Below are 72,089 nucleotides of genomic sequence, written 5' to 3'. Positions count from 1 at the left end.
TTTAATTTAGCATGCCGCTTACCTGCAGATCCCTCTTTTTTAAATTATTGTTTACAAATTTTTCTTCCTTTCAAATAGAGTCAATCTGTTTTTCTGCTGGTCAATAAGAATATATCAGCAAATGATGAGGTTGAAATACAACTTTTTGTATATATTTTACAATTTGAATAATCTCAGAAGAGTAAGGTTTTGTTGTTGTTGTTGTTTCGTTGTATTTTTGCCATTTAATTTGTTGAAATAAGTGTGAAGTATTTATCAATTAAAAATATAATGATAAGAGAATACCAATACATAATGTAATTAAAATCCTTTTTTTCCTTTGCAAATATATCGCTTCATAATTATTTGTGTCAATTGTTTCTACTCCATCCTCTTGTCTTTGACACAATGGAAGTTATCCAGCTGGCTGACGGAACCGCGATGATTCTACTCGGGTGTCTGTTCGTGCCTTGTAACACCGCACTTTGGGGTCAAACGCACTTTGGGGTCCGACCCCAAAGTGCGTAAAACTTCGCACCGCACTTTGGGGTCAAACGCACTTTGGGGTCAAAATCGAGAAATTGACCCCAAAGTGCGTTAATATGCTACATATCAACGCACTTTGGGTTCCAGAGATCTAAAGGTGTCATCTGAGTTCTGCTTAAATACTGATTATGACTTATTTTCGATCTGCGACATTGAAATATCTAAAAATTGTGTTCATATAACAAAATTACGGTGGCATAAAAGTGACATTTGCATTTTGTTTTAGTTTTGCATGCATATTTTGTTTTAGTTTTGCATTCATATTTCATTTTGGTTTTTCGTACATATTTTATTTTTGTTTTTACATATTTAAGCCAATCAAAACAGCCTTCACATCTCATAACATCCCATAGTTGAGTATAAAACTAGCACAGTGGTTTGGTCACATTTCGGCCCATTTTTGGAATCGGACCAGTCGTTTTCGGCCGGGGAAGTCTGGTTTCGGCCGACCCTTTTCGGCCCATTTTTTAAATTATATTTATTTCATATAATTATTGTTTTTTTATTATTATATACTATTATATTAGTGTCTATTTGGAAAGGGCTGAAGATTGGTGATCAGTTATTATTATGAATATGCACCACTCAACCCCACCCCCTGAGAATAGCGGGGGTCGGGGGCATTGACTTTAAACCAAGCCGACCACTGGTAAAATCTTCGCCCTGCGGGGGATACTCAGATAACAACATCCCTGCCTTATGCCCCGGAACAGCGCAAACATCAAAACACGATTCTTTTTTTTAACCCGCACTCCCCCGGGGGCAAGAGAGGTGGTTACAAATGACTGGTTTATTACAATAATGCACAGCAAAAGATCTAAAAAGGTTCCTTATATTCCACTGATTTAGAAAAAAATGCTTAAAGCTAAGCTTTGAAGGATTTTTATGAAAAGTGGGTCAATTCTTTAGCACATCCAGATAATGTGCAGAACTTATATGCCAGGTGTGCCGGCTCAAGGTCGGGGGACACATCTACAGGTCAAAGGATTAAGACTTGGGTTTCAGGTCCGCTCCTTATCTTCAAAACCCCATAAAGGATTTTCAGGCACTTTGTGTAAAATGTTAACCACATCGAGACCATATGCAGAACCTTTCTTTGGGTTACCGCGGACTATATATATACTAAAAGTGTTGTTATTTTTTGATACCTCCAAAATGAAAATGTTGGTATTTGCAAATGGCATTTGCAAATGGGGTACTGTAATTTACAGATGGCGAAGTGTTTGAAAATGGTGTTTTACAAATAGCGTAATTATCCAAACCTCTACTTTGCAAATTGCATCAGGTAAAATTATGTACGAAAAAAAAATATGTACAAAAAACTAAAATAAAATATATATGCAAAATTAAAAACGAATATGTATGCAAAACTAAAAAAAAAGTATGTATTCAAAACTTTAAAAAAATATGTACGACAAACAAAAAAATATGTACGAAAAACAAAAAAAAAGTGTAAAAAAATGCAAATGTCACTTTTATGCCACTGTTCAAAATACTTTAGTACAGAAATTGTGTTTTCCTAAAATTAAAAGATTCTGCGAAAAATGTCCCGTTTTTGTCAGTCATTTACTTGATAACTTTTGGTACCATAGTGAGCCCCATTTTAAATATGTTGGGAATGAAATAAAATGCAGTTAATATTTTTTTCCAAAGAACTATAAATTCTCTATTAATACTCTATTGCAATGTTCTGGTGAAACATCAAGTTTTTCGATCGGACTATAAATAGTGATTTTTACAAATACATTATTAAGCTTATCAACAAACTTAAGGGTTTTTGTAAGCTCCGTAACAACAGTTCGCCAGAGGAAATCTTACACACTTCTTTAGAAAGAGCAAACTTGAATTTTATAATGTTAAAATAATGGTATCAGAGAAATGTAAGATGCTTGTTACCTGAATAAAGTAGCGATAAATGTGAGATTATTTGTCATAAAAGTAGTCAATACAATGTAGTATTAGACTTCCATATAAAATACTAATTCACTATAACTGTACTCATCATTGCCAAAAAGCAACAGATGAAAAAGATGGTTCAGGTAATTGGCCAATGTGTATTTTTTGGATAATATAGAAGAACATGAAAATAAAGAAGTTTTTAAGAAAAACAAATAAAAGCATAATGGGCCTTTAAAACGTTATTTTTAACCCTCGGGGGGATCGATACCCCACAATCCCCAGTGAGAATTTTACATTATTCTGAAGCTCCGCTCTTAATGTGCGACTACTTAAATAGTTGATATTTTTAGGACTACTGCATAAAGCCGCATCTACACCTAGTCAAGTTTCTTATATGTCACATTTAGCTAAATAAATGGCTCTTTCAACATATTATCAGACACATTTTTTTTACTGAAATGTCTTACTAAAATTCCTTTGTCTATGCTAAGACTATCATATTTCTATAAAATGTGCAAATAAAAAACGGGAAAATAACCCATTTAGCTAAAAACAATGGAGTTAATGAAAGGTGTACATTCTTTTAAAATAAAATTGGAGAAAAAAATATTTTAAGCTTAATTATTGATACAAATTCTTTATTAGGTGATTTATTTGGTGAAAGTTTTTCACTTACTAATCAAGAACATTTAAATCCCTATTGATTCTACTATAATCCAGGGCACACGTTTTGCGTCTTTTTAATACCATGATTTTTGTTTACCATTCGCTTTGACTACAATATATTATTTAAAACGTTATGAACATTAATTTTCTATGACCCCAAAGTGCGGTCGTTTGCCTGATGTTAAAAAATACATATGTACCTGTTAAACGCACTTTGGGGTCGAAATTGGACCCCAAAGTGCGTAACGCACTCTGGGGTCGGACCCCAAAGTACGTAACGCACTTTGGGGTTGGACCCCAAAGTGCGTTTGACCCCAAAGTGCGGTGTTACAGTGCCTGAAATAATACCCGGAAAGGCACCTGAGGTCTTACTCCACAAGTAAAGCTGGAATGTCGCCATAAGACCTATACCGTGATGGTGCGATCTAAAACACAACAAAGAAGCCAATGTCTCTGGTTTCTCCATCCTTAATGTTGCAGAGTTACGATTCGTATTTAGCATCTCTCTTCTCTAGTATGACAGTGATGCACGTAGATGTTTTGATAAAAATGACAATTCTCTGATTCAAATAAAGATAGACTGTACAGACAAATAGATCTACCAGTGTTTAAATCACAAGAATGGAAATTATATATTATACTGAACAAAAGTTGCAACTAGACCCCTTAGTTTTTGTGGTATAACCAGAGTATCGTTTGTGGTATAAGCATAAAAGGGAAAATTTTCACACATCAAATTGAGTAAAAATTAATTTTGTGATGTTAGTTTCATAATTTATCATTTCAGGATCTGTATTACAATATTCTACAGATACCCCCCATTTCCCCATCTTTCCCCCGCCCCCACCCCTCCCCCCAAAAAATAACATTCTAATGTCTCATGTGACTTTTCAATTTTGATTATTAACTCTTGTCAAATTTGATTTGAAGTAACCGAGAAGTAAAGTCTGATACGTTGCTGGCTGTCCTGTCATGTAGTTAATGTTTACAAGAAGTTTATTCCGACAATACATTCTACCGATTTTGTCCTCATGTTCTGACGGTCAATCGGCACACACTCAAAAATGAATTTGTAACGTTTAATTCATAAGGTAGTGTTACCTTGGATACACAACGTCATAAACTATTTAATGCGTTATTGAGATATCATTTTTGTCCATACTTAATGTAACTACCAGTATTCTGATAATTTTACACAACTTAAAGGTCTAGTTGAATATATTATTCCGTGTAATGTTGTTAACATCTACAGCTTTATAATCCTTGAAGGAAAAGTTATGAAAAATTTGATTGATTCAGACCCGTTCATTATGTTTTTTGCAATTATTTCTTTCATGTTAAATTTTCATTTTCATTAATTCCTTGGTGAGATGTCATCACGATATTCCGATTGTGATGCAAAGAATGCACGCTGCAAGCTAAGTTTCTTTTTTCACCCGTCCGGAACGCAGTCGTTTACGTAGATGACTCACATTGCAAATAACCGTATCAGACCTTCTGCATGATGAAAACATAACTGCCAAGTGACATCGCAATAGCACATGGAAAGCATCACACACTTAATGGTTTCTAAATGCGAAATACAGATAGCGAAACGTGGAATTACCGAATTACCGATTTATAAGTATATTTTTTTCAAAAATAGCGCTAATGCACCTTTTTTTCGTGCAGAAACAACACCTGCAGCAGCCCTCGTAATTATTAAAGCACGAGTCCCAATAAATGCGTCCTCGTGCTTCTGCAGAGCTTAATGCACTATAAAAAGGTGCAAATGCACTCTATTCCCGCATAAAAACTGCGCTCGCTGGTAAACATTAATGGATAAAAAAACATACTTTTGCGGACAGATTCTCGTGACCACGGACCGTTCTTTTTTCTGAATATATGTTGCCAACTCATATTTTGAAAATAATACATTCCATTTGGTTAATATGGACCGCAAAACTAGGATCATAATAATTATGTAATAAGGTTACTAGTTTGCCGACACGGAGTAATAAATCTGTATAATAAATTTCATTGTAAAATAAAAGTGACATTATGCCCATTCAAGTGGAAATGGTAAATGAGATAGCTTAGTCCTGGCCACAAGATAGCTAAGTCGTGGCCACGAGATACTATGTAGTGGCCACGAGTTACTAAGTCGACATAGTATCTGTTGGCCACGACTTAGCTATCTCGTGGCCACGACTTAGTAACTCGTGGCCACGACATAGTATCTCGTGGCGACGAGATAAATAAAAATACACACATGTCACCTTTGTGCCACCGTAATAAATCCACATTACGAATGGGAATTTCTATAAATATCGTTCAATCAGTATCAGAGTGGGGCAGTCTTTATGTATTAAGGTAGTTTTGGCATTTTGTCTTAAACATTCCTCAATATCAATTATTGGTCAATCACTAGTATAATGAACAATCTTTTGAAATATAATACAATTCAGCTCAACTTAATGCAAAAGAATGAGCATAATGTAATTTTAAATTACCCGGTGAATCAAAAGTCAAAGCAAAACTAAACGATAATACGGCAATGGTGTAGCGTCTTTAACGACGGGGACGCGTATGATCCTAATAAATAACGGAAAGTTTACAGCATTCGTCAGTTGTGTGCACATATTCAGTTTAAGAGTGTTAGTATAATGATTAACTGGAATAAAAACACATCAATAATCATTTCTTTATGGTGGTGATGGCCGTTGAAGTTCATAACACATGACATAACTCATAATTACGGTTTTGTTATATTAATTGTAATTATAATACAGACCGTTCCTTGGTCCATGAGATAAAACAGAGTTCAAAGAAAGTATCCCTTTAATACTTTAAGCTAAAAAGCAAAAATGTTCCATCAAGAACAAACATAGATAGCTGAATAATTAATTCATTTGACGTTTTAGCCACAAGTAGCAAAAGTCAAGCAAAAATAAGACATTTGACCTTCGAAGTTAAGGTCATTTATCAATGATGGTCTAGTTTAATTTGATTTACATGAAGGTCTTGAAGTGTTGTTGTTGCCAAGTATGAATACAATACACCAAGAACCTAAAGAGTTATGATCAAGGTTTTTGCCATGACTTTAACAGTACCTCTATGTTATTTTTCTTCGAGAAATAGTCGAGCCAAAAATGCGTAAAAACGTTCATTACGTTCTAAACATGACACAATAGCATAAACACATCATAATGGTGTTTAGTACTTTAAAAGGTGAAAGAATAGAGAGAGAGAGAGCAATTTATTTTAATCTAATTTTTCAAAGACTTGTTATATTTTGTATGTCTTTTGAACAAATAATTGGATTTGTTTTAAACATAAAACTGTACATGTATGTCCTATTGATCAAAATAAATACCTGATTTATTCATTTAAAAAATACATGATCATATTTCAGAAACCAGGAACAAGAAATCTGCTCTACAAGCTTTATAAAACGTTAACAGCTGGGACGTACTTGCAATACAATAAAGACAATCTAAAGATTCGTTTTCTACATGTTTGTCAGTAATAACTATTTTTAACATTTTGTCATCTTATTATACATATAATGTATTTTTATTTTCAGTGTTGTATAACGACATTGCATTCAATGATGATTTGTATCAGATTTGTTTTTGAACTGTTTATATAAAAACTATGACTTTATTCTATTTTACAACAAGCTACACACTAATACATTATTTAAAAACAACATCTATGTTTTTATAAGAAAGTAAAACGTAGCAACCAAAATCATTTAAAAATATGGATTAAATAAAATCGTGTACTTAAAATAAACAAATCGTTGTCAATTTAATCATAACAAGCAATTATCATAGTATTGCAAGCAATCCATAAGTCCCCTACCGGTTAGAACCCCAGCAGCATTCTGATGGGCCATTGGCCATTCAATTTTACCAGTGGATGAATGACATGAATGAACTTAAATCTTTTGAGGTCTAAGTTTGTTTATATCACAGTAATGTGTTAAGTTTCCCTGCCTAGTAAGGAAATTCTGTTTATACAACCTTGTCATATTATTATGATGTGGGATTTTAATAAAAAGTAAATCCTATAAGGAATGAAGAAGTTGGAGTGAAAAATACCAATTTCTCGAAAAAAATCTAAGTTCAAGGGGGAGATAATACTGGAAATAGTCTTGCTAGAGTATTTAACCCTCTCAAAAATGTTGAGTGATAATAAGAAACATATATATGAAGTTTGAAGTAGATACATTAGGAAATAAAGAAGTTATTTAAAAAAGACAACTTTTTTTTTTCATAAAAATTCTAAGTTCAAGGGAGGTAATACTGATAATTTTTGTGCTAGAGTTGTAAACCTTGTCACATATGATGTGGTTGATGGCCAGAAACTTATATTTAAAGTTTGAAGTAAACACCTTAAGAAATAAAGAACTTATAGTGAAAAAGCTGAAAAATTTAAATCAGAAATCTTGAAATTCAGGCTATTTGTTGCCATAGCAACCAGAATTTTCAACATAGGAAGAAAAGAAAAAGATGTGCATAATCTCCAGACTGCCATCTACCCATATATCAAGTTTCATAAAAATATTTTCAGTACTTTTTGAGTTATCACTGGATCCAGTTTATGTGTTAAATTTGCCATATTTTCAGACTATTTGTTGCCATAGCAACCAGAATTTTCAACATAGGAAGAAAAAAGAAGACGTGCATAATGTCCATACTGCCATCTATCCATATATAAAGTTTCATGAAAATATTTTCAGTACTTTTTGCGTTATCGCGGGATTCAGTTTTGTGGACTGACGGACTGATAGACAGACGGACAGACAGACGGACAGACGGACGGAGGGTAAACCTAAAGTCCCCTCCGGTTAAACCGGTAGGGGACTAAAAACTACAAGGATACAAAATAACTTACAAATGAAAGCTAAATGATAATGGCTATAATTTATAAAGAGAACAATCGGTCAATGTTTTCTTTGTTTTGTTTGGTTAATGGAACACCAACACAACTTAGGTGATACGGCGCCGAACCAGGAAAGATGATTATGGCTAAATATGGTAGATATAACTGTTCCAGAAATGTAGTATCACTGCCAAACTTGATGTAACCGCCAGTTATAAGGATTTTACATCGGTCAATAGAAATGTGTTATTGTTCAAACTGAAAGACAAAGTATTTATAAAAGTTACATGTTTGGTTAAACAGAACTTTTGTTTGTTTGATTTGTACATAGTGCATCGTCTTATACAGAATAATTGTTGAGTAACAGGTACATATCAGGGCAATCAACCAATATAACAGTTAAATAATAATGCAGGCTACTTACTTCGTACTTCACTTCAGTGTTGTTATATTTTTCTGGTCCTTCGGGATCATTGATACCAGCACTATTAAGTGTTGAGAATTGAGTACCACTCAAGCCGGTGCTAGGAGGCGTGAGGGATGTTGCACTTATTCAGTATCCTTCATGTACAGACTCAATCAAACCGAGTCTGCAATTCTTATGTAATTTTGTTGTGATTAATGCTTCCGAGGGATCACTTTGTTTCCAGATTATTAAACATCATTTGGTAGTTTAAGCTTAAGTTAAATGAGGATAAACAAATTTAAAAAATAAGATAAATTCAATATGTTGTTTTATCTTTAAAAATTATTTAATATTGAAGTTCTAATTCTTATAGTTTTTTTTATAATAAACAGCTAATTTACATAACTTATTTCTATAATTATATTTCTGTAAATGTATACATATTTTGGTTTACAATTAAATAAAAACGATACGAAACCTTTAACGATGGGCATATAAGAATAAAATAATTTCATCTTCCAAGTCACTTACAGTAAACATGGACAGTAGCATTCATTTCTTTACATTCTATTAGTAGCATATCTTCAAGTTTGTATTCTTAGGCTATGTGCAGATGCCCATTGAGGCGTCTCAAATGTGCAGGCAACATATAAAAATAATCTTCGTAATAAAAATTTAGCTGACACATATTCTATAATTCTAGCACAGAACTTGTTCCTTTAGATATATTCCATCCTTTGAAACAGTCGATAATTCGTGGTCTAAATATCAGGATAAAATTTTTAAAATCACTATTGTTCAAAACATGTGAAAAGCAAAGCCACGTAGAAGCTTTTAGACATATGCTACCTAGTTACATACCGGTAATCCTTCATTACAATCATCTAATGTTAGCCTAACACAATGAGAGTAAAAAATATTGTCTGTTACTAATGCTTACAACGCGTATAAAACGGGATAAACATATTTGAAGTGAATCTGCTAATAACGAATAATCTTTTTAATACATAGCGCCTTTTTAATATATTTGATAAAGTTGTTGCCCGCATACAATAATATTGACAATTATGAAAGTACTTCATTAATAGACGAACTAATTTGAATACCAGCCTTCTGGTTGATCATTGTTTTCATATTTTAGCTTTCGTAAAAAACGCTTTTCACAATATACCTATAAAATTATACATTACATGGCTTTAGCTTCACATGTGGCATCTAGTTGATATGCATGTCGATAACATTTGAATATAAGAAGCTTATAATTTACGTTTATTGGTAGATTATGATTTTAAAACAAAATTGAATAGATATAGTTTACCTGTCAAACCATCTATATAACTACCGTGTGGGATACAAAAAATAGTAGATAAGAACAGAGATCAACAAGGCAAAGGCAACGTTCAGCGAACAACACTCATAAATGAATGATGATAGCGGGAATGAATTTTTTCTCAGCTGGTATGTAGAAATGTACGGAGTTCCGTTTGAACAATCGTGATTTTTTATTTAGTCTGTACCCGCGATGCATGATGGTGAAAACGCAATGGCACAAGGGTACGACATCGCCTTTACACCATCGTACCATCGCGACATCGCCATCGTAACATCGCATTTTCACCATCGTACCATCGCGCTATCGTGTTTTCATCATCGTACCATCGCGTTTTCACCATCGTGTCATCGCGCTATCACCATCGTACATTCGCGTTTTCACCATCGCCCATCGCGCTTTCACCGTCGTATTTTCGCATTTCATTATCGTACCATCGCGTTTTCACCATCGTGCCATGGCGTTTTCACCATCGTGTCATCGCGTTTTCACCATCGTACCATTGCGTTTTCATCATGGTACCTTCGCGTTTTCACATCGTACCATCGCGTTTTCACCATCGTGCCATCGCGTTTTCACCATCGTGTCATCGCGTTTTCATCATCCCTACCATCGCGTTTTCATCATCGTACCTTCGCGTTTTCACATCGTACCATCGTGTTTTCATCATCGTACCATCGTGTTTTCACCAACGTACCATCGCGTTTTCACCATCGTGCCATCGCTTTTTCACCATCGTGTCATCGCATTTCACCATCGTACCATCGCGTTTTCACCATCGTGCCATCGCGTTTTCACCATCGTGTCATCGCGTTTTCACCATCGTGCCATCACGCTATCACCATCGTACAATCGTGTTTTCACCAACGCCCATCGCGCTTTAACCATCGTACCATCGCGTTTTCACCATCGGACCATCGCGTTTTCACCATCGTGCCATCGCGTTTTCACCATCGTGTCATCGCGCTTTAACCATCGTACCATCGCGTTTTCACCATCGTACCATCGCGTTTTCACCATCGTGCCATCGCGTTTTCACCATCGTACCATCGTGTTTTCATCATCGTACCATCGCGTTTTCACCATCGTGCCATCGCGTTTTCATCATCGTACGTTTACACACACAAAAAACTAAATTCTCTGAACATACAGTCTAACCATTATTCTTATTAGAGGAAAACTTGGCTCACGTAATTTACTGACCTTTACCATTTTCGTGTTAAATGTTGAATTCTGCTTAAGCAGTTGCTAGGGGGCGTAACTTGCACTTTCCAGTACCGTCCATGAACAGGCTCAATCAAACCGAGCCTGCAACATTTTCAATAATGCCGTGTTGGGCTTTCTTAAGGGATTCTGTTTTACTATATCCTGAGTCTTTTATTTTTATGGGCCTTTTTTGTTCTTATATGTGGATCTATAAGACGTGGTCAGAAACTATTGGCTTATGTATTGTATACCCTTTTTTGAAAATGACAAGTGCTTCTTTTTACTGTGATCATTTGCTTTATTTTGATATTAAAACCCAATCATAAAATAAATCTACACATCGATCTGACCAAATAACATCTACTATTTGACTTTTTGTAATAAATGCTTATTTATGCGAAGTCGTCTGTAAAGTGGAGGAATTGTTTAATTACGGCCTGATAGAGTTATAATTGCGCATGTGCAGCAATAGCACTTGAAATCCCAATGTGAAAAATGAAAACATACCTGCTTGAAAAATCTAATGATCTAATGATTGAATTATAAAAAAAAACATAACTTCCATTTTGAAGTGTTGCAGTTAACAAAGTAATCGTATAATGGGATGCCACTAGCCGACGGATACTGCTCTCATACCAATAAATTTAATACAAAACAAGAGTTATCAGTAAAATACATGTGTCGCCTGATGATAGCAAATTCAGCAGTTACTTTGAGGGCTGCGTCCTGTGAGCGTTGTCTTTGCCTTGTTGATCTTAATGCTCGTTTTTTACCAAAAAATCATTAAAAGGCAAAAACGTATCTTTAGTCAAAGGCCACAACTCAAAAATCATTCACGTAAATAAAACAACTTGAAAATGCGCAAGTACTAGGTTCAAATAAATATGGTTAAAATGAAAAAAACATTAAAGAGTCATAACTCTGACAAAAATCATACTAGAAACTGGAAAATAACTCTGATAGGCAAACGAGACTCAGCAAGTGTCAATTGCATTGTGTCAGCTGTAAAAAATATGATAAACAAGATCAACAAGGAAAGGCGGCGTTCAATGAACGCAACGTAAACGTTGCCCCGTATACAATTCAGTGCTGCTTTATTTGCTGGTCTATTCAGACACTTTTATGTCTCAAACCGGTGCTAGGGAGGATTGTGGAGGTGTCACTTTTTCATTATCCCTCATGTACAGACAAAATAAAATCGTGTCTGCATTTATCATTTAATTTTGTTGTGATTAATGCTTCCGAATGGGTCACACTTTTTCAAGATTTTTACACTTCACAACAGCAGGTGTCAAGTGCTGTATTGCAGCTTTAAAAGTTTCCCTGTACTTCAGTGATGTTATACATTTTTTGATATCGGGATCATTGATTCCAACACTTTAATGTGTTGAAAATTGAGGAAAAAATGTTGCACTTTTTTCATTTTCCCTCATATACAGACAGACTCAATCAAAATTCTGGAAACAAAGTGATCCCTCGGAAGCATTAATCACAACAAAATAACATAAGAATTGCAGACTCGGTTTGATTTAGTCTGTACATGAGGGATAATGAAAAAGTGCAACATCCCTCACGCCCCCTAGCACCGGCTTGAGTGGTACTCAATTCTCAACACTTTATAGTGTTGGCATCAATGATCCCGAAGGACCAGAAAATATAACAACACTGAAGTGAAGTACGGGGCAACATGTTCATGTTATTTTGTTGAAAATAATGCTTCCAAGGGTTTGCACTTTTTCCAGATTTTTAGTTCTGTTCATTCCTGTAAAGTGTGGATAAGTAGTCCGTATATTTTGTCGCAGACGTGACATTTAAGTAAATGAATTTTGATTTGCTCCAATTCCAAGGTGGCCAAACCATGTGATTTTTTTAAAATCTTAGTCACATACATCATAGGGATTTCATTAAAAACTTTGTACTTCAAGCTTTGTCATTTTTAAATGTTTTTTGTTGACTTTTCCTGAAAATAAAACTTTGTTTTGGAAATGTCAGATTTTTTTTTATATAACATTAGATCATAAAATCAATTATTATCTTTTTAAATCGTCATTCCCTGTTGGCTCAGGTAACTTCTTTTATTAAAGAAATATGATAAACAAGATCAGCAAGGAACGGCGGCATTCATTGAACGCAGCCCCCACCCGACCCAGTAACAAGGAGCCCAGGAGGACCCCAAACAAAAACTGATAAGTTTTTTCTTTAAAGCTTTTTCAAAAAATTTTTATAAAAACATTTTAAAAAAGTGAAAAAACACAAATTTGACTTGCGTATTTTTTGGTTAACTATTTTATACTTTTTGCATTACTTTTATTTGATCATTTCAATCCCGTGAAAAAGGGGTGGGTTTGTTTTTCACTTGTTATTTTTGCACAGGTCGTCTGAAAAATTTGGGCATTTTTTAACCTGATATATACATTTTTTCTGATATGAGCCATGAAATGCAAAAGAAAAAAAAAGCATGCATTTTGAAATATTTTTAAATAAGTGCAAATTAAAAACTCCGCCAAAAAAAATTCTAAAATTGATAAAAATAAAAAATTTTGAAAGTATCCATATTTTTATAACTTTTTTTAAATTTTTTTAAGGTTTTTTTTAATTTTTTTTTTTACTATTTGGCTAAAATAAATGAAACACTGCTTTAAGTTGTCATTCTTGATTCTGTAAAAAGTGGAATGGTATATAGGCATGCGTTTATAATAAATATTTTACAGTTTCTAGCAAAGACTTATAGACGAAAAGCCGATTGGTGTAAATTCCAATAAAAGTTTAAAACATTTCTCCACGCAATAAACTTTTGAACTTGTTTTTATTTTATATGCATAAATAAGAAAAGAAACAGTATAATGTTTTTGACCTTACAGTTTAGGAGACATAATTGGTTACGTCACTTTATTACTATGGACGATTCATAACTATAGGTGCTTTATATCTGTTTTGTGCATCAATCACGTGATACACATTATCAAGTGGTAGGACAAGAGATGCAACCGATACTATATTTTGATCTTACAAATATTGCTGCTCATTCTCTTACTAAATTTAAAATATGTCAACAAAGTTAGTAAGCCATGGAAGCAGGGTTCTTGGCCAACATCCGCGAGTAATTTGTGGTATCATAGTCATGGCAAGGGTTTTTACCACATTCAAGTAAGTTTTCCATCAAACGTTTTGTTTCTTGTTGTGTTTTTTTTTTTTTTTTTTTTGTTTTTTTTTTTTTTTTGTTTTTTTTTTCATTTTTTTTTTTTTTTTCATTTTATATTCTGAAATTGTCACGCCAATCGCATCTTTTTCGCCGTTTCCGTTAATCTTCGTTAATACTTATGATACTTCATATAGTAACAAAATCTAGGGTATTGCAAGGCAATTATAACAAGATCTATGTGATTATGCAATTTTATCCGCCTTGCTACTCGGCATTATTTCTACATAATGGGCGAGTGAATGTGCGCGCGTGCTAAATGACGTATTCAACTCTTAGTGACTTTCAAGATGGCTGCTGACGTTAAATAAACTGTAGTCGCTTTCACACAAAATCTTTAGTTTAAAAGTGACATAATAAATCCCAGTCAACACCGCTTTACACTGAATATTTATAAACACAAGAAAATTAAAGAATACAATGACTCTATCTAAGAGAAAACATGACCCTCTGAAATTCAAAATATGATTTCAGATTGACGGTATAAAAAAAAGATCGGATCGGTGGTATGCTGAGCTAGACATCAGAATAAAAAACTGGCACTAAATGTTATTCGCACAAAACACAAAGTGTATTTATCGATATAAACAACAATAAAACAACATTTTCACATATATATTTTGTGTTATTATGTTTTCTAAGTTAATCGGAGGATTAAACTGAATGACAGATATTTGTTTACATTGGCAACATTGTCCGTTTTTTAGAAAGGGCGACAATTAAGATAAGCGGTGATGTCTATACGCCGTATTCCGGACATAGGAAAGACGTTGATACTTGGTTGCTGCCCGCCATTATGTGATAATGGTCCTCAAGTTTATAATAGCCTTAGGTCATGCGGCCCTCATGCCATGATGCACATCTTCGGGCCATTGTCCCTTATTGGCGAGCAGCAACCAAGTATTCACCTCTAAATAATGATCTCGATCACAATAATATGAGTACAAGGAACGGGTATGTTATTTTGATCTAATGACCTTTTGGGAATATTGGATATCTTATTGAAAGTTATATCTGAAAATATAACTTGGAAATGGTCCAACAAGCTGCCTGCTCACAGTCAAGACAGAAATTATAGAAGGTATGATTGTTTGATGATTTGAAAAGGAAATAGACCTATCGGTAAATTATCATTGCAAAATAAAGTGCATTACATCTGCTAAATTGTTTTTGATGTTCCAAAATATATTTTTTGGTACAAAAGCAAAAAAAAACGCTGGAAAATTAAGCGATTCTAAAATGATTTTTAAGACGTCTCACAGCACTTACCTAGAAACAAAGTGATTCTTTATCTTTATATCGAAAACCATCCAGGAGTTATAAAACATGCTAATTTCATTTTGAAAAGGTGGTATTTTAGGTACATAATTTAACAAATAAACAGTTCTTGGAGGTAATACTATTCATTCAAGGAACGTCTATCGTGAAACATGTCGCTCTCTAAAATAGTGTTTCTTCTTTTTCTGTTAACAAATGGTAGGAATTGTGAAGAACCTCGCTGTTCTAAATATGATTTTGAGGAAAAGATGCTGGAAAAAATGGTACGCATAGAGTTTCAAATGGAGAGACTGAAACTTGAGGTAGAGCAATGTGTTAAAAGTGTTGAAACATATCAAGACGGAAGTTAGCGATCAAATGAAAGCAAATCAACAAGAACTTGCAAATGGTTTTAAGATCAGTATGGTAGAAGTCAGTAATGTCACATCGGCAGTTAAGGCAAAGCTTATTGAACTTCAAGGTAAAATAACGTCACATTTACTTATTTTTTAGATACATTGAAGATAATTTCTTTAGTTGTTTTTAATTTTCGTTGAATTATTGAGGATGTGTTGTAAGATATGATGATTCAAGGTAGAATTAATTTAAAAGTAGTATAAAAAGACAATCAAATCTGGAGTAAAGTGTTTTAATTTATCAATATTATCTAACACTGATGTCCACATAGCATTGCAGAACCGATCGGTTAGGGGGTATTCTATGGTCGAGTGGTTAAGTTTTCTGAATTTAAACTACCTGCCCACACCGGTTTGCGTTCGAATCTAGAGCAAACTAGCTTACGAAATATAGGTTGTTCTATTTTTAAGCCGTTCGTGTCAGAAATAAAATAAGAGGGGTACGTAAGTTCTTCCTTCCCACGTAAGGTGAAAGATCACTATATGTCCTCTTAGGTATGAGGCAACATAAAATCCAACAAAAAAATGCTGAGGTATGTTTAAGGTCTGGATTTGACTTGGGAGTACTAAAATGCTATGAGGTCCGAGGCATTGCGACTTTTTATTATTTACCACGCTAATGATCATACGGGAATATATTTGTATTGTGTAATAGTTACTTTATAACAAACTTAAAAATACCTTGTTTTAAAGTTCTTGTTATCAGAACCAGTACTTGCCCGTTTGTATGTCTCCAGTTATAATAAAAAAACTAAATAATAGTCGTCATTTATCCCCGGATACATTTTAATGACACCATTAACGAGTATTTTAATGACGATGTATCCAAGCGACGCATTTCAGCACACTTAAATGCAAGACCTGTTTAAATTCTTATGCTTGTATACGAATATTCTTTTGCCAGAATAGAATGTCTCATTCAAGATCTTTCAAATATAAAAGACCCTGAAGTAATGCGTAAATGCAGAAATGTTCAAGTGTTATGGTTAATTATGTAGATTATATCAAATAATTAATGAAGTTGTTGATAACTATCAAATCTTTTCTTTCGCCATACACGGAATACGCATGCTCGAAATTCTACATCAGTTTCTATGAAAATATCGTAGTATAAAAAGGTCTATAGTGTTTGAAATATGAACGTTTTATCAAGTATATCAGAATCTTTTGTTTTATTCAGGGTAAATCTTGATCATCACTCATACAATATTGAAAATAACAGTTGTACATATAACAAAATAATGTATAAAATATATATCAGTATCATGTCAACAAGAAATAATGTTCTTGGCGTAAATGACAATAAGTGAATTTTTAACATTTAACAATAATTTCAATAAATTATCTTTAAAGCACAATCAAGGAAACAAGCTGAGTCAGTCAATATTATTTCAATAGTGGTTGGAAGCAGCTCAGAAAGTTTAAACATAGAAATATTTATCAATGTAGTGTGCACACAAATATCATATGGAATTCATCCTAAATGTCTCTAGATTTACATTTATTGCATGTTCTTTCACCTCTTTCAATTCTATTTTGAACATTTCGGCCACGCGATTTGCAGATGTCCTCAATTTGGTATAGTCTGATTTTATTGACCTGCCAATTATGAATACATTATAACACTACTTTAAATATCCTATCCATTTTCGGTTTTGTCCGTATAGATTACGAAAATTAAATTGGAGTATATAACTAATGTTTTGAAAGTCGCACAAGCTTAGTGTAAAGGTCATCGTCTCATCTGCAAAAACATAGTCGGTTAAACAATTGCCTTATATGTGGGAGGTCTGGGGTTCGATCCCTACTGTTGCCATTGTTTTAGCCATACACTTTTATTTTTGCAGAATATTTAAATGGAAATTACCGGGTGCTTGCATAATTGTCAACAAGGATATGAAGTAACTTAGATCTCAATTGTTTTGTGTTTTTGGCATTGAAATGACATCTATTTATTTTAATCAGAATGAATTTTAATTCTTCAACAATATTATTTAACAGGTACATAGACTGCAAAACATATTAAAACAAATCAAACAATATAAAAAACAATCATAACTTCAATAATGTTGAAAATATAATTAAGAAAATAAAATCATGACCAACGCGGTCTCGAGGGCACTTAGAAATCATAAACTCGTAGTTAATTACTTAACAGATACATCACTTCTCACGGAACTGACTGAAAATTTATGGAAGATTGATATGCATGTATGTATACATTGACCGTATAATTCATATACAATTGACAGGTAAATAAAGTCAAACAATAATGACAGATCTATACGTTTTTCTACATGAAAAACTTTATTATACCGCATATTCAAATTGGTGATATAAATACTCTAAATCTCAACTCCAATTCTGTGTGATTGTATCAATCAGTCTTTATCAGAACAGAATTATAAAGTGGGTCATAATTACTGTTAACGTGGTTCAAATACGCATCCAAACAATGTTCATACAATAACTGCTTTGCCTTTGAAATATAGGGATGTGTATTTTCTAAATGAATGTGTGAAGAGGAAAAAAGGCTGTCTTCAATAATGTTAGTTAATATTTACATGTTTGTGGTATTTGTATAAGTTGGCGAGAACTGGTACTGGTTCTGATACTTCATATGTTGGCCATTACTGGTACTGGTACTGCATAAGTTCGCGAGTTCTTGTTCTGAAATTGCAAAAGTTGGCGAGTACTGGTTCTGATACTGCATACGTTGGCAAGTACTTGTTCTGATTATGCATAAGTTGGCAAGTACTGGTTCTGATACTGCACAAGTTGGCGAGTACTGGTTCTGATACTGCATAAGTTGGCGAGTACTGGTACTGGTTCTGATACTGCATAAGTTGGCGAGTACTGGTACTTGTACTGCATAAGTTGGCGAGTACTTATTCTGGAACTGCAAAAGTTGGCGTGTACTGCATAAGTTGGCGAGTACTGGTACTGCTTTTGATACTGCATCAGTTGGCAAGTACTAGTTCTGATAGTGCATAAGTTGGCGAATACTGGTTCTTGTATTGCATATGTTGGCACGTACTGGTTCTGATACTGCGTAAGTTGGCAAATACTGGTTCTGGTATTGCATATGTTGGCAAGTACTGGTACTGGACTGCATGAGTTGGCGGTTACTTGTACTTGCTCTGCATAAGTTGGTGAGAACTGGTTCTGGTACTTAAGGACTACATTGTATATCCCTTGTTGTGGTGCAGCTCTGATCAATATCCATTATTTCTCGAACAGTATCTTATAATTTTTAAATTGTCCATAAATATTTGATTTACACACATTTTTTGCAGTGTTTTCAGTGAAAGATTCATAAAGAAACTGTGTTAAAAACACATCACTTTCACAACATAAAGTTGCTTAATAAACATTAGCTAAGTAGAATATTGTCAAAACCCCCTTTCTTTACATAAATAGCCACAACCATCAATACAACGTTTCAATTTTCTTTAGGGTTTCATTTTTTGACAATTTTAGCGGTTAAGGTACATGCGTCTTTCTTAAAATGGCCAAGGTCATGATCCTTAAATTTCATATCAGTTTTTAACGGACGCAAAAGCTATAAATATAAACCTACTTCGTTAAATTACATTTGACACAAATATTTGATCTTACATTTAAATATATTGTTAATTAACATTATGTGTCGTAACAAAAGATATTAAGATTTCAATGAAAAATATAATCACCTGTTTGTTTATTCATTATGTTTTTCTTTTCTAGATACTGTAACACCAACTGTTGCATTTAAGGCAAGATTGAATTCGAGTACTGCAGGGGTGATAGGTCAGGCAATAGTGTTTCCAGTATTAATCTTCAAAGAAGGAGATGCGTATAACCCAAATACCGGACAATTTACAGCACCCATCAGTGGGGTGTACATGTTCAGTTTAGCTTTCTGTGTTTATCCAGAGAAGAACTTAATTATAAGTATAATGGTTGAAAGAACAAGATATTCAACGTCATTGTTCAGAGGTGATGCTGGCTATGGATGTTCATCTGCTGATACAGTTGCGATAGTGACGGCCGGACAGAAGGTATGGGTTGAGGTTGTTGGCGGTCATACTGGCACTAATATATATCACGGTGATTCATACCGGTGGAATACATTCTCTGGGGCATTGATAAATAGGAAGATTTAATTCTGGCAATTGTATACCAATAGTGAGTAGATGAAAGTCAAAGCGTACATGAAATGTTATTTTGTAAGATCTACATGTAATCCAAAACCAAAATTATTAGCGCTAAAATTATGCAGAATTTATTGTTATTGTTGCAATAGGTCGTAACACTGATTAATTAGACTTAGCGATGTAAATTTTTAACTTTACAAGGTACATTTCACCTTTTTGTTGCTATTTAATTACTTTCTTTTGGTATAAAATATATTCAAATTATTGTTAAATACAAATCGCTGTTATAGTGATAATTTGAAGTCAGATGTTTCGTTATTTGTATTTGCATGTAATATATCTTATACAAATAAAACATAACAGTAGCTTTTGTCTCGAGAAATGCTTGATCTTTTCTTTGTTTTGATAAGGATTGAATTCAAAACGACGCTTTGGATAAGCCAAGATATTGGAGATTTTAATATGTTTATATTTTCTTTTAAACAACGTATTGCTGACTGTTTGTAACAAAATTGGTCTGACGACATCCATTCCTCTACTAGATGTGATACATATACTCATTTAAATCTTTATTGAATGTTGAACAATATTTAACTGTGGAACTGCCATTTCTTTTTAGGAAATCTCTTGCGCGTTTCACATGTTCAAATCATAGGTTAAACATAGAAATTGGGCGCCATTATGGTATTGAGAGATCAGATAGAATATGTCCATACTGTTTTATTAATAGTAACCGTTTAGTTATTGAAAATGAATATCGTGCCTTTTTTATTTGCCCCAAGTTTGATAGTATAAGACAACAAAATCTGTTTAAATTGTATAAGGGAAGACTAGAACCAGTTAATTTCTCATACTTAATGAAAACCGAACATCATCCTACATTAAAAAGTTTAGCATTGTATGTAACCAAACTTATGACTAATATTGATAAGAATTGATTGGTTTCAAATCTTTTTTTCTAGACAATTACATGAATGTCTATTTTATAGTGTTTCATAACAAAAGTCTGATTTTCTTTTTTTTCATGCATTAATAGGACTAGATTTTGTATATTTTTTTTTTTTCATTTTCGGAACTTGATACTACGTGTTTTACATTAAGGGTTGTGGTAATATGTATATTCTCTACCTTGTTGTATAATGTTAAAAATTATGGAATATGCTACTATTTTGTATTTCATAACTTGTGACACAATCAGATGTATATGTATCTTTCTGTTATTATAATTATTGTGTATTTATTTGAGCCAATGGCCTAGCATTACATTACAATAAACTGGAAACTTGAAAACTTTAATGTTCATATGTGGACTTTCTTTTTAGTCATCATGTACCCCTCCATGAATTATTTCGGACACAAGAGGCCACCAACGACAATACAAAAACTTGCTAGATAACTTTATCACGTCAAATTATTAAGAGCCCCGCACGGGATTCAAACACACATAAAAAAGTTCTATTCCTATTAACTAGAGTCACTGAAACGTTATTAATAAGCACATCATTAATGCTTTTACTTTTGCTTTATGTTGCAGAGTTACGATTATACGCAGAGTATTGTTGGTGTAATAATATAATAATCGTGTAAACATGAAAGGGAAATTTATCACGCAATTAACAGTGTAAATGTCAAATTTCAGTATCTGAAAGTGTCATTTCAGTATTCAATTGATCTACAGTTAACCCCGAAACCAAAAGTTGCAATTTTTATACCTTATGTGACTTCTTAATTTGAATACTAAACTTATGAAATACAATTTGACGTTTACGTAAATTTGTTGGTTGTTCAGACACTTGGGGTATGGAGCGCAAAACGCATTTAAATTCCAAATAAAATGTATATTTGTCAATCCCAGTACATGTAACTATCATATTATGTGTAAACGTAATATAAGCCGTTGTAAAAGATAAATATTTTAACGTCTATAATAATACACAAGATAAAAATGTTCGCCGGAAAAAAATCCGAGCACCTACCGTCAAAATCACCATGTATTTAACTTCTAAAACTTAGTAATTAAAGTTATTGCCTCTTAAGCTAAGGTCATGGTCATGGTTCCTGTTGATTGAGTCAAGACAAAATGTGTCTTAATAGTTCTCTTCTCAATACATGGGCCACAATATAAGGACAATATGTAACAACTTTACTACTTTGCCGACTCAAAATTGTAAATTTGAACCAGTATCCTTATTTTCATTCTTACATTAAAATGATATAATACCAATTCAAGGGTAAATGGTGAGTGCTTAGGTAAAAGTAAAAAAATACATTTGGGCAAAATTGTGTTCTATTTTATTTTTACTATGCAAAATTTCATATAAATCCACACTGCGAATGGAAATTTCTATAAATATCGTTCAATATGTATCAGTTATGTTCAACCTTTAAAGAGTTAGACAGTCTTTTTATAATAAAGGTAGTTTTTTACATTTTATCCTTAACACTCTTCAATATCAATTATCAGTCAATTACTATTACAATTAACTGTCTTTTGAAATGTATTACTAAAGCAGCTCAACTTGACGGGAAGAAAAAGAGCAAAATGATACTTAAAAATAATCCGGTGAATGTATTTTAATCTATCATTTTCTAAAAATGACTGTAACAGCAACAGTAACATTTTAAGCAAAAACTAAACGATATATGACAGTGGTGTAGCCTCTTCAACAAAGGAGGCACATATAATCTTAATTAATACCGAAAAGTTTACAACTTCGTCAGTGGGGCACATATATTCAGTTTAAGATTGTAAGTAGAATGATCGACGGAAATAAATACCACTATTGTAGCCTATTTTTATGAGGGATGATCTTTTTAACTGTTTACTCACAATCCCATGTGTTAGGTATTTTATCACCCCGAACATTACTGTAATCATTTCAACTAAATATATATGTATCCAAATTGAACTAAAAGTAACAATTACCACGTAACTATCTTTACATTTTCAAGCACGTTGTAAGTGTACTTAAGAAGTTAATTTTCTTTTATTCTGAAAGCAAATGATGATAACTTCCAGTCATAAACATACAATAAGCTGTATTTCATAATTTCATTTAGAATCAAAACACAAACCCATTTATACAGCTATGATCTGTGAAATCTGATCCTATCAAGAATATTCATTTCATGGTTTTTGACCATAACCATTTACGATGATATCCTACATCTGTCTATCACATATTTTATGTTTCGCGGATTAAATTCAATAGATCATCCTTCTTGGCATGCTTTTATCGTCCCTTTAATAATTTAAGCTTAAAAGCAATAAAACTACATTAAGAACAAACAGAGATAAGAAGAGATAAGAACAGAGAATAATTCATTCATTTGACGACACTGTATGATCAACCTTAGCTTAAACCAGTAAAGACAAAATCAAAAACTGGCACCTTTAGCTCCGACAGCAGCCTTCTTTAATGAGAGCTAGTTTGTATATGACATGTCAGCAAATAAATCTCGAGATAGAGACGTGCTGGGTATAGTTTAGCAAAAGTAACCATTTTCATCAGTTGAAAATTTTTGCAAATTGTATAATGAATCAATCGTAGATTCCCCAATTACACACAATCCATTTTAACTGTATATTGTATCATAGTTTGGGGACCTTTCTGTTGAAGATGTGTCAGAGTTAAATCATGTTTATATACATGCACAGTGCGTTAACCTGAGTGCAGGTATTAGTCATCCGCACTCCAGAGCATGCCCATTGATTGGCTCATTTTTGCTGGGGTTTACTTATTGTGACAGAAGAGAAAGGGAAAGCGACAGAAATATCATATTCAGAAGCTCGTTCACTGGTTACTTTTTTCCCGGGGTTTCATATTGTGACAACAGGGAACGTGTTTTTATCTTTGACTTTGATACAAAAGAACACCAAAACACTCGGCAATCCGATTTATACTCGGGGGCTACGCCCCCTCGTACAAATCAGATAGCATCGTATTTCGGTGCTCTTTCTGTTACTAAATATACGTGTAGATAAATTAACCACACGAATCGAATGATTACAAGTGACATCTATAAGACATTTGGATTTTTTATTCAAAATATATTTGTCCCTTTTACAGACTTCTTATTTAATAACTCCTTACAATTTTGATCCGGTAACAATAGACTGTAATTGGTCTCTTTATTAGATAACAAACAACATTGCATTAGCTTCTTAATTTAACAAGAGCTAGTGCCGCCAGGTAGAGGCAACGCTCTAATTGTTTTTATTTTTTCTTTAAGCAAACAAATCTTTAAAAAGAAAAATAAAAGAAAAAATCTTGAGGAATCATATTATATGAAAATTGTAACTCGGCGTCATCGTCAACATTAGACCCTTGAGGAAGAGACGTTAATCCTGGCTGTTTACGTTATTAAATGACTGTTAAGCAATTCATATCAATAGAGTTTAAAATATACAAATGTAGAATGTTGCTGTTCATCAAATCATTAAGCACTCTAACTAACTGGTATTTTATCTTCTAAAAATCAAAAAAACAAATAAATAACATAAAAGAATTAAAGCGTGCTTAAAAAGATTATTTGCGGTGAAATTAATGCACTCGAAACTATTTGCTTTGCATAAACCAGTACTGATATACAGTTTAAGAGGGTAATATAAATAGACAGCCAACTTTTTGTTGCAGCCCCATGTTCAGACCACTATCAAACTAAATTGTGAGTGTGTACGCTGACATTTTCTTGACTTTACGTGTACGTTGACATTTCTGTAAGTTGGACCATTTTAAATAAACACGAAAATAAGACAGCAGGAAACCCGTCCTTTTTTCATTGAATATTCTCTTATTCATTTCAAAACGCATAATTTTACTTAGCGCTGACATGCATATCGTTTATAAGGTTAGTATCAACAAATTTTGATACAATTGTCCGTTGAACGTTGTCATCAACAAATTTGTAAATATTGTTTGAATGTTCTCAGAAAGCGTTAGACGACACCAAATGCATATTTAGGTAGCATCGGAAATGCCGCGATAGGCTTTGAAGCTTTGATAATTTATATCGGTTCGATAATCACAAAATGATACAGACCTCGAGCTATGTTGGCCGTGTACGTTGACTTCTCCATGGTGAATTTCTGTGTTAGACGTGACATTGAAATAAATAAATTTGACTTGTCTCTAATTCTTAAGAAATTGAACATGAAAGTTTATCAGAATATGCCTTATTCTTACAATGATATATAACGATTGTCTCTTTTATCGCGCGTATTTAAGGGGCTGCGTTCAATGAACTTTGCTCAACCTTGTTTATCTTTCCTTATATTTTTACAGCAGGGCGTCCTTGGCTATGTGGTTAAGGTCGTTGACTTCAAACCACTAGTCCCTCATCGCTGCGTTTTCGAATCCCGACAAGAACTTTGTATTTTTTCATCATCTAGTTAACAGAACGTCGGTGGTTTTACTCAGGTGCCCGTTCGCCCTTAAAAAATGCACGGGGTGGCAAATGAGGTCTTCGTCCACCAGTAAAGCTGGAAGGTAATCTATAATATGATTCAACACTTATTTTTTGATAAACATAGATTTCTTAATAGTGATTAAACATAGATTATAGGGCAATCTTACATATTATAAATTATATAAATATGAGCTTTTAGAAATATAAACCGGAAACTATAGGAATAAAAGTCAGCAAAGCTGAGAACGTTCACGGAATGTATTCTCCACAATAACCTAGACAAACGGGACCCATAGTGGTACCCAAAGGACATTGGCATACTATCTGGGCGAAGGAGGATGCCAATTTATAACCAAATGAAACCTTTATTATGTTTATAAGTGTCGATATATTTATAATACATTTGTATAACTAAAGGTAGATATAAAACTATATTTTTAAATGATGAATATATATTGGAGAGTAACATAAATTTTAAGTCTGGCCTAATTACATTTGATAAAAAACTTTACATTTACAGATATTAAAAAAGCCAAAGAGTATATGAAAGCTGCACGCCTCCAGATGATCCAAACCATTTCAGGAAAATCAATTGAGAAAAATGTACTAAAATTTTGAGAATTTCAAGGAAAATAATGCAATATCCAAGTTTCATTTTACATGTTATGTGCGGTTTACGACTGATTTTGCAGTATTTCATCACCATATTGCTAGTAAGAGCTATTTTTGCATATGTTGACCACGTTTTGGTAATTTTCTTGGATTGCAAGTGCCGATTGCAATATGTAAATTACTTTATTTGTTCATCCCGCGATATTAACCTTTAAATTAATTTGCAAAATTTTCAAGATGTGTGAAGTTGGCGACCCAGCGGCCTGGCGGCGTGAAGTTGGCGCCCCAGCGGCCTGGCGGCGTGAAGTTGGCGGCCCAGCGGCCTGGCGGCCAAAAATTTTAATGTTGTAGAAATGTTATTTTAACACTAAAACGGCATTTAATGAAGTTTTAAAGATAATTATTGTTATGTAAAGGATATATATATAAAAAGAAAAAATCACTTTCAGAGAACTTTTTTATTTTCTCATTTTTGTGAAGTTGGCGGCCTGGCAGCCCAGCGGCCTGACGGCCCAAAATTTTAATGTTGTAGAAATGTTATTTAAACAATAAAACGGCATTTAATGAAGTTTAAAAGATAATTATTGTTATTTAAAGGATATATAAAAAGAAAAAATCACTTTTCAGAGAATTTTTTTATTTTCCTAATTTTTGTGAAGTTGGCAGCCCAGCGGCCTGACGGCCCAAAAAATTTTTAATGTTTGTAGAAATGTTATTTAAACAATAAAACGGCATTAAAATGAAGTTTTTAAAGATAATTATTGTTATTTAAAGGATATATAAAAAGAAAAAATCACTTTCAGAGAACTTTTTTATTTTTGTCATTTTTGTGAAGTTTGGCGGCCCAGCGGCCTGGCGGCCAAAAATTTTAATATTGTAGAAATGTTATTTTAACAATAAAACGGGCATTTAATGAAGTTTTAAAGATAATTATTGTTATTTAAAGAATATTATAAAAAGAAAAAAATCACTTTCAGGGAAACTTTTTTATTTTCTCATTTTTTGTGAAGTTGGCGGCCTGGCAGCCCAGCGACCTGGCGGCCCAAAAATTTTTAATGTTTGTAGAAAATTTTATTTTAAACACTTAAAACGGCATTTAATGAAGTTTTAAAAGAATAATTATTGTTTATTTAAAGGATATATCAAAAAGAAAAAATCACTTTCAGAGAACTTTTTTATTTTTGTCATTTTTGTGAAGTTGGCGGCCCAGCGGCCTGGCGGCCAAAATTTTTTTTAATGTTGTAAAAATGTTATTTTAAACAATAAAAGGCATTTAATGAAGTTTTAAAGATAATTATTAATTATTTAAAGGATATATTAAAAGAAAAATCACTTTCAGAGAACTTTTTTATTTTTCTCATTTTTGTGAAGATGGCGGCCTGGCAGCCCAGCAGCCTGACGGCCAAAAATTTTTTTTAAATAATTGTTTTTTTTTTAAATAATTGTAAGGGAAAAAATGTTTATTTTAACAATAAAACGGCATTTTTAATGAAATTTTAAAGAACAATTCCTGTTATTTAAAAAGGATAAATAAAAATAAAAAATTCACTTTTTGAGATCACTTTTTTTTCTTTATTTTATAAATTTTTTTCTGAAGTTGGTCACCTTTTTAAAATTTTACAGTTATTGAAAATGATATAAAAAAATGTTATTGAATTAAGTTTTTGTTATTTTTAAAAGATATATAAGCAAAGGATCACTTTTTGAGAGATCTTTTATCATTTTTTGTGATGGTAGCGGGCGTAAAAACTTGTTTTATGTATCGTACGCCTGGGATTCAGGCGTTTGATATTTTTTGCTTATTCATTACCATATATACGCGTTATTTTCATATTGTTTTCGTGTTTTTTGATAATATCGATCAGCCGACAGAAAGCACATAAGAATGACAGACTGGAACGCAGGTAATTTGGTGTACCAATTTCTGTAAACAATATGAATGGTTCCTTTTTATGAAGTTTTTAAAAACATTTTTTTCTGGTCCCATCCAATTTAATTCTCCCCATCCCAACCAATGAGTATAAGTCAGGTAATCATCCTTAACTGACTTTACAAAATAACTTTTGCTTTTACACATTTTATTAAACAATAACTTTATGATTTTAGCATGGGGTTATGGTCATACCCTAAATTGATTTCCTCCTTGTTATTTGATGAAACTGAAAGGTTGAAATTTGGTCCGGGATTCCGATTGCTAGCTGGGAAGTGTTAATTAGTCGTTATTCGGGTGAAAATGTTATTGAATGTTTCCATGTCGTCATTTTAACGCTATTATTTGTTAAAAGTTCAATATGTGAACTTGTAATTTTTTAAACATTGATTTGTTTTTTAACATTTGTATATGTTGTATGTTGCTTGTTAAATGTATGTAATTGTTTAAATTATTATCATGCATCACATGTTTATCAATATATCGTTCTTGCTATTGCTGTACTTCAACACTTCATTCTCATGGTGTTTGTATAATACAGATATTCCCAGAATAAATGTACAGTACCTTTGCTTTCTTATTAAAAATTATAAAGGTTTTGCACCCATTTTCGATCTGCATCGCATAATAGTTATAAACCTAAACACCGCATGAAATTATGGTAAAAAATACATTTTGTTACAATGATGCCAATTATTTGGAATATAATCTTATTTTATAACGTCATATTATTCTCTAACATATTTTAAAAATAAAAAACATAACTTGTACACGAAATAAATATCTTTATAACCATATCATTACTATATTATAGTACTTATTATGCATAGATAAATTAAAGTATTATTATGGCGAGTGGTTTAGCCCGTCGGACTAGTCATCTATGTATCGCTCGCCATGTTGGCACAAAGCCAGTTTAGGGGGCCAAAAGCCCCCCCGGGGTTATTTTCTTGAGCAAGACACTTAACACTAAATGAATAATAGAATATATCATCCAACTTTCTCCTCATAATCAGAACTCTCTAACCACTACGCTGCTCAGTTGAACGTATCCATATCCACTTTCATTCTTCTATATATCAATAAAAATGCAAAGTGAAATAACTGAATAACTTGCACAACCCATTATATCATAATGGTATAACCTGTAAATGTAAACACTTGAACCTTTGTTTACATAACAGAGCGAAAACAATATGGAAAGCCATGGCTGTCTTATATTGTTCTTTTCCAATTTATTTAACCATTTGGATAATATATAAGTTCACTTCGACTATATATGAATTGAAAACACCTTCTTATTTAACCGGAATCCCTTATGTTAATCCACAGTTACAATATATGAAACCATACCGTCAGTGTATGAAACCGAGTTAGCAATATATAAGTTGATTTTCTCAATATATGATTCCAGTTCTTCAATATATGGTACCAAAGTAGCCATGTATGGAATCAGATATCCTTATATGAATCCGAATTATCAATATATTAATTAATTTTTCAATATATGAATCCAATTTATCAATTTATGAAACCAAAGTAGAAATATATAAGCTGGTTATCACATTATATGATACCAATTCTTCAATATATTGTACCAAAGTATCAATACATGGAACCAGATGTCCTGATATGAAACCGAATTATCAATATATTAATTTATTTTTACAATACAGTTTATTAATGTATTTAACCGAAGTAGCAATATATAAGATGATTATCACATTATATGATATCAGTTCTTCAATATATGGTACCAAAGTAGCAATATATGGAACCAGATGTCCTTATATAAAACCGAATTATCTATATATTAAATTGTTTTTTACAACATATGAAACCATTTTATCAATGTATTGGACTGAATTTCCCATATATATGTTGATTTTTACATTATATGGCACCAATTCCTTAATATATTGTCATAGGTTGCTAGTATATGAATCCACTTTTCCAATATATGGAACCAAATGAGCAATGCGTGGAACCAAAATGTCATTATACTGAAGGGACTTTTTTAAAGGCTGTATTCTATCCTCGCACCGGTATTACAGTTTCGCGCCAATATTCCTTGTTGAACTGTCAAAAGACCAGCGTGCTTCACTAATGGCAAACTGCACATTTTCTAAATAAGGAAATATTTGAATTTAACGTCACATTCAATTACTTTGGCCTTAAAATGGGCTGGGCAGGCAAAACTTATCGTTATATATGTACGAGGTGTATGTAAAATTTCAAAGTCATAATTTAAGCTACTGAGTCGTACTGACCATAAACAAGAACATATTTAAACATAAGTTTATCTCGACCTTTGCCTTTGATCAAAAATGGGCATGGCCAGTAGGACACATCAAGGTTAATCTACTCACAAATAAAAATAACCAGTCAAATAATTGATTTCATGAAAAAGTGTATGCCTTGTAATAACAGAACCCAGTGACCTCGGCCTTTGACTTGTTGACTTGAAAATAGGCTATTTTGGTTCCATATAATGGAAATTGCTATCATAGAATGTAACATCAACTTATATACTGCTTCTTTGGTTCCATACATTAATAAAATGGTTTCATATATTGTAAAAATAATTCGGTTTCATATAAGGGCATCTGGTTCCATATATGGCTACTTTGGTACCATATATTGAAGAACTGGTATCATATAAAGTGATAATCAAGTCATATATTGCTACTTTGGTTCCGTACATTGATAAATTTGTTTCATAAATTGTAAAAATGAATTAATATATTGAAAATTCGGTTTCATATCAGGACATCTAGTTCCATATATGGCTACTTTGGTACAATATATTGAAGAATTGGTATCATATAATGTGATAACCAACTTAAATATTTCTACTTTGGTTTCATAAATTGATTCATTGGTTTCATATATTGAAAAATGAATTAATATTTGTGATACCTCGGTTTAATATCAGGATATCTGGTTTCATATATGGCTACTTTGGTACCATATATTGAAGAACTGGAATCATATATCGAGAAAATCAACTTATATATTGCTAACTCTGTTTCATACACTGACGGTATGGTTTCATATATTGTAGCTGTGGATTAACACAATGGATTCCGGTTAAATTAGAAGGTGCTTTCAATTCATATTTAGTGTCCAACTTTATTTGTCATCCAATGAAAACGCTGTATTTCTTAAAAATTCTGTGCGTTAATTTTCATAGAAGAAAAAAAAGTCGATACTATAATGAATTCTGTTCATGGTCGCCTTCTGTTTTTCATAGTACTTCATAGAACCGCGTAGTGACGTAATAAAGTGGATAATAATGAGGCCACCACAAAGTATGTTGCTGTTCTACAGAAATTAGAAACATTCTCCTGTCGCTATCGCTCCCGTCAGAGTTTCTAATTTCTGTAGAACAGCACGGATGAACACTAACATATACATAGTCGAAGCGAACTTATATATTATCCAAATGGTTAAATAAATTGAAAAAGAACAATATAAGACAGCCATGGCTTTCCATAAAAAAGGTAAGGCAAGCTGAAACAAAGTAAAACGTCAGATTTTTATGTGCCTAGCGCAGTAGGCAGAGCGACCGTTTTAGTTTTATATTCATGATCGAATCATAATTATATATATAAGTACTATTACATTTGGCTATCTTATGTATCTTTTTCTTAGTTGGCCGGTTTTGTTTCAAATAGTTACAAATGCATCAGATATTTTTTGGACACGAGTTGATATGCACTTGTGTACAGTTAGTGTCCAGCTTTATTTGTCATCCAATGAAAACGCTGTATTTCTTAAAAATTATGTGTGTTAATTTTCATAGAAGAAAAAAAGTCGATACATAGTCGCCAACTATTTTTCATAGTGCTTCATAGTACCGCGTAGTGACGTAATCAAGGGCCAAATAAAGCTTGACACTAAATATATTAGTGTTCATCCTTAGCTGTTCTACAGAAATTAGAAACATTCTCCTGTCGCTATCGCTCCCGTCGAAGTTTCTAATTTCTGTAGAACAGCACGGATGAACACTAACATATACTTAGAGAAAACGCCACACATCAGGAGAAAGCATTATCAGAAAAGTAAAAATATAATGTTAAAGATTGATCCATATATTCAAATTATAAATATTATGTAATCGTAGTGCGTTTAAATATTCTTCATACAGAAATAATTATTGCGAATCGAACCTGCATTGCATTGATATTCAACTAGAAATTTAACTGACAGTCTTACCTACTGCGTTAAGTTGACAGTAACTGTTGGCAAATTGGTAGTTTTTGTTTATTTATATCGTTAAAAGATGATAAATACAATATGATAACTGTTTTACACCCTTATATTGGACTTAACCACTGCGACACTAAATAATTATCTTAAACGTACTCAACACATTTACCTATGTATTTGATATAAATGATAAACACAAAAAATATTGTTTGAAAATTTTCGTAATATTTGTGGGAAATCACTGACCCGCGAATTGCGTAGCTCATCTACACAAACGCTATCACTTTAATCTTTAAGGTACAAACCGGTTTCAAACAACATTAGAACAGAAAAGGTCCTTTATCGGAAATGATGAAGGGGGTTTATAATTTATTATCTCTCAATAATAGATGCTTCTTGATGACGAATCTCAGTTTGATATAATTTAATTGAATATTCGCCCAAGATAACCAAATATGTAGAAACAGCTTTGTAAACGGTAAACGCTTTTTGTCATCCGACTGAATTCGTTATAAACACTTTTATTATGACACTTTCCGACTTTAATATTGATGTGCTTTATCATGATAACATTGCTTTTTGATTAGGGATCACACATAAACTTGGTCAGTAGAATTTCTGCGACGTACATCCTTTTTAATCATAGAAAGTCAGGCGCCTAAGCCCCCGCTTTTCAAAACTAGGTACGTTGTAATGCGCGTAGCAAGTAGATTCACTGATTTCTTGTGTGTTTAGGTGAGTGTGAAAAATAATAAATCATTGGGTTAGATAGAGGGTAGGGAAATCCCAACGCCAAGGCTCGTTCCCTATGGAAAATGAGAAAATAAAAAAGTTCTCTGAAAGTGATTTTTTCTTTTTATATATCCTTTAAATAACAATAAATATCTTTAAAACTTCAATAAGTTTGCCGTTTTATTGTTAAAATAAAAAATTTCAACATTTAAATTTTTGGCCGCCAGGCCGCTGGGCTGCCAACTTCACAAAAATGACAAAATAAAAAAGTTCTCTGAAAGTGATTTTTTCTTTTGATATATCCTTTAAATAACAATAATTATCTTTAAAACTTCATTAAATGCCGTTTTAGTGTTAAAATAACATTTCTACAACATTAAATTTTTTGGCCGCTAGGCCGCCAGGCCGCTGGGCCGCCAACTTCACAAAAATGACGAAATAAAAAAGGTCTCTGAAAGTGATTTTTTCTTTTGATATATCCTTTAAATTACAAAAATTATCTTTAAAACTTCATTAAATGCCGTTTTATTGTTTAAATAACATTTCTACAACATTAAAATTTTTGGCCGTCAGGCCGCTGGGCTGCCAGGCCGCCAACTTCACAAAAATGAGAAAATAAAAAAGTTCTCTGAAAGTGATTTTTTCTTTTTATATATATATCCTTTACATAACAATAATTATCTTTAAAAGTTTATTAAATGCCGTTTTAGTGTTAAAATAACATTTCTACAACATTAAATTTTTTGGCCGCCAGACCGCCAGGCCGCTGGGCCGCCAACTTCACAAAAATGACAAAATAAAAAAGTTCTCAGAAAGTGATTTTTTCTTTTTATATATCCTTTAAATAACAATAATTATCTTTAAAACTTCATTAAATGCCGTTTTATTGTTTAAATAACATTTCTACAACATTAAATTTTTTGGCCGTCAGGCCGCTGGGCTGCCAGCGATAGATAGAGGGTAGGGAAATCCCAACGCCAAGGCTCGTTCCCTATGGAAAATGAGAAAATGAAAAAGTTCTCTGAAAGTGATTTTTTTCTTTTTATATATCCTTTAAATAACAATTATTATCTTTAAAACTTCATTAAATGCCGTTTTAGTGTTAAAAAACATTTCTACAACATTAAAATTTTTGGCCGCCAGGCCGCCAACTTCAAGCCGCCAGGCCGCTGGGCTGCTGGGCCGCCAACTTCACGTCGCCAGGCCGCCAGGCCGCTGGGCCGCCAACTTCACGCCGCCAGGCCGCCATTTCCGCCGATATACTAGGAAAAGCTTATTAGTAAATATATTCTACTGTTAATTCGAAAAAAGTAATTGTGTAAGGTGGTCAATTCTTTCATATAATGAAATAAAGACCAACAAAGGAGTAGAACGTTCATTGAACAATATCCAACAATATCCAAATGTAACGGCACTCGGAGGAGCAATAACAGGACATGGGCAGACAAACAAGGTGTTGAAGGTGGGGGCAAGGATTAACCAAGAGGGAGCATTACCATTTTTACCATCTGCTTTACATCTGCTACATCATGTTTCATCTTGAGAAATGAGTTTTATGGAATAAATGCTTACAAAACACTTATAAAATATAATCACTATTAAAATACTGACGTCATAAACCACTTGGTGCCAGACTTGTAAAAACATAAATTTGAAATAAAAATCATTGACGAGTTCGAAAAGTAAATAAAACCAGTTGGGATAATTTTCTAAAGCAGAATGAGGATTTACTATTTGAATAACGTTTCAAAATACTTAGTTTGTTCAGTTCCAAATAAATAAGACAGTCGAGGTTATCACAAGTAAAAACATGTTTCTGTGTAAAATTGTGTTTATTCTGTTTCTATTAACTAGTGGAAGGAATTGTGAAGAACCTCGCTGTTCTAAATATGATTTTGAGGAAAAGGTTCTGGAAAAAATGGTACGCATGGAATTTCAAATGGAGCAAATGAAAAGTGAAGTAGAACAATGCGTTAACAGAGTTGAAAGTATCAAGGTGAAAGTTAGTGACCAGATGACGACAAATCAACAAGAGCTAGAAAAAGGTTTTAATGTCAGAATGAAAGAAGTATCTAATTCCATAGCAATAGCTAAGGCAAAACTTCGCGAACTTCAAGATTTTAAAGGTATAACAACATATATATATACATGTATATATAATGTTTTATAACATCATGTCTCTTTCATTGTTATTTTGTACAAATCGAATAAATATAAACTATGATGAACTGACATTTCGTTGCTTTATAAAAGAAGGCTAGCACACCAAAATTAACAGAAATATAAGAACAAACATCAACAAGGGCGGCTTTTAATGAATAAAGCTCCAAATAAAAATTATTGTCTGAACAAAAAATTGCAAAGGCTTAAAATAAAAAAGTGAAAAGTTATTATATTTGTGCATTGGACTCTCCATCCACTTATAAAGTATGAAGTTGACATTCAAAAGTTATTTTCTGGACAAAAATCTATCATGAAAACTATAAATGGCAATGATTAATGATATGCACTCATCCTTTAAAAGATATATCAGCCTAGTTTCAAGTTAATATCTCCACATGTATTTGAAATTATATCAATAATCGCTCTAAAGTCCGATTAAAAAAATCCATACCTACATACAAAAACAAAGAACACAAGGAAGAAACAACATCTTACCCCACCAACTTAAGACAACAGCAATTTACCGATAATATCATTTGTGACATAAATATCCGATCTAAAACAAATTAAATAAACATGTAAACACTATAAAACTAGATTTATTAACCGTTATCAATTTCGGCCTAGTGACGCAGATTTTTCACGAAAACTTCCTTGTGTTTTTTGTATATAGGTATGGATTTTTTTAATCGGACTTTAGAGCGATTTCAAGCTCCTGTGATATCTCAAATATTTTGATTTATGCATGATACAAAATACAAAATTGACAATGAGAAATATAAAAGGAAATCACTTAAAGATTATGATTGGTAAATTTGGTATCAATTTGGTATCTCAAAAAGTTTTTGAGTTACGCTCCGGACAAAAATGTTGGACAGACGAACGGACGGGACGTACGGGCCGGGACGGACGGAGGCTATCATCGTATTCCCCGTCTTATTTGTAAACATTTCAGTTTCAAAGGCCCAGGGCCTTGGTTTCAATCACGACTAAGATCAGGATTATTCACAGATTACTTTCAGGAGTCTCAAATCAAAATATTTTGGATTTATTACATTTATTTGATTTAAAATATTTAACTCACTTGTTTATCAGTAGTGTTCGTGTTACTGCTCACCTTGTTTGATATTTCTTAAGATATGACTGTAAAGTTAATCACCTACTTGTATATTAAGTATGTAATGTTTTTTCTTTTTTAGATACGGCTGTTACACCAACAATTGCATTTAAGGCAAGATTACATGTAGACACAACAGTGACAACTTTTGGTCAGACGATAGTGTTTCCAACAGTAATCTTTAATGAAGGAGACGCGTATAACCCTAATACAGGAAAGTTTACAGCACCCGTCAGTGGGACATACATGTTCAGTTTAGCTTTTTGTGTCTACAGCAAAAAATCACTGGTTGTATCTATAATGATTGAAGAGACGAAATACACAACGTCAATGTTCTATGGCGATGCAAATCATGAATGTTTATCTGCTGATACAGTAGCGATAGCGAGCGCTGGACAGAACATATGGGTTCAAGTACTACCAGCTAGTAGTATTGGTCCTTCGAAAATTCTCGACCAAGATGTTTACCGATGGAATACATTTTCTGGTGCTTTGATAAATAGGCGTTAATCTATATTAACTTTAATCTGGGTATTCCTTCTTATAGATAAGGAATATATATCTGTTAGATGTACTTGTGGGTGCCTGTATAAAACATGATTTGTATATAAAAGTCTTCTTCTGGAGCACAGTTAACAGAAGTACCAATGCATATTAACCTTATTCGCTACTGATTTTTCATTTCTTTTGTTTTTCTCACCTGTAAGAGTAAATATAAACACATTGTTGAATTCTTTATCACTCGCTAGCTATCGAAACTTGGAGATATATAGGAACTGATAGAATAAATAGAATTTGTAGATACTGCAATGGTAATGTAATTGAGTCAGAGTACCACTTTCTAATGACCTGTAAAAATAATCAAATGTTCGTACTAAATACATGCCACATATTTCGTGGCCAAATCTTAATTTATTCAACCGTATGATGGGTTCAAAAAGAACTGTATTGAATATGTGTAAATATCTTAAAGAATCATATATTGTTAGAAATGATGTCTTATAAATGTACACTTTTTCTGATCACTATGAATATATATATATATTTGTATATTTGTTGATAAATATTGTTTCGTGTAAAATTGATTAATATGTTTGTATACATGATCAATATTTGAAGTATTTTTTTCTGTTCCTTAGCCAAAGGCAAGTTTTTGTCGATATTTGCTAATAAAAGTTGTTGTTGTTGTAAAAAAATGCATTACATGGTGTTATATTACCAATAAAGTATTTTAGTCGTTTATTTTAATTCGATGAATGATAGAGGGGAGGAAATCGGGCACCTCATGTGACTTTAACATTTAGATTTTAACGTGTAAATCATGATTCTTTTTTTTTTTTTTTTTTTTTATTTTTACTTGTACACTTTGGTCGCACGTATACTGTTGAATTGTTGGTTGTTCCTTAAATTTTATGCCGGCAATATATTCGAGCAATTTGACGCTGACTTTTTGAACGGCAGCCGGCATTTGCAGCTTTTAATTTATGATGTAATGTTGATCATGACGTGATAACGTCTGCAAGCTCCGTACTTTTTTCACGCGTCTGGAACGCAGTCGTATCTATTGCAAATAATTGAGTTAGACCTCGTGTACGTCCAGTAGTCGGACCGTGCACACAGGCAGCGTAGTTGATAATAAAAATGGCTCAAGTAATATTTAGACATTAAGGTGATACAAATTTTAAATAGTCATTTTAGATGTATTTGTATGATTTCAATGAAATTTATGCATTGCAAAGAGAAAAATACTTAGTAATTGGTAGTTATATTAAATAAACGAAGTAAACGGCACGCTTCGATATTGTCAACAAAGGTTCCGGCATAGTTTAGCCTTTATGTATCTAAATGTTATGATAAAATGAACAAATTGATGTTCAGGTCAAATTATGAAACAATCAGACCCACGAAACGTAGCAGTATCCAATCAAATCATGTTATTATTAAGGCCCTACTACTACTTCATTCTATGCGTCTTTAATATATTTTAAATCTTCAAATAGTGTTTAAAGCTAAAAAGCTAAGAAAAGAAATTTCCGAGATTAAATAGAAAGTGGAAGGCATAAATCACGAACGAGACATTTTTTCAAATTTAGTCAGAGTACAAATCAACAAATTAATAGCAATATAATAATTTCACAAAGTCATAAGACATTATGATTTCATAAATTTCTTTAGAACACATTTTCCGTGTGTTACATTCATAATCGTATCACTTCTATAGAACCAGAAACTACGGGTGATAGCTATTAATTATTTTGCGAATTGATAACATGTGTCTGATTGCTGTGATCTTTCGTATAATATCTTTGACTGCATGTGAAAACTTTTAGATACGCGAGTATTTAATAAAATTTATGTCTAAATAATCATCATCGTAACGTTATTTATTCATAAATATAAAAATATATATCATGTTCGTACGTTTATTAGCAAAACCAAAGGAAAGTCCGGAAAATTAAAATAGATGGAATATACCTAAACATAATTATAAAAAGGCTTAACATAATTATATAACGACCGTGTAACAATAAATATAATATGTTACGTATATATAGGAAAGCATTAAACCGTGAAAAATAAGTTTCCAGAGCTGCATTTTGTACTTGTCATACCGCTCAAAGTATGAAATACTGTGTTTGCCCTACCCTTGTTTATTGGCGTTCTGCAAATGTTCCAAAATGTGCATCCATCGTCTTGATCAAGTACATGCAGATATTCCATTGCAACACAATCACGAGATCCTTCTTTACACTTTATAAAATTCTGATATATTTTGTGTTATAATCCATTTATGTCATATAACATGTAATATTTTACAGTTGGTAATTTACTCATTGACACACATCATATAATTGCACTAAGTTGTGGTGCCAAATACCGATATACCGCATATAAAAGTCCTGTTTAGATTGTTTGATTGACCGATTAGCGATGACGTCATGAGTTCGCAAAAAGACGTGCTGACCGCTTAAAGACGTGTTGACCTGACAGTATCATTAAGACATTAGTTGATATTCTTAAAAAGTTAATCTTATGCTCTATTACAGCCAGTGCCATACGATTTATATATTGTAGACTAACATTGTGGCCAATAAATAGTTTTTAAGACCTGATAGAAATTAAATTGACCTCAGACTTTTTCCCTCGGTCATTATCATTTATCTCAGGTCCGGAAAACTATATATAGACCTCAACATTAGTCTATAATTGTATAAAATTGTATTTGTTATGTTCTGAGACAACACGGGAGGTAGGCATTATTGATTGTAACATATTGGCATGAATTGGATTCCGTAAAATGATTTTAAGTTAATGAATACCTCGTGGCAATTATGAAGATCGTCTAATTCATTCACTTGCAAACAACTCGAGCAAGACGTCTATCATTCGTGAAACATGTCGCTCTCTAAAATAGTGTTTCTTCTGTTTCTTTTGACTAATGGTAGAAATTGTGAAGAACCTCGCTGTTCTAAATATGATTTTGAAGAAAAGGTGCTTGAAAAAATGGTACGTATAGAGTTTCAAATGGAGAGACTGAAACTTGAGGTAGAGCAATGTGTTAAAAGAGTTGAAAATATCAAGACGGAAGTCAGTGATCAGATGAAAACAAATCGACAAGAGCTTGAAAATGGCTTCGAGACCAGTATGATAGAAGTCGGTAATGTCACAGTGGTTAAGGCAAAGCTTCTTAAACTTCAAGGTAAAATAACGTCACATTTACATTTTTCTTCGATGCATGGAAATTGTTTTTATTTTCGTAGAATTATTTAAGATTTTTTGTTATAGATGATACTAAGAAGAGTGCATTTAAAAGTAGTTATAAAAACGACAATCAAATCTGAAGTAAATAAATTAATTTTAAATCTATGAATATTACCTAGAACTGAGGTCCTCTAGAACCCGATCAGTTAGGGGGCTTCCATGTCCGAGTTGTTAATATCGCTGACTTCAAACAACCTGCCCTCACCGCTGTGGGTTCGAATCCCGCTAGAGACATTTGATTCGATCATGTAGAAATAACTTGATGGAAAATCTGCGGTTTTACTCGACGGCTTGTGCGTGCTAGAAATGCACGCAGGGGCACCAAAAGTCTTTTTCAATCAGTAAAGATGAAAAGTCGCCATGGTATCGTGCGACGTAAAAACCCGAAAAAGGCTGAGCTATGTTTAAGTTCTGGAGTTGACAAGGGATCACTACAATGCTATAAGGCCCAAGGCATTGCGGCTTTTGTATTAGATGAGCTTTTGTGATGGCCCATTGTATGACGTCAATCGTTTGTACGTCCGTCAACAATTTTTTTCAAACAACTTCTCCTCTTTAACCACTTGGGCAATGTTTTTGAAACTTTGCAGGAATGTTCCTTGCATAAAGCTCTACCAAAATTGTTCAAAGAATTTAATTCCATAAAGAAATCTATTTGTCATGGCAACCGAAAGATTTTTAAATAAAAAGTCTTTAAAAAATATTTTTTGTAAATAACCGAAAGAGCTAGATATTTGGCATTTAACACCTTTTAGTAGATACCTAAGTTTCTTCAAATAAAATCCCTAGGGTCAAAATCGACCCCGCCCTATGGGTCATTGATTTTCCTCATATGTATATAGTAAAAGCATAAAACATATTCTTGTTACAATCCAAAAGCACTATAGATTAGATATTTGGTACGAAACATCTAGTGAATGTCTACAAAGTTTGTTGAAATAAATGGCCTAGGGTGAAAATTGGCGCGGCGAAAAAAGTAATTGATTTTCCTTATATGTTTATAATAAAAACTAAAAAAAAACCTCTTGTAAAAATCTAAAAGAGATAGAGCTTAGATGTTTGGCATGATACATCACCTAGTGGATATCTTCCAAGTTTGTTCTTCTCCTCCTAAACCACTTGGCCAATTTATTTGAAACTTAGCAGGGATGATCTACCAAAATTGATAAAAGGATTTAATTCCATAAAGAACTCTATTTACAATGGCAACCAAAAGATCTTTTAACAAAACGGCTTAAAAAATCTTTTTGTAAATGACCGAAAGAGTTAGATCTTAGATATTTGGCATGAGACATCTTCTAGTAGATATCTAAGTTTGTTCAAATAAAATCACTAAGGTCAAAATTGACCCAATCCCAAGCGGTCATATATTTTCTTTATATGTATGTAGTAAAAACTTTTAAAATCTACTTGTGAAAATCCAAACAATAGGAAGAGCTTAGATGTTTGGCATTAAACATGTTCTAGTATATGTTCACCGAGTTTGTTCAAATAAAACCCCTAGGGCTAAAATTGGCTCCATCCTAGGGGATCGACAGTTCAATCCCCAGCCAGGTCAAATGTTTGACGTCCTTCTCTTTTTCGGTCATCTTTTTATAAGCTAACCTCTTACTTAGTGACAGGCTCAACTGTTTATAGAATGTCTGCCAGAGCTAATATTAAAAAACAACAACATATAAACAACTTCTAAACCACTGGTTCAATTTTGAAATAATTTTCACAAAATTCCTTGGTGACAGTGTACAAAAATTGTTCAGATTGAGCCGACTCTTGTTTTCATATTGTGCTTCTTGGGTGAAAAGGGGCTCCACTTTGACCTTCACACCTATTTCTCAGGTGAGCGATCTAGGGACCTCTTGGCCCTTCTGTATTTACTGCATTTCAACAGATAGTAATGGTATAATAATAATATATCATGGAACGTCCCACTTATAATTATCTTAATAAAGAATCTGTATTTATGCCATATATAATATCTAGTACTTAAACGTAAAGGGAATTTTGCTATTATTGTGGTACTGCATTACTGTCCTCAAAAGATGGTAAGGATACTGCATTTCAAAGGCAGTACTTTGCTTGTCATAAAATATGAGATAACTATCTTCCCATATATAATCTGTTATACAGAGTAGTGGCGACATATAGGGATCACTTCTCCGTCGTCTACCCGTCCTTTCGTCACAAAACCTATTCTGACTTCTACACAGAAACCACTGGTGCCATTTCCTCCAAACTTTACATAAATGATCACTATAAAGTCTAGTTAGGTATATTGTCAGCTTATTTGGTTCAATGATTTTTGGTTAAATGTATAGCCCTTTAATGATTTATTTTTGTCTTTAAAGATTGTCCGGGCTACTCCCTTTCATACCATTAATGCAATTTCAATTAAACTTTACAGGATTGATATATAGCTAAAGTCCTTGTGCATTTTACACGGGTTTTCCGGTTGAATGTTTTTGGCCTAATTTTGGCCCTTGAATTTAAAAACGCGTTTTGTCCTGGAGCTGCAACATGTTATTAACTATCATGAGGCGATACACATCATTGATCACTCTTGTTTATGTGTGAAAAGAAAAAGTTTTAAATCTTTCTGTTCATATAAGAAAACAAAGGTATGTTAATTAAATGTAAGAAATTTTACTGCCTGAAAATAAAGCTTTAGAAAAAAAAAGTTATTTGTTAGTTTAGTATAAAATTGAATTTATCTTTGCTATAGTTACAGATTGTAAGTATATATGTTAAATGCAAATAAACAACACATTTGATTGTAATGAAGGTGTGAAGAGAAAATAATAGAAACGGAATAGAACATGAATCACGGGGAGAATCACGCCGTTCGTTACCCAAACAAACAAGATGGCGGATGCAGCCAAAAAGTAGGTTTTCCCCTTTTTTCTCTGAAATTCGTGATGTTCTGATGTTAAAGTACATATAACAACCTTCTACACAATTTTCCTGGCACACAGGATGTTATTTCATGATGTTTCGTCCCGCACTTCATCTGAAATGCGCGTCACCAGATTCGAAGCGAGAGAATTTTCCACCGGTTTGATCGTGGTAACGTTCGGCTTTTTCTCTCAAATTCACTGTTTCTTTTACATATATGTATATTAACTGAAACCACTGACTTAAAAAAGTTGTTATATGTTGTCAAGTAAGCAATCATGCCAATTCTGGCTAGATTTACTGCTGTAAATATTAATATCGGGGCATTTTCCGGAAATGATAACGTATGGCGCACAAAATATCAATGATAACGCACGGCGCATTTTTTTCTGATTAACTGATTTTCTTTATAATAGAAAAGTTATGTTTACAAGACATAAGTGGATGTGTAGAACCAAATTAAGAAACTGAAATAAATAATATAAGTGTCCAGCTTTATTTGTCATCCAATGAAAGCGTTGTTTTTCTTAAAAATATTTGTGTAAATTTTCATAGAATAGAAGAACAAAAGTCGATGATATATCAAAGTCCGTTCATAGCAGCCTTTTATTTTTCATAGTACTTCATAGAACCGCGTTTGTGCAAATGGACAGGTATAGTAATGAAATAAAGTTATTACTAATGAAGCCAAATAAAGCTTGACACTAAGTATGTTTGTATTCATCCGTAGCTGTTCTACAGAAATAAGAAATATTCTCCGGTCGCTATCGCCCCCGTCGAAATAGAACAACACGGATGAACACTTGCATATACTTCGTAAACAATAGTTTAAGAGTAGCGCAATAATTTTTCTTTCATAAAGATAATGACGTCATTTAAGCACATGAGCGGTCTGGCATTAAAGGTTTCAGACGGGTTTCCGGCATGGATAAAAACATCGTAATCCAAATACGACTTGAAACTTCATAATTAACACTACAAATTAATAAGCAAATTCCAATGTCACTCTTTTATTGCTGATACCTGCAATCCTTTTTTTTTAAAGAAATTATTGTTTTTGTTGGTAGACAGGACTGATTTTAAGAAAATATGAATGCTAGAGGCATTTTATAGTACAAGTAATATCTTGAGTGTTTTAACCTAATTCGGGTATGCTGAAGACGATGAGGGTGGATACCAAGAAAATAAAATTGACCTTGACCTTCAAAAGGTCAATTCAAAATGGCCGCTTAGAAATACTACAAAAGTTCATTAAAACTATGATACAATATGATGCAATTAATTATTCTTGTCAAAATCAAATGATTATTCAATATTCTCTAAAGTTTATACAATTATTAGGTTAACCAATAACAAGTTTTCTAGTAATATATAAGGTTAACACGTCAAAATCATCCAAAACAAGGTCATAAAGGTCATATATAATTTTATTCCGCAAAGCATGATTATTATTATCATGTAAGCTAAAACTACATTTCATTATTAAACTAAATATCATATTTAAGAATTTACTGAAATGAATTTGATACTGAAGCTTTGAAATAACTTTACTGTGTTATGCAATAAAGCTCTCAATATCGTTTTATATGTATATTCACATCACACTCGTGATTGAGTGCCCATTTGTTATATATGTACACATGCCTGTATTGTCACAGTCTGAAGCATTTGTTTGATAAGTTCGTTTAGTCTTTCAATATGTTGTTTTCTCTGATTTTTGTTTACTGCTCAAGAATGTGATAAAGGCTATGTCGGTCTTAGAAATAAACGATTAAAGGCAGATTGTAAATAATTTCATTTATTAGCATTTCCAGAAACTCTAGAAATCGTCATTCACCGGTTTCGAAAAAAACCGAATCGTGAAAAAAACTTATTCCTCAACAAAGGAGCTTCTCTTAAGAGAAATATTCCATATATTGTTTACCCAGTAGGAGCCCACACACTGGATTCAAGTTTGCATATGAAGAAAGTTTAAATCTATATAAAGCGTAACACGAAAAAAATGGCGGATGGCGTGCACAGTAGGGGTCCCCTTTTGAGGTTTTTGAACTTTTAATTTGTTTATCACCATATGGCAATTAAAAGTATGCATTTTGAATGGCTTATTGGGGAGAAATGGTTTGAATCTTGATAATTGTATATGTCGCTAACCCAAGGAACAGCAACAATAACAAAACATCTAGGTAAGGTAATGTTTACCTGTGACTTGTAAAGAAAATTGGATTGACTGGGTTGGAGATTAACTTAGGACATTCCTATTTTATTTTAGGGTTTTTAGGGTTTTTAATGGATTCCACTGCAAAACAATAAGGCTTATGAGCGTATCATGCCATAATCTCATTGGAACTTTGAAACCTAGTTTGGTTAAGACTACGGTCATTGAACTTTGGACGCAACTGTAACGCTTTCATTTTCAAATCCCACAAGAATCAGCTAAAACGCAATTGAGAGCCTTGTGAATATTTTAAAGATTTTGGCAAACAGGATTATAATGCTTGAGATGAGAAAGTTTGTTAGCATTTATTAGCGTGGCTTGTTTATAAACAAGTGTATTAGGACAAGTTAAATCTATGTACGGGTGGCTTGAAAAATTAACAGTAGTGATCCCAAAACAATCAATGAAGCCAACTGCATGCGGTCAGTAAATAACCACCAGGACTATTTGTCCCATTTTTTTTTTTTGGGGGGGGGGGGGTAAATGCAGCAAAAAAATGTATGGTGGTTTAGGGAGTAGGGTGTTAAGAACTGATAAGCAATCATACGGTCATACCAGTCTTCTGATAACTCTCCTACAAACTTTTATATGGGAAGCTCGCTCTCAGATTAGAATAATGTTTTTCCGTTGATGCTGAGTTCTTGGGACTTAATAGGTTTAGTGATAGTGATGGTTAGGTAGCTATAGGAAGGCCTATGTCCCAGTGAGTAAATGGTGGGGGAAGAGAAGTTCAAGAGTGGCTAAACCTCTGAACATTTAGTTATGTTGGAAGTAAGGATAACTGCAAGAAAAGCAGTGCCTGATATATAAAGTATTCCAGTGGATTAAGTGGATCATTACCTTTTAAGACAATTACTCAAATGTTAACATTACTTATGGATAATCAGACGCTTGGGCAAATTTCTTTAAAAAGTAAGTTGATTAAGTCTTATTCTTTACAACAGTTCAATGATTACTCTTAACTTTTCTCCAGGGATTGACAGAGTAACATTATTTTTTGCATGGGCAATTAATGAATAACTTCGATTACTTTCTTTTGTCTCGTTTTCAATTTGCAAAGACCTAGTATAAGTTGAAATACAAGCAAACTATTTTATTTGAATTCGGTACGTATGTATATGCAATTTACGTAGCAGTAGTAATTGTGTTGAAGGGTTAACAATTACAAAACTCTTGGGCAATGTTTAGTCTGGATACTGCATGTTGTAAGTGTATTGTTTGGCTGACATCAACAGTTAGAACACTTTGTCCGTAACCAAGTTTGTGCAAGCTTCAAAATACAAGTTAACTGTTATTAAAAAAAGAAAGCCAAAAACGTTTTTGCATAATAAATGGCCTTTTTTTAATGTTAATTATTCATAAATTGCGTGGTATAGGGTTTCCTTGTGAAGAAAATAAAACGAGCTTTAGAAGAATTGAAGTCATAACTATGACATCGTATTCGATGAACAAAGTCCACAAGCGATAAATGTTGATGCCACGAAAAAAAAAATTTCTTAGTCTGGCCAAGGGGAGGGTTTTGATTCAAATATGAAATTTTAATATATGCATTATTCAATTAAACTGTGCAATATGGCGCATTAGCACTTGCAATTCCAGAGCTGATGCATTTTAACTATGACATCTGGATAAGAAAACTCAGCCATTTGAAAAAACACATCCATTACGAGAAAAGTCGACCGTTTAAGATTCAGCACATTCTGCTGAACTGTTTTGACATGGCCATTATGGGCCATTATGCTCACGCTAAAACATTGAAAATCCGATGCCATTGGCGTTATTATTATAATAATTAAGGTTTTCATAATTAAAACTCTTATTTAGCTTGAATTTCTTTGGCTTTATGACAATTCATTATGAAAACAAACTCCAATTATTGAACATAAGTAACACAGCTTTTTCCCTAAATGTTGTTGCTTGGGTCAATAAATAAAATTTGTAAGTCGCTGGATAGGGCCTAACTGGGATCAAATATAATCCTTCAGATGTATAATTCAAATGATGCAATTAGCTCAACGAGGAAGCCTCATTCTTTGACATCTGTTGGAAACCAATTGCAGTGCATGCATGGGAGGATAGGGTTTTTGACAGTTATAAGAACCTTTAGTTGAAAGCAAAATTAAAATCTAAGCTGTTATATAAGTGTTATTGGTTTTAAATACTTAATATTTCCTGAAATTTCAATATCGCAAAATAAAGTTGAATTGGGCACTCTGAGGAGTAAGAGTAAACATTTAGAAATTTCTCAGGCGTTAGTCAAGTTTAAAAACCTGTTGAAAGAAAATTACTGGCATATAGTGCTGGTGCAAATATAAGTAGGAATCTGAGTAGCCACTTTATATGCTTGCATAGAGTGCCAGATAATTTTTCACGAAAGCTCTAATAATATTTAGCAAATAGGAAGGGAAAGAGTGTAGTGTTCGCTGCGAAAACCCTTAATATTGTGATGGTTCTAAAGGAGTAGGGATTTTAGAATTTTTACATTCTAGTCCTCTTAATGTTTAAATGCTTAAAAGTTAAGTACTATGTAATATTACTTCGATATTATATTATATTGGCCTATAGAAAAATGTGCCATCTTGATTTACGACCATATTGGATTTGTGTTTGTTTTTAATTCTGTTTCCGGTGTCTAATTTGTTTTTACCTAAACATGCTTTGGGTGTCAAATTTCAGGCTTTTCTATCTTTAAGTTTTATTTGATATATCAATCCATTTAAATGATAAAGAATTTTGCGGTTCCTAATATTGGCCTTAAAAAAGCGTCCTCCCATCTTGGATTTTTTTCGGGCCATATTGGATTGGCTTTTTTAAAAATTTCTGGTTTTGGTGTCTAATTTGTTTTTCACGCTAAAGCATGCTTTGTGAGACATTTCAGGCTTTTCCTTTCATTAAAGTTGTATTTTGATATAATCATGCATCCATTTATGATAAGCAAATTTGGCGGCCAATTTTAGTGGTCATTTTAAATGGCCATTTCAATGGTCAAGATCAAGTTTTTCAGTTTGGTATCCCTTATCGGATTCAGCATACCTTAAATAGTAAAAATACACCAAGATACGCTTGTACTACAAAATGCCTCTAGCCATCTTATAGAGAGCCAAATTCTCAAAATCAGTCCTGTCTATGGGGGCCGTTTGTGGAAAAAAAACGCCAGAATAGATAGACATAGTTCTTGAAATGTTGTTTTTGATCAACTTATGACGTTTCTTTTATTTACAAATTATGAAATCCCCGCATTGATGCGAAGGGACCTTCATTTTTAGGATATATGTATAAACAACGGTTAATTGCGTTTCTGTGTAACAATCGATTATAAACAACAATTTGCATAATAGTTCCTGTAATGTATGCTTTTTGAGTATCTACATGTATACGTGTGTGTGATATGTAAATACGGACCTATAAGTTACTGGTTTAAAGATAATTTTTGAAAATGTTCATTATGTACTCCTTCAGAAAATTCGCTGGGTAATTTACCCCTTTACCTCATTATACGCGAAAAACACACTTCCCCTTTTTAGGCCTCAGTGAAAAAATGTCCTATTTTGGACCTCAACAACATGTTTTCGTTTGAGAAACGTTGCCTTAAGAAAAGTGAGCAATTTTTTCGGGCGCCGCCCCCAATCAAAAGATACATTAGGGGGGTTGCCAGAAGGGGGATGTGTCCCTTCTGTTGCCGGGTTTGAAGAGGGGCGGTAGTCCCCTCATCGCAAGAAAAATTTTGGACTTGCGAGAGGCTAAAAATGACCCCAGGTCGATCAAATAAGGTAAGCGTGTAACCAAACGCTGAAAAGTCCTTTGGACTCTATCTCAATCCTTGAGAAGTTGCAGCACTTTGAAAATAAATTTTGATGAAAAAACTCAAGGCAAAATGTGATTTATGGCAATTTGAGATGTCCCCATGTTTGCCATGGTTAACAGGAATTTTAGACTGAGCATGTCGTTACAAAGGCAATGGCCAGTCAACATTGTGGCCAAGTTTGATTAGTATTGGAAACATTTTTCAAAGTTTCATATTCAGATTGAACTTGGTAACAGGAGGCCTTCAATAAAAAACGGCCATTTTTTCACAATTATGCTCAATGAAGGGAAAGGTTTACATGTTTATATGACTGTTCGTTATTATGCAATGGTTTTATGTCCTCATCGGCTTTAAAGCCAAATGGAATAAAATGTCCTACTGTCTAACTATATAAAAAACCGTGAGGCTATGTCGCGTAATTATATCTGACGCCATAGTGGCACAACGTCCACGCTAAATTGAGCGTTTAATATTAACCGCCCTCTAATAAACAGAATTTTTTTTTATTTTACTTAAATTCAATTTAGCGATGTTTCGCATAACATTATTTTTCTAACTCATTCAATAAACTCATTATAGAACCTACCATTCATTCATTTTTTTCTCTGTTTTTATGTATTTTTCTTTCAATGAGCGACCATATTGAATAAACCATGCTCATCTATCTGGGTGAACAGTGTGGCAATACCACGTGACTATGACGTCATTTTTCGGCATCATTTCAAGACAAATATGCTCGATCGGAAAAGAAAAATAGCCGTAAATAGTTTTTTTCTGTACCAATTTCCTTTTGGGATATGCACCATCTACGGGGAAAAAAATATAAGCTTTCACAGAATATGGATCTTCGTACAAGTTTATATGCCGTTTTAATCAACAGCTTTGCATAACCTTGGAAGTTGTTTGTAATTAGAGCGGGCTTCAGTTGTAATATTTCGTTTTCTGGCGTTATCTGGTCTACGTCCAATGATTAAAAGTCAGGTTTACATCACCGGAGTACGGAAGGCTAAACTCTTACCTAAATATGTTCATATTTTTATACGAATGACATTTAAATCTTACATTTTTTCTTCAATTTTTAATTCTGGCACACAGTTCAATCGAAAAAAAAGGACTACAGTTAAAAGCAGAGTTAGAATCCTTGCAAATGCAAAGCAACTGCCACCATTCCTTTCTACAATTTAGTTTTTAGTCCCCTACCGTTTACGCGGAGGGGACTTTAGGTTTACCCTCCGTCGTACTGGTCCGTCTGTCCGTCGTCCTTTCCGGCTGTCTGTCATCCGTCAGTCCGCCGTCCACAAAACTGGATCCCGCGATAACTTGAAAAGTACTGAAATATTTTTTATGAAACTTGGTATATGGATAGATGGCAGTATGGAGATTATGCACGTCTTTTTCTTCTTTCCTATGTTTGAAAAATTCTGGTTGCTATGGCAACAAATAGCTAAAAATATGGCAAATTTTACACATTACTGGATCCAGTGATAACGCAAAAAAGTTATGAAATTTTTTATGAAACTTGACGATATGGGTAGATGCAAGTCTTGGAATTATGCAACGTCTTTTTTCTTTCTCCTATGTTGAAAATTTCTGGTTGCTAATGGCAACAATAGGCTAGAAAATATGGCAAATTTTAAACACATTAACTGGATCCAGTGGATAACGCAAAAATACTGGAAATTTTTTTTTATGAAAAACTTGACATATGGGTGATGGCAAGTCTTGGAATTATGCACGTCTTTTTCTTTTCTTCCCTATGTTGAAAATTCTGGTTGCTATGGCAACAAATAGGCTGAAAATATGGCAAATTTACACATAACTGGATCCAGTGATAAAGCAAAAAGTCCTGAAATCATTTTTAATGAAAACTTGACATAATGGGTAGATGCAAGTCTTGGAATTATGCACGCTTTCTTTTCTTTCCTATGTTGAAAAATTCTGGTTGCTATGGCACAAATAGGCTGAAAAATGGCAAATTTACACAGTAAACTGGATCCAGTGATAAAAGCAAAAAGTCCTGATTTTTTTTTATGAAACTTGAACATACTGGGTTAGATGGCAAGTGTTGAGGTATTATGGCACGTCTTTTCTTTTTCCTATGTTCGAAAATTCTGGTTTGCTATGGAACACATAGACTGACAAAATTTGGGCAATTTTACACATAAACTGAAATCCAGTGATATCTCAAGAAAGTACTGGAAAGAGTTTTTATGTAAACTTGACATAATGGGTAAAGCAGTGTTGAGATATGCATGTCTTATCTGTTCTTCCTATTTTGAAAAATATCAAAGTTGCCTTGGCAACAAATAGGCTTAAAACAATGGCAAATATAACAATATTTGTGATGTAGTCAAAAGAGCTGAAAATTTTTATGAAATTGCATCTTTTAATTCAGAGTTATCTTGCCTCCTGCTTTAAAATGTTATATTTTGGTACAGGGATGTTTATATTAACTTTAGAGTGTCCTCAAGTCCGTCTGTCCTGTCGGTTCATAAAACTGTTTCCTGTGATCACTTTTAAAAGAACTTTTCCAACAAGTTTACTTAAATAGAGAAAAATTGGTAACTATAAATTGGTTCAATGGTCAATAAAGTGAATGGCCATGGCCGCTTCAAAATGTTGATGGGGTTCTTACCGGTAGGGGACTTATGGATTGCTTGCAATACTATGATAATTGCTTGTTCATTGTTGATCTTTCACAGAGAGAAAGATTTATTTATTTAGACAATTTATTCTATTTCCTACATAAAAATAATTCATTATCAGCTGATTGGACAAATGGAAATCCACCAATTAGTAAAATGCGCCGTACGTTATCATTGATATTTTGTGCGCCATACGTTATCATTTCCGGAAAATGCCCCGATATTTTTATTTACAGCAGTAAATCTAGCCATAATTGTCATGATTGCTTACTTGACAACATATTACTACATTTTTAAGTCAGTGGTTTCAGTTAATATACATATATGTAAAAGAAACAGTGAATTTGAGAGAAAAAGCCGTACGTTACCACGATCAAACCGGTGGAAAATTCTCTCGCTTCGAATCTGGTGACGCGCATTTCAGATGAAGTACGGGACGAAACATCATGAAATAAAATCCTGTGTGCCAGGAAAATTGTGTAGGAGGTTGTTATATGTACCTTTACATTAGAACATCACGAATTTTAGAGAAAAAAGGGAAAAAGCCTACTTTTTGGCTGCATCCGCCATCTTGTTTGTTTGGGTAACGAACGGCGTGATTCTCCCCCTTGATGAATTATATTTTTTAGACTTTAGCATTTCGCTACTCATTTCTATCATGAATATAAATTATTGTGTCAAAATCAAACAATAAGAATATGATATTATATACAATATTGAAATTAACAGTTGTTCATATGAAAAAGATGGTTTAAAATAAATATCAGTATCGTGAGTTAATTTCCAGGCGTACATAACAATATATGAAGCATTTCTATAACATTTATGCAATAGATTATGCCTAAAAGTTAAAGCACAATTAAGGAAACAATCTGAGTCATCAAAACATTCTGAGAAAATTGAAACATAGATAGTCCTTTATAGTTAAATTAATCAATGTTACGTGTTCTTAAAAGTCGGTAGCAGGGACACACATTTCATATGGAACTTATCCTCTATGACATATATTGCACGTTCTTTCACCTTTGACCATATCGTCCGGTTTTAAACCTAAGGCAATATGCGGATGTCCTAAAGTTGGTAATGGTAGATCCATATTTTTTTTCTACTCGGTAAGTACTGGTAATGATACTGGTACTGATACTGAATAACTTGGCGATAAATGGTACTGGTACTAATACTGCATATGTTATCGAGCACTGGTACTGGTACTGATACTAAATAACTTGGCGAGAAATGGTACTGGTACTAATACTGCATATGTTATCGAGCACTGGTACTGGTACTGATACTAAATAACTTGGCGAGAAATGGTACTGGTACTAATACTGCATATGTTATCGAGCACTGGTACTGATAATGAATTACTTGGCGAGAACTGGTACTAATACTAAAACTGCATAAGTCTGCAAGTTCTGGCACTGGAACGTACTGATACTGGATAACTTGGCGAGTACTGGTACTGATACTACATAAGAGTAAGCAAGTACTGGCATTGGAACTGATAATAACTTTGCAAAAAGTGGTACTGATACTGAATAACTTAGCGAGTAACGGCACTGAAACTGATACTGCATAACTAGGCGAGCACTGGTACTGATACTAAATAAATTTGTAAGCAAGTACTGGCATTGGAACTGATAATAACTTTGCAAAAAGTGGTACTGATACTGAATAACTTAGCGAGTAACGGCACTGAAACTGATACTGCATAACTAGGCGAGCACTGGTACTGATACTAAATAAATTTGTCGAGAACTGGTACTAATACTGAATGACTTTGTGAAAACTGGTACTGATTTTGCAAAAGTTGCCGAGTACTGGTCCTGGTACTTAAATTCTATACCCCTTGTATTGGTGCATGTCTGATCAATATCCATATTTTTAAAATCAATATTTTAAAACATTTAAATTGTCTGTAACTTATTTGATTGACATACATTTAATGCTGTGTTTTGAGTAAAGAAAATCACACTGTACTATCACAACGTGTGATCATTTATATAGTCTGTCGTTTGAAAACTCCTCTTCCACAATATAATGCAGTAAAGCGGAGTGATATATTTATAAACAGTCCCTATCAAACATGTACAACATTTTAAATCTTTCTTTAGGGTTTCCATTTTTCCTAATATATCATGTTACTAATAAACGGACTCGAAAATGATAAATATGAACTTATTTCGTTAAATTCAATTTGTTACAAATATTTGATCTAACATTTAAATTCATTGTGAATTAACAGCATGTGTTGTACCAAAAGATATTAAGTTTTCTACGAAAAATATAATCCCCTGCTTGTGAGTTATTTATTTTTTCATTTTTAGATACTGTAACACCAACTATTGCATTTAAGGCAAGATTAAATGCCGATACTGCAGTGGTGGGAAGTCAGACAATAGTGTTTCCAGTATTCATCTTCAAGGAAGGAGATGCATATAACCCAGATACCGGAAAATTTACAGCACCCGTCAGTGGGGTGTACATGTTCAGTTTAGCTTTCTGCGTTTATCCAAAGAAAGAGATACTTATAAGTATAATGATTGAAGGAACAAGATATACAACGTCATTGTTCAATGGTTATGATAACCATGGATGTCCATCTGCTGATACAGTTGCCATAGTGACCGCCGGACAGAAGGTATGGGTCGGGGCTTTACTAGGCGGTATTGATACTGGCATCATTATATTTCAGAATGATTCATTTCGTTGGAATACATTCTCCGGGGCATTAATAAATAGGAGGATTTAATTCTTTTTGAACTTTCTTTCAGGCAATTGTTTATTAAATAGCCAAGTGCTCTGATGTACATGTGTATGGGCGTACATGCATTTATTATATTGTAAGATCTAATGCAGAATCAAAATTAATAGGGCATAATATTATATTATGCAGAATTTATTGTTATTGATGCAGTACTTTTTAAAGCAGCACGTCTCAAGATTCATGTCAGTTTTCATAAAAATTTTAGAAATGTATTTGAAAGTAAAATTTTGTGAGGTGAACAAATAATGTAATTTACATATAGCAATCAGCACTTACAATCCAAGACAATTACTAAAAAAGTGGTCAACATATGCCAAAATCAGCCCTTACTACGTTAGTAACGCAGTAGAAATATAGTAATGAAATACTGCAAAATCATTCTTAAACCGCATATAACATGCACATTTTTACTTGCATCTTGAATGTTTTACCTTTCTTACAATGATTGTACATTTTTCTCAATATTGATTTTCTTGAAATATTTTGGCTCATCTGGAGACATGCACTGATTAATTAGGCTCAGCGGTGTTTATCTTGTAACTATACATGTACATTTTTGTTGCTATTAAAAATAATTTCTTTGGTTTATTTATTTGGTATATTCAAATTATTGTAATATATAAATCGCAGTTAGTGCTAATTTGGTGACATATGTTTTGTAGGTCGTATTTTTATTTAATAATACACCATAAGACAACTATTGTTTTATCAGTAAACTTTGATATATAAATGTTTCTGTGTCGATGTGACGTAAAACCCAAAACAAACAAAATATAAGATTAATCAGTTTTTATATGAATTATATAAGTAAATTAGTTATGCAAGTATATAGTTATATAGCAATTTTGGTATTATAACCTGTCACTTTCGACAAAAATGGTGTACTTACTCTCCTCTGCATATGCACTGAAGTCCAGGTCATCTTTGATGTCCCTGGTAGTGGTATTGCAACACATGATGATGATGAAATTGACTTAATTCTGTAATTGAAAATATAGCATACTAGTACCATGGCCTAAAATCTTGACTATTCAAACCAATTACAATACATGAATTGCTGCACTGCTTATAAGGAAGAAGGGTTGTCAATAAGAATAATCTAACGTTTCCAGCACAATAATGGTTATTGTCCATGATTATTTTTCAAATTGTGAAATGCTGAAATTTTACTGCAAAAATGATTCAAATGAGACAAAAATATTGATTTTTGTCCGTTTTTCCAGACAACATTTTATTTTTTCTACTTTATTTCTTTGAAGATTCAACAACCCTGGATAGTAGATCAAGGTCAAGGTTGCCCAAAAGCAAAAAAATCTCAAAATCAAAGGACGTCACATTTATAGGACTACCCTTGATAGTTGAACATGCTTTGAAGAAATGCCTGTTCTGCTAGCCAATAGTTCTAACCTTTTTTGAGACACATGTGGCTAATCTATTTCACAGCATTGTAGTTACTACAGCTTACAGTAAAAAACAGTAATGTGATTGGAAAATAAAATTTATTCTAAATATAATTTTGTTGTGTCTTAAATGATTCTTAAAAGATAGTGATTGGTCATCTTAAACGATATTACAATGGTGACAATGAACATACGCCATAAAATTGTAAAGGATTAGGCTAAGCCGATCTTTTATTTAACCTGTTATTGTTAACAATTTATTGGTACGAAAATTACAGTGAACGAAAACTTGATACACAGACGTGGATCGGCAAGCTTAATTTCTTTATCATAAGTCAAAACCATCGTAAAAACTATAACACAATATCTGTGTTTATATATTCGTGGGTGAAATTTTTCTATAAGTAGATCTAAGACCAAGAAAAAATTAAATGCAAACAAAAACGATGTTCACCTCACCTGTCAATCAGATAACAACTTCACGGTCGCTTTTGGTTTTAATTACCCTTTTTAGAACTTTTCATCGCTTTGAATCACTACCGGAGTATATCCGTGATTGAATTAAATCACAGTTTCTTCCCACTTTTCGCTTTTTCCTTTTCCAATCTCAAAATTTATTTCTCGTATACGTGACACACCTTTCGTATTGTCCGCCATTATTTTGGTTTGGTAAATCATATCACGTGACTCAGATCCGAACATTTACGGAAATAATCGAAGGGCTTCCCGCCAAAATATAAATCTTATTTGACTAACCAAGTCAAATAAGAAACTGCATTTTTTAGAATGGTCAGAAATGTTACGGAGAGCGTTTCTAAGTTGGAAAACTTTGTCAATACTAGTTAAATAATGCATTTGATAACAATAAGGCGTTAATTTGACAATCTGTTTTGATGAATTTGACCAGGAATATAACTTTAATTTATTTACGGGTATTTTTACTACAAAGTAGTTTTCCAGCGACAAGGTTCGAAAGCAGACGGAACTTTAGTTATTGCTGGGATATCTTTCGTTGAAAGATATGGGGTCTAAGATGACGTTTCTTTATAAATGAACAAAACCATATATAGCAGATACGTATGAATGTAGAACCAATAGTAGCATTTCTAAGCTATTAAAACGGTAGAACCAAAGATCATCATGCACATATCTTTACATAGCAGAAAAAGCACCGTCTGGAACTGCACAACACTTCTAATAAAAATAGTTATATTTCCCAGAAGAAAACATAACTGTTTTATAAATAGTAAATTGTGAATAAAATAACAGAACACAGAATGATTGGAATAAGGCCGTGACTTTATTGTGCATTTTGGTGAAAACAAATATCATCGTCAAAAAATATGAAATGAATGAGAAAAATATGAAAGACAGCTCCCAGCTAAATGCATGGAAAGCTACATAGCAACGCAAAGTGCTGTAAACTATGATAATAAGCTCTGAAAATGCTAAACTCTGCTTGGACTTGCCGCTAAGAGGTCAACGATTAAGAATATAAAGCAGCGTGACATTTTACAAGAGTAAAACAATAACAAAGCTAAAGAGAAATCAGGGCAAATTGTTCACATTAAATCTCTTATCAACGAGATATTTCTTGACGACAACATTTTTATCAAATACCGAAATGCACATTTTGTGTGTTGAGGGCCACTTAATATTTCAAGAAATGAAATTCGCCACTAATGATTTTCATAGTGAATGCACGTATTTGCGAAAGGAAAATGTAAAGATTTGATACAGTTGATGCCTTGGGTTTTCCTAAGTAGTTATTTGTTAATTATTTTCATAACTCCTGCGCTGAAATGGTAAAAATGTTTATTGGATACCAGTCTGATCTAGACTACACTGAAATATGCATCAGTGGAAATGAAGGAAAAGCGAGAGAAGTACATGTACACATTTTTAATAAAATAAGGAAATTTTAAAAACAAAAAAGGGGGTTGGAATCTTAGCAAATATTGCTAATATAATATACATCGCAATCCATAAAAAAGCCTGAGCTAAGCTTCAGACCGGTAGGACAGGGGGACTTACATGTCTGTTTCAACAAAGCCGGGTGTTAGAGGTATGTAGCAAAGACAACGCGGCGATAAAGCGATATATACGGACCTACACGTACATATCAAACACTGCTTATTCAACTTTCGAATCAATCTTTTTGGATTATAACTAATAAAAACGGCATATTTAATTAATGTTTAGAATTTGACACTGTTAAACACGAAAAAAAACTTGTTTTACGGATGTTTAAATAGGAGGAAAGTCATATAAGAAACAACAAATTAGTTTGAGTGGCCTGTCAAAGTTTAGTCCGAAACTTCACAAAAATGATAAAACAATCAAAAAGTTCTTTTATGATTCCTTGTTTGTTTTATATATCTTTTTAAGCTGCATGCCTCCAGATGAGTCAAAATATTTCAATAAAATCTAACTTGAGAAATATGTACTATGATTTTAGGAAAAGTAGAATGATTCAAGATTCAAGTAATATTTTACATGTAATGTGCGATTAATGACTGATTTTTCAATATTTACAACTAGATTTCTACTGCGTAACATGTTCTAATGCAGTGAGGACTATCTATGCATATTTTGACAACTTTTTGGCAACTCGCGTGGGTTGTAGATGCTATTGATAATGTGCAAATTGCTTCCTTTTGGTTATTTCACAATATTATACATTCAAATAAATTTAAATAAAAAAAATCATGAAATTTGGAGGCGTGCTGCTTTAATATCAAGAATTGTCTAAAGAACTTCACAATGTGCCGTTTTTATTGTTTTTATAAAATTTCTACAACTGTAAAATTTTAGGTTGCCAGGCTATTCTTCATTAATATGTATTCTTTAATGTAACTTTAAAATGACTTCAAAATTAACTATGAGTCGACAAATTTCTACAACACTAAGTTCAGGCCACTAGGCCGCCAACTTCAAGCCGCCAGGCTGCTGAGCCGCTACTAGGCCACTGGGCCGCTAGCTGCCAACTCCACACTCTATTACTATACAACTCGTGCATGAAAGAAATATTTCTGCTTGATAATTTATCCAACAGTGTCCAATAAATCAAGTTAATATTAGAGATCAATGCAATGAATTACCTTTTACATGAATAGCGTGAATTAAGGAGAGTCATTTCCCATCAGTCCATAACATCAACCGGTTCCTTCCTTGATATACTTTTGCTCTGGAAGTATTACAGCACGATTCGCGTTTTCACGTGTTCGTCTATCTGTCTATAGACATAGCTGCACACACCAGTCTGTATCAGTACTACTACAAAATAAATCAAACACATGTACATCTGTAAACGACTAATTACGACTAATTATTTTCAAGCTCTGTGTTAAGTTTGTTTTTTGTTTGTATTACTTTTAACAATAACTTAGTATCTGTATTTAAAATGGAATTGTAAACTTTATTCAACATATAAAATAATGATTAGTCATGCAGATAGCTGAGTCAGGCAGTATTTGTATTGTACTTCTGCATATACATGTATAAAATTTACACATAAGACACGTGCTCGCGCCCACGCCTTGTGTCGGACATGAAGACTTGAAATAAGCAATCTTTCAATTTTTCATGACCCAATATCAAAATATCAGTGGTAGGAAACATAAAAAACAACAACATTTTATAAAAGCAAAATTAATCAAAATAACATGAAATACTTATCTGAAAGACGAATTGGTGAACAGTTGAAACCAGCTGTGTTGAACTGTTGAAGCATTTCAAATACCGAGAGCAGTTTTAATAAGCGATGTTTCCACGTCAAATTTTAAACTTTAAATGCGCAGCCTTTACAATGTACGCACGAAAAACTCGTGCTTGGTAAACTTACGAAAACCAGTTTTATCGGAATGTTTTACCGTTTCACACGGATGAGTTTTGAGGCAATTACACATATGCACCCGTCAAAAATTAAACGGGTTTTATTTCTCAAAAGAAGATAAATCTACTTGTTAAAATATTATATCATGTCAGGACGGTATTTTGCTGGCATACGATAGGTCGCAGGTTCTAGTGAGGTAGCGGTATAAAAAAACGACAAGAATCACTTATCGTCTAAAATGGCATTTGGTACACCAGTAGAAGAATATATAAAACATTAGGCAAAGTAATGATTTTTGATTGTTTTGCTAGGAAGGCAGGCGGTATACAAATAGTACATACCAGTAGCTTTTGTCCCGTTAAACGTTTACTCTGTTGTTTGTTTCATTTGGGGAACTTAAGTAAACAATAAAGAGAATAGAATCCCTAAAGTAAGCTTCAACACGGCAAAGTTGAAAAGAAATGTTGCAGGCTCAGTTTGAGTGACACTATAAAGAGTATTTGATTTGACGACTTTCTATTTAGTCGTGGAAAAAGACTTCATATACCCCTCCATGAATTATTTCACCGGGGTCGAACCAACGAGGCAACGACGTCCCGAAAGCTATTCGGCCCTTATTTAACATGTGCGTTTATCGCAACCAGAACCATTTTTCCATGTTTCCGATCCGGGCGTATGTAAATTGATTATTTTAAGAAATTTTTAATTTTAAATGTAAAAACGCGTAAAAAATAAAATAATTTACGAGTCAATGTTGTTGTTAGACTTGTTGAAATAAATGTGTAATATTTAACAATATCAGATATAATGTTAAGATAACACTTATAAATTGAAATCCATTTTTTTCTTTGAAAGTATATCGCTTAATCGTTTGTGTCAATTTTGTCTATTTCATTCCTTTGTTTTTATACAATGTCTTCCTTCAAGTCGGTAACCATCTTAACTAATATGTTACGTACCTTCTTTTGAATAACATATTTCTAAACTTTCTCATTAATATTTCTATTGCTCAGCCTTTTCCTCTTTCGTATCTGCAAACCATATTCTAAGTCCATTCTAGCTTATGTCTCTGGGGGCATTCGTGGCCGAGTCGTTGACGTGAAACCACTTGCCTCTCACCGCTGTAGACTCGAATCTTGACAGGTAACTTCTGTCATGTGAGGGAGCTATCCAGCTAGTTTACGGGACCACGATGGTTCTTCTCAGATGTCATAATGCTCGGAAAGACACATGAGGTCTTACTCAACCAGTAAAGCTGGAACGTCGCCATAAGACCTATATTGTGTTAATGCGACGTAATGCTAAACAAAAAAGCTAACATCACCGTGTTTGAAGTAAGGTAGGGGTCTCTGTAATAGGGGCCATTGGATGTCTATGCATTCAATAATGTGTTCCTTAGACTGTGCATGTAAAATATTTTTGTGTCGGTGTTTGCTTTTCTGATATCCCAAATATAAATATCTTCTTCAATATTTTAAACCATTGTGGTAGAATTATTCCTCATGTAACTGAAACGTTTTAATAAGAACATCACGTGTACTTTTACTTTGGTTCAAATGGATATACATATATAGAAATTCATGTATAATATTGCAGAGTTACGCTTCGTTATCAACATCTCCCTAGTAAGACAGTAATGTATGGAAAGCCTTGACTGTCTTATAATTATAAACCTGAACATTGTTATGTCCAAATAGCAGTAGAGTCAACCTTTCCTTATACAACGTGCACTCATCAATATATTATGTAAATACATCTTGATATGTAGTCAACTATGTCAATGTGTCTTTATATGATGTCAATATATCATTTTACGATGTGCATTTTTGAATATAGATTTTTTTTTAGATTTTATTCAAGTAAATTCCAGAAGGTCATAGACCCATGAGGACAATATATTTACAAGTAATCAACATATTAACATAAAATGAATACATGCATAAAGAAATCAGCAGTTAAGTACATGATAAATATATAACATTATTATCTACTACAATTCATCCGAAGTAAATAGTAGCATACAAATATTTTATTTCTATATAAAGCAATGCACATTTTTATAAATTTTCTTAATACAATAACATGTGATAATTTTATATATTCACTAGCACAAATAGAATAGTAGCAAAATGTGTGATCGTCGTTAACTAAGTATAATTTTGGTAACTACTACCAGATGAGCTTGTCAAAATATAATAGTTAAGGAGTCTCTATAAAATCAATCCGTAGATCCTAGTTACCTCTATCTTGACGTTCGAAAGTATCAAGATAAAGTATGTAATATCCATAGAAAACATATTACAAAGTATACTCAATATCAAACATTTAAAATGATTTATGTGAAAAAAAAAATGAAGTCTTGTTACAAAAACGAAACACAAGACTTCTGATAGCAAATATGATGATCGTTAAATACAAAACGGTTTGATAGTTAATTAATAAACCTTTGTATGTGAGATTCAAATAATAACAATGATAAATGCATGATACAATTCATGTCTGATTATGAAAAAGTATGCTTGTTCTTATTTCGAAAGCTTTATTGACAAAAATACTCGGATTTCTTATTATTTTCAAGTTCTCAGAATTAAATAGCTCTGTTAATTTTAACATATTTGGACGTCGCCAATAATAACAAGATATATACTTCTTTCGCATGAGATAATACATTGCACATTCTAAAACAAAATGATATTCATCTTCTATGACATTGCAATTATAACATTTTCTTTCATTCAAAGGAGTGCATGTAGGTTTCGTCTATCTTCCCATTTCTATATTCAATCTATGAGACGATACCCTTAATTTTGAAATACATATGCGATACTTTCTAATGTTAAATAAGCTTAAGTATGGCTGTAGTTGAAAATTTGAAATGCACCTATAAAAAGTAGCTGTACTAGAAATTTGAAGTCTACTATCCCAATTCTGTAAAAATTGATCTTTAATTCTTTGCTGCACTAGATTCAAAAATACATTTGTGTTTCCAACAGTTTGAAAAAGCCATGCATCATAAAAACCAAGATCCTAAGTAAATTTCTTACAAGAGAACACCAGTTTTTGTGATTAGGATTATTGTCTATATCTTCTTTTAACATAAGGTACACTTTTCTAACATATTTATTATCATTTAGATTCACAATTTTTACCAAAATTTAATTATGTTGAAATATCTTATATTTTGAAAAGAAAGCCTACCCAGTTCACCATAAATAAAATCGTTTTGAGTCGTTTTCTTAACACCTAACATATTTTTACCGAACTGCATGTGCAACCTTTCAATAGATTTCCCAGGTATGAAACCCCAAACCTCGGAACTATAATTAAGAATAGGAGAAACAGGTTTGTCAAAAAGTTCTAACCTATGTTCAACAGATATATCTGTAAATTTAAATAAATACTTATTCATTCTAAATATTGCCTTTGTGGCCTGTCCAGCAAGTGTACTTTGAGCTTCAGAGAAAGAACCACCGGTTGTAAAAACAATACCCAAGTAAGTGAACTTACTAACAATTTCAACAGGATTACCATTATAACTAAACGAAATATTACTTTGTAAACGGCCACCTTTGCGGAAAATCATGACTTTAGTTTTTTCTGAATTAACAACAAGTTTCCACTTGCAACAATATTCGTGTAATGCATCTAAACTATTTTGTAATTCAATACAACTATTTGCAAATATAACAATATCATCTGCATAGAAGATTAAAAACATTTTAAACATGTGAACATCGATGCCTTCAAAACCTTTATCAATAAATATATCTTCTAAATCATTAAGAAACATTGCGAAAAGAAAGGGAGACAAACACTCGCCTTGTCGTACACCTAACATACATTGAAATTGCTCACTTATTTGATTATAATATTTAACTCTAGATTTAACAGCTGAATACATAGATATAATGATGTTTAACATGTTTCAACGAATACCTAACTTAATCATTTTCAACCATAAATTATCTCTGACAACATAATCAAATGCTTTACTAAAATCAATAAATGCACAAAAAAGTTGTTTCCCGTTATTTAACATATGACTAATAAGACCATGAAGTACAAAAATATTATCTGTAGTACCCATTTTTGACCTAAAATAGATAAATACAGAATCCCTAAAGAAAGCCCAACACGACAAAATTGAAAATGTTGCAGGCTCGGTTTGATTGAGCCTGTTCATGGACGGTACTGGAAAGTGCAAGTTACCGTCCACGCCTCCTAGCACCGGCTTAAGCAGAATTCAACATTTAAACATGAAATAGTAAAATTTTGAATTTAGAAACATCCGTAGATGTGTTCTAAACCCCGATTGCGCCTCAACATAAACACCGTATTTTCCGCCCATTCTGTTGACCTATTATTCAATATCCGCGTAAAAAATTTCCCTAGGGTACTTAACAGTGTTATTCCTCTATAATTGCTTTCATCGTTTATAAATGCCCTTTTTATCCCCCGCCGAAAAATTTCGGCGGAGGATATAGAAATAGTCTCCGTCCGTCCGACCTTCCGTCCTTCCGTCCGTCTGTCCGTCCGTACTTCTGTCCGACTTTTTTGTCCGGAGCATATCTCTAAAAGTATTTGAGTTATCAACTTGAAACTTCATAAGTGGATAGACCTCATTGAGGAAGAGTGCAGTGCACAAGAATGATAACTCTACCTTGCATGATTTTTGATTTTTTGCCCTTTGTTATTTTCCAAAATTGATTTTTGTCCAGAGCATAACTCCAAACGCCTATGAGATATTAACATGAAACTTCATAGGTGCATAGATCTCACTCAGGAGGTGTGCAGTGCACAAGAATGATAACTCTACCTTTCATTATTTTTGAGTTATTGCCCTTTGTTATTTTTCATACCTAATTTTTCACCTGAGTGGAGCATAACTCAAAACGTGTTTGGGATATCAACATAAAATGTCATAGGTGGATAGATCTTATTGAGGAGGAATGTTGTGCGCAAGAATGATAACTCTTCCCTATACAATTTTTGAGTTATTGCCCTTTGTTTTTTTTCATGCTATTTTGTCCAGAGCTTATCTCAAAAAGTATTTGAGGTATCAACTTGAAACTTCAAAGGTGGATGGATCTCATTGAGGAGGAGTGCAGTGCTTTAGAATGATAACTCTACTTTTCATTATTTTTGAGTTATTGCCCTTTGTTATTTTTCAAAATTAATTTTTGTCCAGAGCATAACTCAAAACGCCTTTGAGATATCAAAATGAAACTTCATAGGTGCATAGATCTCACTCAGGAGGTGTGCACTGCACAAGAATGATAACTCTACCTTTTATATTTTTTTTAGTTATTGCCCTTTGTTCTTTTTCATACTTAATTTTTCAATTCAATTTTTTTCTCAAAAAGTATTTGAGGTATCAACTTTAAACTTCATAGGTGGATAGATTTTACTGAGGAGGGATGCAGCACACAAGAATGATAACCTACCCTGCATTATTTTCCAGTATTTGCCCTTTGTTATTTTCAGCCATCAGTATTCACATAGGTTTCAAATCTGTAATCACTATAGCCATCAGTTTTCATTACCAAAAGACCTCTTAAAATAGAATTATTCCGCTCTACTACATATACATTCTTCCAATGAGCAAACAATTCGGCGGGGGATGGCCATGTTGACATGGCTCTTGTTGTGTAATGGAACAACATATCCCTCTTACCAACTTTCAGGAAAATACCCCGAAGTAAATATTTTATTAAATAACGACAATAAGAAAGGTAATAATATATGTTTGCCATGTATAAAGAATTTATTAATATATTTATCTGGTCCACTACTTTTATTTGATTGAAGTTGATTAATTGCTTTTAAAATACAACCCACCTGTATTTGGCCATTTAATTCTTGAAACATTATTTTAAATTCATTTTGTTCATATCTTTCAATAAAAAACAGTACATCTTCATCAGGTTGGAAAAAATGATCATCGGGGGTTATTAACTGATTCAAAATATTTCTTAAAAACATCAACAGGTATATTCGATTGTCTTACGCCAGCACATTTTTTCAACATATTCCAATATAACTTAACATTATTTTGTTTAGCCTTGAATATATTATGTGGAACCATCCTTATATAAGGTCAAAATAACAATATATTATGTCAGTCTGTCCTTATATGATGTCAATCTGTCATTATATGATGTGAAGTTATGAATATATTATGTGGAATAATAATTATATATAGAGTCAACAATATATGATGTCAATGTCTCCTTATATTATGTCAATATACACTGTGCATTTTTCAGAATATTATGTAAAATCCTTTTTTTTATATAGAGTCAACTTTACAATATATGATGTAAATGTGTCCTAATATGATGTAAATCTTTCATTATACGATGTACATTAATGAATATATTGTGTGGAACAATCTTTATATAGAGTCAAAATAACATTATATTATGTAGAACCGTCTTTATATAGAGTCAACTTAACAATATATGATGTCAACACGTCCTTATATGATGTCAATCTTTCAATATGCGATGTGCAGTAATGAATATATTATGTGAAACCATCTTTATATACAGTCAACTTAATATTATATGATGTGTATGTGTCCTTATATGATGTCAGTCTTTCATTATATGATGTGCAATTACGAATACATTATGTGGAACCATCTTTATATAGAGTCAACTTAACATTATATGATGTAAATGTGTCCTTATATGATGTCAATCTTTCATTTTAGGATGTACATTAATGAATATATTAATGTGAAACCATCTTTATATACAGTCAACTTAACATTATATGATGTGTATGTGTCCTTATATGATGTCAATCTTTCATTATACGATGTGCAATAATTAATATATTATGTGAGAGGCATCTTTATATACTGTCAACTTAACATTATATGATTAAAACGTACTTATATGATGCCAATCTTTCATTATACGATAAACAATTATTGACTAGTGAGCCATTGAATATGATGTGATATTCACCGGCAGATGACATATTGACCGAGGCGATAGCCGAGGTCAATATGACTTTCTGCCGGTGAATATCACATCATATTCAATGGTTCACTAGTCAATAATTGTTTTATTATATGAATAGGCTAAGAAATTAAAAAAATCACAAAAAGTGCAACCTTATAATTATACATGTACAAATTATGCCTCGTTGAAGCGCGGGAAGAAAGACGCACGTGTTAGGCGTGCAACGACTACGCGAACGCTGCGCATACAAAAATAATTCAAGTTTATAATCATTATTGCGGTGTGACCCTTAAGTATGATAGTAAAGTATTGATATTTTAATCGAGAAATATGCCATAAAGAAAAAAAAGCAACAATTATTTTTTAATTAACACGCGTAATTAACAGTCTACGGCGTATGATCATTGAATATGAGTCTCAATCTATTTTTAGACTGGGAAAATCCAATTCAGCCAGTGAATATGATACTACACCCAGTAAATATGATTTTATAAAAAGTTTTGTTGACTACTGTTTAGACCAATGAGATTGCAGCTATATTTAGATCATATAATAATGTGCAATAATTAATATATTATGTGGAGCCATTTTTATATAGAGTCGAGTCAACTTAACATTATATGATGTGTATCTCTCTTTATATGATGTCACTCTTTCATTATATGATGTGCAATTACGAATATATTATATGGAACCATTCTTATATAGAGTCAAAACAAAACTTTATTATGTAGAATTGTCTTTATATAGAGTCATCTTAACAATATATGATAGTTGATACAATTTACTTTGAGTTTTCCCGCTGTCGCCACGAACGGTGCATGGTGAGATATAACCCGGTAAATTATAATGTCAGAAGCACGCGATATAATGATGTTTGCACTTCATATAAAGGAGCGGTCGTATAACAATAGATGCACATCGTATAATGAAAGATTGACATAATATATTCATAAGTTGACTGTATAAAATGATGTAACCACATGATATATTTATAAATGCACATCGTATAATAATAGATGCACATCGTATAATGAAAGATTGACATGATATATTGATAATTTGACTGTATATAATGATTCTACCACATCATATATTCATAAATGCACATCGTATAATGATTGGTCGACATCATATAAAGACACATTGACATCATATATTTTTCAGTTGGCTTCATATAAGGATGCATTTACGTAATATATTAATGAGTGCACATTGCATAAAGAAAGAGTGACACAACAACGTTCATTTTAACATTCATAAGATAGTTAAGGCTTTCCATAGTAATGCACGTAAATGTTTTAATTAAGTGGCAATTCTTTATCTCTATGTGGAAATATGCACACAATAGAGTTACAGTCAGGTCTGACATCTCAAGATATACTGACCAAAAGTAACTACTAACCTCTTAGTTTTGCGGGATAACTAGATGGCCGTGAAGTACGCGGTGTAACGGGCTAGCAGTCTAGCGAGATAACAGTGTGAACTGAGCGGGAAAGCAGTCTAGCGGGCTAACAGTGTGAACTGGGCGTGCTAGCAGCAGTCTAGCGGACTAACAATGTGAACTGGGCGGTCTAGCAGTCTAGCGGGCTAACAGTGTGAACTGGGCGGGCTAGCAGACTAGCGGTCTAGCAGTGGGAACTGAGCGGGCTGGCGGGCCAGCGGGATAAACTCTAAAACTTAACTGATTCAACATGAAAACGTTATAATACATATCCTAGCAGTGTTAAGTGGGCAGTCTAACAGTGAAGCGTGCTAGCAGTGTAAACTGAGCGGACAGGCGGGCCAGCGGGCTAAACTTTAATACTTAATTGAATCCACATTTAAACCTCATGATACATTTCCTAACACAGTGAAGTGGACGAGCTGACAGTGTAGCGGGCTAGCAGTGTGGACTGGGTGGGCTGTCAGGCCAGCGGGCTAAACTCTAAAACTTAACTGATTAAACATGAAAACGTTATGATACATTACCTGGCAGTGTAAAGTGGGCGGGTTAACAGTGTAGCGGGCTAGCAGTGTGAACTGGGCGGGATGGTGGGCCAGCGGGTTAAACTTTATGACTTAATTGAATCAACATTAAAACCTTTCATGATACATTTCCTAGCAGTGTGAAGTGGGCGGGCTAACAGTGTAGCGGGCTAGCAGTTTGAATTGAGCGTGATGGCGGGCCAGCGGGTTAAACTTAAATACTTAATTGAATCAACATGAAAACGTTATGAAACATTTCCAAGCAGTGTGGGCGGGCTAACAGTGTAGCGGGCTAGCAGTATGAACTTGGGGGGCTGGCGGGCCAGCGGGTTAACCTTTAATACTTAATTGAATGAACATGATGCATTTCCTAGCAGTGTGAAGTGGGCGGGCTGACAGTGTAGCTGTATTGTAGTGTGACCTGGGCGGGCTGGCGGGCAAGCTGGCTAAACTTTAAAACTTTACTGATTGAACATGAAAACGTTATGATACATTACCTGGCTGTGTAAAGTGGGTGGGCTAATAGTGTAGCGGGCTAGCAGTGGGAACTGGGCGGGCTGGCGGGCCAGCGGCCTTAACTTTAATACTAGATTGAATCAACAATAAAACCTCATTATACATTTCCTAGCAGTGTGAAGTAGGCGGGCTAACAGTGTAGCGGAATTGCAGTGTGAACTGAGCGGGATGGCGGGCCAGCTGGCTAAACCTTAATATTTAATTGAATCAACATGAAAACGTTATGAAACATTTCCAAGCAGTGTGAAGTGGGCTGCCACTTCCCACTGCTAGGAAATGTATCAAATCTTTTTCATGGTGAATCAGTTTAGTTTTACAGTTAAGCCCGCTGGCCCGCCAGACTGCCCAGTTCAAAACTGCTAGCCCGCTACACTGTCAGCCCGCCCACTTCACACTGCTAGGAAATGTATCATGAGGTTTTAATATTCAATTAATTAATAATACATTAAGTATTAAAGTAATTCCCGCTGGCACGCCACCCTGCCTATTTCACACTGCTAGCCCGCTACACTGTTAGCCCGCCTACTTCACACTGCTAGGAAATGTTTCATAACGTTTTCATGTTAATTCAATTAAGTATTAAAAGTTAGGAACGCTGGCCGCCAACCGGCTCAGTTCACACTGCTATCCCGCTACATGCTGTTAGCCCGCCGGAATTCAAACCGCTAGGAAATGTAAAATCATAACGTTTTCCATGGTTGATTCAATTAAAGTATTTAAGTTTAATCCCACTGGCCCCGCAAGCCCGCTCAGGTCGGCGGCGGATGATTCTGAACAAACTGTTAGCCCGCCCACTTCACCTGCTAGGAAATGTATCAGTTAGGCCTTTAAGATGTTGGTTCAATTAAGTTGATGAAAGTTTGTAGCGCCCGCTGGCCCGCCAGCCCGCCCAGTTCACTACTGCTAGCAGCCCGCTTCACTGTCTAGCCCGCCTACTTCACAATGCTAGGAAAATGTATCAATGAGGTTTTAATGTGGTATTCAATTAAGTCATAAAAGTTTAACCCGCTGGGCCCGCGCAAACCCAAGCGCCATTTCACACTGCTATCGAAAAAAAAAAACCGCTACATTGTTAGGCCAGCCCAGTTAAACAAAACTGGCTAGCCGTACAATGTTAAAAACCCACCCCTGTTGTGTATAACTCTGTTATTCATTGGTCCAGAAATGTAATTACTATATTTTAAGCCCGCCCTACTAACCCTATCTTAGCATGCAACGCTCCTGTATCAAATCAGTTAAAAATACAACGATAGTTCAGGCATTAAAGACGTTTATCTTTTTCTCTAAGGGAAAAAATAACAAATCTGGGCGAAAAGGGATAATTAAAAACTTTAAAATTTTCGGGGTTTTTTAATCTATTAGAAAAATTAAATGTTTTTATCATAAATATTTTGAAAAATTCGGGATTTAATTTATAAAGTGAAAAAAATGGCTGCAAAAAATTTGGAAATTTATTCGGGAATTTGTTTGGCAACAAAAATCAGGGAAAATGCTATAAAAAAGAACGTTTAAAAAGGCATTTTTTTAGAAAATGAAAAAAAAGGATGAAAAAAAAGTTCCAGCTTTATTAAACTTTTACTTGGGAAAAGAAAAATTTAAGGGGAAAACTTCGAAATTTGACATCCCCCGGACAAAACCTTCACACAGTATTGAAAAAATTTGTAAAATTTTGGGAAAAAAAACATTTAACCCAAAGCCTTGATTAAAAAAGTTTGAACGTTTAAAGATTTCAAAACGATCCCAAAAAGCGGCGGGTAAAAGTGAAAAATGATTTATGTCTACACTGGGGAAAAATTTGGCAAAAACATTGCGATTTCCCAACCCAAAGCCTAAACGTTTAGGGTTAGGGGAAAAAAACCGTTTATTTTTGGCTTAAAGTGAGCCCCAAAACAGCGTAAACTATTGTCGAGGGGAAGATTTAATTTTAAAAAGGCTGTTTAAAAACAGAGTTGCAAATGGAAACAGCAACAAAAAGGGACGCCCCAGAATTTTTAAAAGTCGTTGCCCGCAAGTGTAAAAAAGGTTGAGAAAAAGGAAACCTTTCGAAAAAGAGTTGAAAAACGGGCCCAAAAAGGGGAAAAAACCGGCGACCGGAAAAAACTGGGCCCGGGAAAAAAAAAAGGGAAAAATGCTTTTACTGTGGAAAAAAGAAAATAAATGCATCTTTCAAATCCGTTTTTAAGAAGGCCCATTTGCCTTTTGCATGTAATGAAAAAGGAAAAAATAAAAAGTTTTGTCTGAAAGAAACGTGCACGAGACGTAAAAATGAAAAAAAGAAAAAAAAAAATCAAAAAAAAAAACGGACGTTCCTGTGATGAGTAAAAACCCGTGCCAAAATTTTCGAGCAGGAAAATCACCATCAAAAATTTTGGGGGGGCCGGATATAGACGACAACCATAAAAAATGGAAGTCGATACGGGCCCTCGGGCTTTTTCTCTAAATGTCAAGAGAAAAATTTTCCGGGAAGTTTTTTGGAAAATTTTAAAACATTGGATAACCCCAACATCAGTGTTAAAAAACATATTTGGTGAAGAAAAAAACAGCAACCCGGGAAAAAAAACCTGGAAAAATGTAAGGAAACAAATGGACAGTAAAAAATCGCTAAAAACTGTGTAATTGTAAATGGGCAACGGCCCCGCATTGTTTTGGACGGGACTGGATAAATGAAATTGTTTTGGACTGGTAAAGTTTTTGAAAAATTGTGAATTAAAATTAAAGATCACTCAAAAAAACACGTAAAACCCGTTTATTATGAAGCGAAAATTGAGTCAGTTTTTTTCCGACGGAAACCCGGGAAAGTTAAAGATTTTAAAAAGAAAAGCTATTTGTAAAAGGAATGTTTTCACCAAAATTTCCCGAAAAGCAAAAGGCCAGTACATTTTTCTTTAAAAAAGCCGAAATAAAAAAGGAAATTAGACATTCTAGAAGAACAGGGCTTTAAATTGGGAAAGTGAATACTCAGAATGGGTTTACACCTTTTGGGGGCCCCGGGGTTGAAAAAAATCTTCGGGGGAGTAAAAAATTTTTGGGGAAAATTTTAAAAGTAAACCGAAAATAAAAGCTTTTAAATGTAGTTTAAAAAACCCACATTCCGAGAAAAAGAGGAAACTTTTTTCCCCAAAATTTGGGGAAAATGGAAAAAAATTTATTAAATTTTGGGTTTACGCCAAGCATATCTTCAATTGGAGTGCGTGACAAAAAAAAAGAAAGGGTTAACGTTTAAACCCACTCA

The 72,089-nt window shown here is 33.3% G+C and overlaps 3 protein-coding genes across 3 annotated transcripts; all 3 read left to right on the top strand.

Moving 5' to 3' along the window:
- The first annotated feature begins 15,490 nt into the window (after positions 1 to 15,490).
- On the top strand, positions 15,491 to 21,182 carry LOC132747354 (complement C1q tumor necrosis factor-related protein 3-like). Its single transcript, XM_060736707.1, has 2 exons — positions 15,491 to 15,838; positions 19,500 to 21,182. Exons 1-2 carry the CDS (start codon positions 15,736 to 15,738, stop codon positions 19,916 to 19,918), a joined length of 522 nt encoding a protein of 173 aa, XP_060592690.1. The 5' UTR covers positions 15,491 to 15,735; the 3' UTR covers positions 19,919 to 21,182.
- A 13,083-nt stretch (positions 21,183 to 34,265) lies between these two features.
- LOC132747356 (heavy metal-binding protein HIP-like) lies at positions 34,266 to 36,594 on the top strand. The gene is made up of 2 exons (XM_060736709.1): positions 34,266 to 34,930; positions 36,167 to 36,594. The coding sequence occupies exons 1-2, from the start codon at positions 34,615 to 34,617 to the stop codon at positions 36,592 to 36,594; spliced, it is 744 nt and encodes a 247-aa protein (XP_060592692.1). The 5' UTR covers positions 34,266 to 34,614.
- Positions 36,595 to 39,588: 2,994 nt separating this feature from the next.
- On the top strand, positions 39,589 to 54,152 carry LOC132747355 (heavy metal-binding protein HIP-like). Its single transcript, XM_060736708.1, has 2 exons — positions 39,589 to 39,784; positions 53,728 to 54,152. Exons 1-2 carry the CDS (start codon positions 39,589 to 39,591, stop codon positions 54,150 to 54,152), a joined length of 621 nt encoding a protein of 206 aa, XP_060592691.1.
- Positions 54,153 to 72,089: the final 17,937 nt, after the last annotated feature.

Source organism: Ruditapes philippinarum, unplaced genomic scaffold (genome assembly GCF_026571515.1).
Source record: "Ruditapes philippinarum isolate M1 unplaced genomic scaffold, ASM2657151v2 ctg8242_1_1_1_1, whole genome shotgun sequence".
Lineage (NCBI taxonomy): Eukaryota > Metazoa > Mollusca > Bivalvia > Venerida > Veneridae > Ruditapes > Ruditapes philippinarum.
Note: the sequence above shows the minus strand (reverse complement) of the source record. Positions and strands in the feature narration are given on the sequence as shown.

What these genes read in the sequence shown, in the direction of transcription:
- LOC132747355 (XM_060736708.1), top strand. Translation starts at nt 39,589, where the DNA reads ATGGTACGTATAGAGTTTCAAATGGAGAGACTGAAACTTGAGGTAGAG. An exon ending in AAAGCTTCTTAAACTTCAAG is followed by an intron (nt 39,785 to 53,727) that starts GTAAAATAACGT and finishes TTTCATTTTTAG; the next exon opens with ATACTGTAACACCAACTATT.
- LOC132747356 (XM_060736709.1), top strand. Translation starts at nt 34,615, where the DNA reads ATGTTTCTGTGTAAAATTGTGTTTATTCTGTTTCTATTAACTAGTGGA. An exon ending in CGAACTTCAAGATTTTAAAG is followed by an intron (nt 34,931 to 36,166) that starts GTATAACAACAT and finishes TTTCTTTTTTAG; the next exon opens with ATACGGCTGTTACACCAACA.
- LOC132747354 (XM_060736707.1), top strand. Translation starts at nt 15,736, where the DNA reads ATGAAAGCAAATCAACAAGAACTTGCAAATGGTTTTAAGATCAGTATG. An exon ending in AAAGCTTATTGAACTTCAAG is followed by an intron (nt 15,839 to 19,499) that starts GTAAAATAACGT and finishes TTTCTTTTCTAG; the next exon opens with ATACTGTAACACCAACTGTT.